The following is a 72,089-nucleotide window of genomic DNA, read 5'->3' as shown; positions in this document are numbered from 1 at the left end:
TTGTCTCAATATGAAAATCAACCATCGTCATCAATGGTCAACCATGTTTGTTTTAGAGTTTATAATATTTATCCAAGAGTTTATATAGCTTGGGTTTACAATATTAATCCCTTTAGTTTATTAGTGCCTTGGGTTTATAATATCAATCCCTTGGGTTTATTAATCTAAGGTTTCATATTCCTAGTGTATAATAATATTGATAGAGTTTATAATACTATTCCTAGGATTTAGTATAAATCTATTAGGTTTATAATATAAATTCATTGGGTTTATTAATCCCTTGGGTTTAATAATATTCCCTTGGGTTCATAATCCTTTGAGAATTTAGTATTACTCCCTTTTCTTTATTATTCCCTTGGGTTTATAATAATAATCCCTTTGGTTTATAATATCAATCATGGTCAACCATGTTTATTTTAATGTTTACAATATTTATATTAGGGTTTATATACCTTGGGTTTATAATATTAGTCCCTTGGGTTTAATATTATTCGCTTGGGTTTATAATCCTTGGGGTTTTAGTATTCATCCATTGGGTTTATAATATCAATCCCCTGGGTTCATTATTCCCTTTGATTTATAATATCGATCATGGTCAATCATAGCCAGCCATGGTCAACCATTGTCAGCCATTGCATTTCGACAAAGATTGTCTCAATATGAAAACCATCCATGGTCACATTGTGTCAAAGATTGTCTCATTGTCCAACATCACATTGTGACAACCATGGTCAACCTTGGTCCAACGTCGCATTCTGACCAAGATTGTCTTAATATGAAAATCAACCATCGTTAACCATTGCCAATCATGGCCGACCATGGTCAACGAGGGTCTAATGTCGCATTGTGAGAAAGATTCTCTTAATATGAAAATCGATCATGGTCAACCATGGTCCAATAGCACATTGTGAGAAACATTGTCTGAATATCATAATCAACCATCGTCATCTGTGGTCAAACATGTTTGTTTTAGGGTTTATAATATTTATCTAAAGGTTTATATAGCTTGGATTTACAATATTAATCCCTTTGATTTATTAGTGCCTTGGGTTTATAATATCAATCGCTTGGGTTTATTAATTTAAGATTTCCTATTCCTAGGGTATAATAATATTGATAACATTTATAATATTATTCTTAGGGTTTGATATGAATCCCTTGGGTTTATAATCCCTTGGGTTTATAATCCATTGGGTTTATAATATAAATTCATTGCATTTATTAATCCCTTACGTTTATAATAATCCCAATATGGGTTTGTGACACTGTTATGAAACCATCTCACAAAAAGATAGAAAAGAGAGATCCACGCCTTAGAATTCAGCCTCTTCGAGAGGGCAACCTCCTTTACATTACATAAATGAACAATTCTTGGATGATACAAATGACAAAACCTCCTTTCTATATATAGGAGTCTAAGGAGTCACAATATAATCCAGCCGACCTAACAATAATAATATAAAGCCACAAAAATAACAATAGAGGGATTCTATGGGGCACAAAAATAACAATATGGGGGTAATAGGGGCACAACAATATAAATAGGGGGTATAACTACAATAGTAATGGGGTAATCACTAGTATTATAGGGACCCAACATGCCCCTCTCCTTCAAAAAAGTGTTGTCCTCAACGCTTGAGTAGTTCTGGATACTTCTGCATAAAATTCTCATCCTCCCATGTGGAATCTTCAGCGGATAAGTTCTTCCACTTGATAAGATACTCTGAAATTGATCGATTTCGTAGCTGTCGAGTTCTTGTTTCTGTGACTGCTTCCGGTTCCAATATAATTTTTCCTTCCTCGTCAAGTTCTGGCAATATTGTTTGAATTGGGAGCTTGTCACCTATAACCTTCTTTAAACATGAAACATGGAAAACTGGGTGCAATCGAGAAGCTGCAGGAAGCTCCAATTTGTATGCCATAGTACCAATCTTTTGCAACACCTTGTACGGACCATAATACTTTGGTGATAATTTATTATCCTTCTTAGCTTGCTTTAGGGACATTTGCTTATATGGTTGTAGCCGTAGGAATACCCAATCACCTACATCAAAACTTCTTTCACTGCGATGTTGATCTGCCTGTTGTTTCATTCTATTTTGTGCCAACACGAGGTTATCCTTTAAGAGTTGGAGGACTTGTTGTTGATGTTCGATGTGATGTTCCACTGCCTGAACCTTAGAATTTTCTCTTAAATATGATGTGATGGATGGTGGTTGATACCCATAAAGTGCCATAAATGGGGTCATTTTTGTTGCTGTATGGAAGGAAGTGTTATACCACCATTCAGCCAGAGGCAACCATTTGACCCATTGTGTCTGTTTATCAGATACAAAGCAACGAAGATATCCTTCCAAACATTTGTTTACTATCTCAGTTTGCCCATCAGATTGAGGATGATAAGATGAGCTATGAGCTAACTGAGTACCAAGACAAGAAAATAATTCTGTCCAAAAATTTCCAGTGAAAATGGGATCTCTGTCACTTACAATAATCTTTGGGTTTCCATGTAGCTTTTGAACTGTTTCCATAAATGCAGTAGAAACTGTACTGGCTTTAAATGGATGTGATAATGCACAAAAGTGTGCATACTTGGTAAGTCTGTCAACTACCACCATGATGACACTCTTTCCCTCAGACTTGGGTAAACCTGTGATAAAATCCATTGAAACCTCCTCCCAACGTTGGCTTGGAATGGATAAAGGTTGTAATAGACCCGGTGTCTTAATTGTTTCAACTTTATTTTGTTGGCAAACCAAACATTCCGCCACAAACTTTTGAATATCTGATTTAAGGCCATCCCAAAAAAATTCCTTCTTAACCCTGTGGTAAGTTTTTAAAAATCCTGAGTGCCCTCCTAAGGGAGAAGTGTGCAATTCCATAAGAATCTTTTGTTTTAGCTGGGAATTCTTACAGAGGTATAAGCGATCTTTGTACCATAACGAATCATTTTGCCAGCTAAATGTATCAGAAGTACTGGAATCTTGTTGTAGCTTTCGAATAAGTGCCCACACTTCTTCGTCATTCTTCCATTCCTCCCTTGCTTCGTTTATCCAATCTGGTTGGATAATAGAAATGGCACACAACAATGCTTCCACATCCTCATCCTTTCTTGAGAGTGCATCTGCCACCACATTTTGCTTCCCTTTTTTGTAGATGATTTCAAAGTCATAACCCAACATCTTTGTGACCCACTTTTGTTGCTCTTCAGAGGATAATCTTTGTTCTAAAAAGTATTTAAGGCTATCATGATCCGTTTTTACCTTGAAGTGTCTTCCCATTAGGTAGGGTCGCCATTTCTTAAGTGCATGGAGTATTGCCAACATTTCCTTCTCATAAATAGCTTTGCTTAAAAACTTTCCCTTGATTGGACGACTTTCAAAAGCAATGGGTCTTTCATCTTGCATTAGAACAGCACCAATTCCATTTCCTGAAGCATCACATTCCACAATAAAGGTTTTTGTGAAGTCCGGTGTAGCTAAGACCGGTGCTTGGCACATTGCCTCTTTAAGATGTTCAAAGGCCTTTGTTGCTTCCGGAGTCCATGAAAATGAATCTTTCTTCAATAATGTTGTTAGAGGTGCTGCTATTCTCCCATAATTCTTAACAAACTTGCGATAATACCCTGTCAACCCAAGAAATCCTCGCAGATGCTTTATGGATGTGGGGATTTTCCATTCCTTAATGGCTTTAATTTTGCTAGGGTCTACCTTAACTCCTTCATGAGATACAATATGACCCAAATATTCCACCTCCTGGACTCCAAAGAAACATTTGGATCTTTTTGCATATAATTGTTTCTCCTCCAATAGTTGTAGCACCCTGTCAACATGTTCAACATGATCCTTCCAAGACTTGCTGTAGATTAGTATATCATCAAAAAATACTAACACAAATTTTCTAAGGAATGGTTTGAAAATTGAATTCATCAAACCTTGAAATGTTGAAGGTGCATTGGTAAGGCCAAAAGGCATGACCAAAAATTCATAATGACCCTCATGAGTTCTAAATGCCGTTTTCGGAATGTCTTCAATCTTCATTCTGATTTGATGATATCCCGAACGAAGATCCAACTTGGTGAAGTAAATTGATCCATGCAATTCATCCAGTAATTCATCAATGACAGGAATGGGGAACTTATCTTTAATAGTGAGCTTGTTGAGCTCCCTATAATCTGGACACATGCGCCATGATCCATCCTTCTTGTGCACCAATACTACTGGAGCTGAGAAAGAACTTTGACTCGGTTGAATTATACCAGCCTCTAGCATTTCTGCAACCATACGTTCAATTTCACTTTTTTGGACATAGGGATATCTGTACGGCCTGATGTTTGGAGGAACACTTCCTGGAATCAGATGAATAGCATGATCATGATCACGCATAGGTGGGAGACCTTTGGGAGTCTCAAATACCTTGGAATGATTGTCCAGGACTTTTTGGAGATCTGGAGAAATAGATGATTCCAATGTGGAAACATCTAGCGAACATAATTGTGCAATTACACCTCTTTGCTCCTTTTTTAGAAGCTTTGTCATGCCATTAGAGCTGATTATCTTTCCTGGTTTCCCTGCAATACCCCTTAATTCAACTTCCTTTCCTTCCACAGAAAATTTCATGAAAAGTTCTTGAAAATTAAAAGCTATTGTACCCAAGGATTGTAGCCATTGGACTCCTAGTACAACATCAGCACCTCCCATTGGAATGGAAAGCATTGGGCTAGTCAATACATATTCTCCCATGGATAGCTTGATATTATGGCACTTTCCAGAAAAATTTATTGTTCCTCCATTTGCAATCATCACTTGACACTCTGGTGCTGGATATAGGAAGCAATTCAATTCTTTTGCTACCCTACAATGAATAAAATTGTGGGTGCTTCCTGAATCAATCAACACTATTACCTTTTTCTTCTTGATTTGTCCTTCTATCTTGATGGTTTGAGGAGTGGTAATTCCCGCCAATGCATTACAAGATATGGTCGGATTTATTTGTTCTTCATCTAGGCTTTGTTCCTGGAATATATCCTCTTCTTTTGACCTTTCTTGCTCCTTTTCTTCTTCCTCTTCACAATCTATGTAGAATAATTTCTTCTCAGCACACTTATGACCTTTTGTGTATTTGCTATCACAATTGTAACAAAGCCCTTTTGCTCTTTTTTCTTCCAATTGTTGTGGTGTCAACCTTGTAGGTTGTGGAAGACTATGGGCAACAACACTTCCGTCTTTATAGTTGTGAATGGTATGCTTCCTAGTTGCCATAATTTTGCTTTCCATTTTTCTTGCTAACCTGAATGCCTTCTCTAATGAATCAGGTTCCCAAAGGCGAACATCATGTTGGATATTATCCTTTAAAGACCCTATGAACACATCAATCCTATGCTCCTCTGGAATATCTTTTACCCTTATGTTCAATTTTTGGAACTCCTCAATGTGCTCCATTATTGAACCCTTTTGTTTGAGACTTATCAATTGGCTAAAAAAAGTGTTGCTTTTTGTATCCTCATAATGTGCTATCAATTCTTCCGTAAAAATTGCCCAAGTGATAAATTGTTTACGAGAACAAAGCCATTGATACCATACAAACTGATTTGGTTCCAAATATAAAGTTGCCATACGTACCTTTTGTGTGTTTTGCACATTATTGAGATCGAAGAATTGCTCCATCTGTAATATCCATGTGGCGGGATCCTTGCCATCAAACTTCCTCATATCGATTTTTGGAATATGGTGAGTCTTCGATCCAACATTAGAGTCTATGGAATCATGATTAACATTTCTTTTGTTCTCATCATGAGTTTCCTTTACTACCTTTTCACCATTAGTGACCCTTTCTTGTAGCAACTTCTTCAATTCTTCCATGTATGTCTTCAAATCTATCTTCAAATTTGCCATCGAATCCTCCATATTAGCTTCCATGCCCTTTATCTTAGATTCCACGCCATTTACCTTAGCTTCTGTTAGCTTTTGTGAGCGTGACATTTGTTGCACTTGTTCTTGTAATTTTGATATATCATGTAGCATTTCTTCCTCTTCTTCATGAGTCATGCTAGAGCTTTCAGGTTCCTTACTAGGTGTTTGCATTTTCTTTCCTCGGGGCATCAGTTACCGATAATAATGCTTTACTATGCCCTTTGAATTCCGTTAAACCAAGCTTACACAAAAATTAAAAAAAAAAACTACACACCTTTTTTCACTTTATAGAAGCCTGATATTGAATCTGATGTATCTCTGTAATTTCTGATCATCCAGTTCTGAAATTTCTACCTGTAGTAGCCTTCTGCGTCCTCTTTCCAATGCCACAAGTCTGAGCCAAATTGGATTCTCCAAGGAAGAGTTATGTGAAATCTCCCACAGTGACTTGCTTTTAGACTAGTTCAGTAGAGCGAAATTGTACGACGTGCCACGAGTCACTGTTTCAACCTTTGAATCTGAAACACACATAAACGAAACTACCATCTGTCCTCTTTTTGTACCTTCTTACGAAATTTCAATCCGATCCTCAGAGAGAAAGTTATGACGATTTTCCCCAGGTCACCTGTTTTGAATGTAATTCAGGAGTCTGCAAAAATACCAAATTCCTCAGATCATATCTCCGTCATTATCGCGCGAAAAGCTCTGAAATTCGGACCCAAGGTTCAGCACGATTTCTTCTCAAATGGGTTTTTTTTGCAACTTCTGAAACATCACAGAAAAAAAGTTATAGCGAAAATGCCACGATGACCTGTTTGGAGCAGCGAAACCCTAGAATCCAAAGCTCTGATACCAAATGTTATGAAACCAGCTCACAAAAAGATAGAAAGGAGAGATCCACGCCTTAGAATTCAGCCTCTTCGAGGGGGCAACCTCCTTTACATTACATAAATGAACAATTCTTGGATGATACAAATGAAAAAACCTCCTTTCTATATATAGGAGTCTAAGGAGTCACAATATAATCCAGCCGACCTAACAATAATAATATAAAGCCACAAAAATAACAATAGAGGGATTCTATGGGGCACAGAAATAACAATATGGGGGTAATAGGGGCACAACAATATAAATAGGGGGTATAACTACAATAGTAATGGGGTAATCACTAGTATTATAGGGACCCAACAGACACCCATAGTCAACTATGGTCAACCATGGTCCAACCTTGCATTGTGACAAATATTGTCTCAATATGAAAATGAACCATGGTCAACCATGACAAACCATTATGAACAACGAATTGTGCCAAAGGTTGGCTCAATATGAAAATAAATCATGGTCAATGATTGTCCAATGTCGCATTGTGAAAAAGATTATGTCAATGTGAAAATCAATCATTGTCAACCATGTTGATTTTAGGGTTTATAATATTTATCTTAGGTTTTATATGCCTTGGGTTTATAATATTTGTCCCTTAATATTATTTCCTTGGGTTTATAATCCCTTGGGTTTTTAGTATTAATCTGTTGGATTTATTATTCCCTTGGGTTTATAATACCTTGGGGTTTTAGAATTAATCCCTTGGGTTTATAATATCAATCCCTTGGGTTTATCAATCATGGTCAACCATGGTCCAACGTCACATTGTGACAAATATTTTCTCAATATGAAAAGCAACCAATGTCACATTGTGACAAGGATTGTCTCTATATGAAAATCAACCATGGTCAACCATGTTCCAATGTCATAATGTGTCAAAGATTGTCTCAATATGAAAATCAACCATGGTCAATAACCTTGGTGAAATTGTGACAAATATTGCCTCTTTGTCCAACGTCACATTGTGACAACCATGGTCCAACGTTGCATTGTGACAAACATTGTCTCAATATGAAAATCAACCATGGTCAACCATGACCAACCATTGTTCAATGCCACATTGTGCCAATGGTTGTCTCAATATGAAAATTAATCATGGTCAACTATAGTCCAACATTGCATTGTGACAAAGATTGTGTCAATATGAAAATCAACAAAGATCAACCATTGTCAACCATGTATATTTAAGGGTTTATAATATCTATCTTAGGGCTTATATATCTTGGGTTTATAATATTTATCCCTTGGGTTTAATATTATTCCCTTGAGTTTATAATCCCTTGGGTTTTTAGTCTCAATCCCTTGGGTTTATAATAGCAATCCCTTGGGTTCATCAATCTAAGGGTTCATATCCATTTGTTTTATCAATCGATTGGTCCATTGTCACGTTCTGACAACCGTGGTCGTCCATGGTCAACCATGATCCAATGTCGGATTGTGACAAAGATTGTCTCAATATGAAAATTAACCACGATCAACCATTCTACAACATTTTATTGTGCCAACGATTGTCTCAATATGAAAATAAATCATGGTTAACCATCATCGAGCTTTACATTGTGACAAATATTGTGTTGATATGAAAATCGATCGTGGTCAACATAATCAACCATGGTCAAACATGATAAACCATGATTATTTTAAGATTTATAATATTAAAACCAATTTATTCTAGGAATTAAAACCAATTTATTCTAGGAATTAAAACCAATTTATGGATTAAGTGTAACATGGTCATACAGAGAAAGTAGTTTATCTCAAACAACAACTTCAAACATAGAAATTCCACAACACTTCCTTGATTGATAGTTAATAAAATGATACGAATGATATGTAAATGCATCCAGAGTACATCTCTCCCTACCATCTCTCCCTACTAAGAGCGTTCGCTGGACTTGCACATCATTAAAGCTTTCTATTTGAAATTGAATCTAGCCGCCTTAATTTGGTACTCGGTTGGAATTAGTTGCTTTATATTTGAAATTGAATCTAGCCGCCTTAATTTGGTATTCAGTTGGAATTAGTTGAATCGACTTTGAAAATATTTTCCCGTTACAGGATCCCACATCCAAAACCTCTTATAATAACCTACAGTAGGCGTTGAATCCTCTTTTAATAATCTGCAATAGGCGTATCAACGGCTTGTTTTGGTTCTGTTTGAATTAATCCTCTACTTTCTGCAGTCGACACTACTGAATTGTATCCTGGTCTACACAAGAACATCAATCAAAAGAGAAGGGAATCAAGTAAATTAGCTTTTTATTCCCCATATAAACTTTGATTTTAAAAGCGTGGAGATCATAATATGTTGTTGGAGGAGATTTTAGTGGCGTTGTGAAGAGAGCTTACCTAGCGATTCCTAGATTTGATTCCAAATCATATCCATGCCCCCTTAGAAAAAGTATCCCTAACCACAGATAGAGAAGAGATCTCGCCATGAGGAGCCTCTTGGTTATGTCCATTATGGAGTTGCCTTGGATGTTGTTGCATTGGGGGAGGGTGCCGAATCCTGTGCGCGAGAGAGGTTCTCAAAATGAAGCAGAGAACCATCATTTCCCTAATCAATAATCTGTTGCAAAAATTCAGCGCACAATATTTCAATTTGAAATCCGGGAAGGCATTTGAATTTTGAAATCTTTGGTGTGGACGCAGTATTGAAAGCATTTAACTACATGTCTTCTCCACTACTTGCATCGGCTTAGTTAGAGTTGTCAAGGTACAGGAAATCACGAGAGCTGTGGAGTTGTCGAAATATTGAAAGTATTAACTGAATGGGAAACCGAGAAGGATGGGTACCCGCTAGCCACGTCAACAAATTTGAGCAAGCTGCAATCGAGATAAGCTCGGCGATCCCCATCTATGTCGACATCGATTTGTAAAGCAAGATATTTCTTTCCGTTGACCCACTTCAAATTTCGCTTGGGAGCTCAACTAATTTATTCCTACAGAATCCCATGTTACAAACAGAATTGAAGCCATGAATTTGGGGTACCTCTTGCCACGTAGTTCAGACAGTAAACTTACATGCCACGTCTAGTCAAGGAGGCAAACACACCTTGCATCCAGATGTCTGCTTGGCTTCCATCTCGTCAACCCCTTTCGCAATGACGGATTGAGTCACAAGAACAAAAAATAAAAAAAGCGTTGGGTTATCATGTAAATTAAGCTATGCAGTTAACACCAGCACAATGCCTGGTAACTTTCTGCCACTTGAAGCAATTAATATGCACTAAACTGAGTGAATAATATGCAGAGATATTAAAGATTACAACACCATCCTCTGAGTATCTATTTGTGATCAATGTGCAAAGGATGACGTGGGGTTCATTTATTAACATATTTTTTAAATGATTATGATCACAGAAGACCTCGAAAATACGTTGATATTTGCAATTTGAGTTCATCCATAACTGTGTTCCGTTTGAATGCTGTTTTCATGCTTAATGATTAGAATTCTCATGTGATTTTAGTATATTTTTGTTTCACAGCGCAAGATATTATATTATATTATTATATGTATTGTTGCAGGTAAATTTAATATTTATCCTTAGTGGCCAATAATTTTTGCTTAATAACCTGAATACGCTAGAACACAATGTTAGTTTGACAACGAATTAGTAATTTTGGGTAAAATGTAATTGGTCAGTTTTATACTGAATTGTAAGTTATGTTACAGAGGTCGATGATATAAAACTGGTGAATGCCCATGAAATGTAAATGAGTGGAGAATCATTGTTGAATAATAAATTCCAATCCCTTGCCCCATGGATGTTTCCTTGACACCTTGTCGAGGTTTTACCACGTAAATCCTGAGTATCTATATGTGTGTGTGAATTCAGTTTCTTGTCTTGGTAAATGTATAACCGATTGTGTTACTTTCTTTTCTTCATTATTTCCCATATTGATACAACAAGTGGTATGGGAGCGAGTTGGAGGCGAATGTTTGTGAAAAAAGGAGCTGCGTAAAACTGTCGAAGAAGGAAGCCACAGCTGGCAACATCTGTTGAGAAAGTAGCGTAGCCTGCCCCTGTCCAGAGTCCCGTGGAGCTGTAGTTGTCGCTGGTTTGCAAACTGTCGAGGGCTGCGGTGGATTTGAAACAGACTACGTGTGTGGGGGCGTGTTTTGGTCTCCAGAAAAGCTGCATGCTATCCAACCTTGTGTGCAGCGTAAAACCCTGCATGTTGTACATGAACTGCCTGCATGCTAGCAGCCTGTCATTCGTGTGAAGAGGAGTGCTGCGTGGGCTGTTATCTGCAAGGAAACCTTCAGAGCCACTACCATCTGCATGAGTGCAAGCCGTGTTATTGTGTGCTGCCAGAGAGCCGCTGCCTAGGAGACCTGCTGCGTGAAAGCCTGTCTGTGATCTGCATGAAGGGGCTGTTGCGTGCTGCCAGAGAGCCGCTGCCCAAGAGACCGCTGCCTAGTCTAGTAGGAGCAGAGTACGAGCTGCTGTCCAGCGGAAGAGGAAAAGCCTCTGTTCTGCGTGTGGCTGCCAGAACTTGTTCGGCAAATCCGGGTTTTTTTTTTTTTTTTTTTTTTTGAAAGAAATTGTGTTTCAGAAATTTTTTGAATAAAGGGGTGAATGTGAGAAATTGAAGGAAAAGAAGACATTTTTTTTTTAAGGAAAGGAGAAAAGAAGTTAAAAAAAAAAAAAAAAAAGGGCTTTTCTATTTAAATTGATTTTTTTTCTTTGGAGAAATAAGGAAATATACACCTTAGTTCAAGGAAAAACTCTCATTGGAAAATAAGGAAATATAAACCTTTGCTGAAAAGACTGAAACCCTAAGAGAAGAACAAAGAATGAAACCCTAGGAGAAGAACAAAATGGCCAAGATGTCGAATGCGAAATTCGAGGTGGAGAAATTCAACGGAAAGAGCAATTTTGCTCTTTGGAAACTGAAGGTTAGGGATTTTCTTGTGCAACAAGGATTGCACAAGGCATTGGATGGGGCAACTAAGAAACCTGCTACCATGACTACTTCAGATTGGGAGGACTTGGATGCCCGAGCTCTCAGTATCATCCGGTTATGCCTAGCGGATGAAGTTCTCTTCAATATTGTTGAAGAGACTACAGCTTTAGGATTGTGGGAAAAACTTGAAAATCTCTATATGACAAAGTCATTAACCAACAAAATTTATCTGAAAAGACAGTTATATTGTCTTCGAATGAAAGAAGGTTCAAACGTTGCCGAACATTTGAATGTTTTTAATACACTAATATGTCAATTAACAGATATGGAAGTTAAAATACAGGAAGAAGATAAAGCCATAACCTTGCTATGTTCTCTGCCTGAATCATGGGATCACTTCGTAACTTCAATCAGCTTGAGCACTGCTGATTCTTTGAAGTTTGAATCAGTCGTGGGAGCTCTCCTGTCTGAAGAAGTACGAAGGAAATCCAGCACTGAAATAGCTGCATCAGAAGCCATGGTCGCTAGAGGACGCTCAAAGGAAAGAGGGGAAAAACTAAGGGGGTATTCTAGATCGAAATCAAAGGGAAAGAAGTGTAAGGCAAAATCTTGGAACTGCGGTAAAATTGGACACTTGAAGAAGGACTGTTGGAAATGAAAGGAATCGGACAACCTGAAGAAGGAAGCGAATCAGGTGAATTCAGGTATGATAGACGAAGTTTTATCTGCTAAAGAATTATGTATGATAGATGAAACTTCACCTGAATGTAATGTCTCTCAGGGTTTAGATAGCTGGCTATTAGACTTTGGTGCTTTGCATCACATGTGCCCACATAGAAATTGGTTTACTTTGTATAAAAATGTAAACGGTAGTTCTGTGTTTATGGGTAACAATGTGTCATGTCAGACTGTTGGGATGGGAGATATCAGGATTAAGATGTATGATAACACAGTTAGAACATTAACTAGTGTTAGACATGTACCTAATTTGAAGAAAATTTTGATTTCTTTGGGAGTGTTGGATTCAGATGGTTATAAGTTTACAGGTCAGGATGGCGTCTTGAAAGTCTTTAAAGGAGCCTTTGTGGTTATGAAGGCAAAAAAGGTCGCAATTCTTTACAGGTTAAAAGGAAGTACTCAGGTCAGTGAAGCAGCGATTGCATCAGAAAAGGAAGAAGCAGGTACTCGTCTATGGCATCAGCGATTGGGTCATATGAGCGAGAAAGGTCTTCAGATACTGATGAAACGTAAATCTCTTCCTGATCTGAAATCCTTGAAGTTAGATTTCTGTAAACATTGTGTGTATGGAAAATAGTGTAAACAGAGATTTAAAGTTGGAAATCATAATAGTAAAGATGTTTTAGACTATATTCATTCTGATCTGTGGGGACCATCCCCTGTTGTGTCATATGGAGGTGCATTGTATTTTTTAACGTTTATTGATGATTACTCTCGTAAAGTTTGGGTCTATATGCTAAAACGGAAAGCTGATGTATTAAATTCCTTTAAACAATTTAAAGCAATGATAGAGAAAAGAAAAGGCAAATCTATTAAATGTCTAAGAACTGACAATGGTGGTGAGCTCACTTCAGTTGAATTTGAACAATACTGTAAGGATGAGGGAATTGTTAGACACAAAACTGTTGTTTATACTCCTCAGCAAAATGGTGTTGCTGAGCGTATGAATCGGACTCTAATGGAAATAGCCAAAAGCATGATCAGCAATGCTAACTTGCAAAAGGCGTTGTGGGCAGAAGCAGTCTCTACTGCTTGTTATTTAGTTAACAGATCACCTTCAGTAGCAATTGATTGTAAAATTCCTGAAGAAGTTTGGACAAGTCAGTCTTGTGACTATTCACATTTGAGGATATTTGGCTGTGATGCTTATTCTCTTATTCCAAAAAACCAACGTTCAAAATTAGATCCAAAGTCGAAATGTTATGTCTTTGTTAGGTATGACTATGCAGTGAAAGGATATAGGTTGTGGGATCCTACATTGCGGAAGATAGTCATTAGTAGAGATGTAACATTTGATGAATCCTCTCTGTTAAAATCAAATGTTGAAAGAATTGAACAGGAACAGGTATTGCCGAATCAACGAGTTCAGTTGGAGGCTAGACCTTTCGGTGACAATCGAAAGGAAGGAGAGACTTCTGGAGAAAAAGGTGTTGAAGACACAAAGGAAGCCGTTGAAGCTTTTGAACCAGTGCAAGTTTCTGAACCAGTTCAGCAACCAGTCGCTCTAAGAAGGTCTATAAGGGAAAGGAAAACTCCTAAAAGGTATGAAGATTCTGCTTCATATTTTGCTTTGATTACTGAAGATGGGGAACCTTCTTATTATCAGGAAGCAGTAGATGATACAGATAGTGAGAAATGGAAAATGGCTATGGAAGAAGAAATGGACTCCTTAGCCAAGAACAATACCTGGGATCTTGTAGAGCTTCTTGAAGGGAGAAGTGTTGTTGGATGCAAATGGGTCTTCAAACTGAAACGGAAAGTTGATGGAAGTATCGAAAGGTATAAGGCGAGACTGGTAGCAAAAGGGTATTCTCAGGTTGAAGGTATAGACTTTCATGAGATTTTTTCTGCAGTTGTAAAACTTGTTTCTATACGTACTGTGTTGGCACTAATTGCGTTGCTTAATCTTGAGTTAGAACAGTTAGATGTTAAAACAACTTTTCTACATGGTGATTTGAACGAAGCGATATATATGGAACAACCATAAGGTTTTGTACGAGGTCGCAACAGAAGATTAGTTTGCAAGCTCAGGAAATCATTGTATGGTCTGAGGCAGTCTCCCAGACAATGGTACAAGAAGTTTGATTCCTTCATGGTGAGCCAGAACTTTATAAGAAGTGAGTATGATCATTGTGTGTACTTCAAAAGTTTCAATGGCATATTCATTATCTTAGCTTTGTATGTTGACGATATGCTTATTGCAAGAAAAAGCATGGAAGAGATCAACAGGTTAAAGGCTCAACTCTCTAGGACGTTTGATATGAAGGATCTTAGAGCAACAAAACATATCTTGGGCATGGAGATACACAGAGACAGGAAAAATGGTAAGCTTTGGTTATCACAGCAGAAGTATGTGGAGAAAGTACTTGAAAAGTTCTCTTTGAATAATGTGAAACCTGTTAATGTTCCACTAGCTTCCCATTTTAAGCTTTCTTCAGTTTTGAGTCCTAGAGCTGATGAAGAAAATCAGTATATGTCTCATGTACCATATGCAAATGCTGTAGGCAACTTAATGTATGTGATGGTATCTACAAGACTTGACATTTCACATGCAGTTGGGGTTGTCAGCAGGTTCATGGCAAATCCAGGTAAAGAACATTGGCAAGCAGTGAAATGGGTGCTTTGATATCTAAGAGGCACAAGTGACCATTGCAACGTCTTTAATGGTAGTGAAGGATCAGTCTGTGGATATGTAGATGCTGACTATGCAGGTGATTTGGACAAAAGAAGATCTACTATAGGTTATGTCTTTACTCTTGCAGGTGGAGCAATTAGTTGGATGTCAAAGCTTCAAGAAACAGTTGCGTTGTCCACTACTGAAGCTGAATATATAGCTGCTTCAGATGCCAGTAAAGAAGCAATCTGGTTAAAGGGTCTGCTCGATGAGATTGGAAGGACGCAGGAGAAAGTGAATGTACTTTGTGACAGTCAAAGCGCTATTCACTTGGCTACAAATCCTGCTTATCATAATAGAACCAAGCACATTGATGTAGGGTATCATTTTCTGAGACATGTGATCGATGGCGAAAAAGTAGCTCTTCAAAAGGTCCATACGCGAGAGAATTTTGCAGACATGTTCATAAAGCCAGTTACAATAGAGAAGTTGCGGTGGTGTTTAGCTTCTCTTGGCTTGCAGAAAAGATGATGAATGGGCATGGGCAAGGGATTAGGAAAATTATTTTCAAGGTGGAGTTTGTTAGTTTGACAATGAATTAGTAATTTTGGGTAAAATGTAATTAGTTAGTTTTATACCGAATTGTCAGTTATGTAACGGAGGTCGATGATATAAAACTGGTGAATGCCCATGAAATGTAAATGAGTGGAGAATCATTGTTGAATAATAAATTCCAATCCCTTGCCCCGTGGATGTTTCCTTGACACCTTGTCGAGGTTTTACCACGTAAATCCTGAGTATCTATTTGAGTGTGTGAATTCAGTTTCTTGTCTTGGTAAATGTATAACCGATTGTGTTAGTTTCTTTTCTTCATTATTTCCCATATTGATACAACACACAAGACAATTTATAAATTCCTAAATTAAGCTTCCTTGGTCAATGGACGGTAACATGAAAGGAGCTCGTTCCACAGAGACTGCTAAAGTTCAATATTGGCGAAGACAAAATGATGTATCCATTGGAAAATGCGGAATGGGATTATCACAGGGTGAAGTTTTGTACAGTGGCTGGAAATATTCGAAGATTATAAGTCGATCAAGTCAGATTAAGGATGAGTTGAAGATCGAGAAGAGGATCACCAAATTAACCTAATTCAGTTAAATCAACTAGATATGTTTATTTATTCTCAGGAAATTAGTTGGGTTTACCTTCTTCAGAAATATATTAAGAAAAACACAATTTGATTCGACTTGTGAAAATAACTTTTGAACAGAAGGGGGTTTTGTTAGTTCTATATTATTGTAAATAAAGAGTATTGAAAATGTGATGGGGTATTAGTACTGGTACTAATAGGGTGGGCACCCGATAGGATGAAGCTGCTGTGTACACTGTAGGAGGAAGATGGTTGAGAAAAGAGATCCATGCTTAACATTACTGTGACTATAGAATTTTTTTAAATTTTTTTTTTTTTTGTTTTTTTATTTGGTAATGTGGTTGGTTGAATACTTATATTATTCCATATTCCACAGTCATTTCTATTTGTCACCTTTGTCATTTCTGTATGATTTGATTCTTGATGTTTTGGGAGAGTGGCATGGACTTGAGCAGTTTTATTTGCATTTCTTTTCATCTTGTTAATTTAATTTTAGTGGTTATCGATCACATCTCCCTTCAGTGATTTGTATCCCAAGGGAGATATTGATCTGGGCACTATAATCCAAGTTCCATTGAATTGAGTCCAAGAACATAGATTGCAAAGGATTAGTTCAATATGCCATCGAGGAACATAAATTGCAAAGGATGAGTTGAATTAACATTTGATGTAGCTATTTCTAACCAGTTAGTTTGAGTTCAATATTTATTTATTCATTTTATTCATAAATAGGTTTTTGAAGTATATTTAATCTTTGGAAATCACTACAATAATTTTCTATTTATCTTATGGAAACTAAAAATTTATTAACATTAATTAGTTAACTTTTTAGTATTACATTGGATAGTAATTCTTGATGTTTCATCATTTGAACAACTCTAGTTTGATTGGTCCTTATTTTTAACCACTGAAGGCTTACATTTTCTTAGTTTTCATCTTTCATTTTATGCCATCAAGAACTATCACCATTTTTAGATTTATAACTTCATTTTTAGCTGAGAATTAGTAATTTGTTTGAATACTTAGCATAATATCTCTTTATTTCTGCATATTCATAGCTAGTTACATTGTTTTCTGGGACTTATTCTTTGTATTATATTTCTATATAATTTGTATTATATTTTATAACATACTAAACTAATTTGTAATTTATATAACTCATAATATAGGTACATTAACATAAACTCTTGTCTTTTTCTTCAAAAGTTGAACAGGCTAAATGCCAATTAAGCCTTAAAACCCATCAAGAGTGACCATCCCAAACAACTTGGGCTATTCAAAGAGCTCCAATGTGGGTCACTTCTTCTATATTGACAAAGGTCATAAAACCCACTTCAACAGTTAAGAATTAAGTTTTGGATTTTGAATTGTGTTATGGAGTAGAAAGATGCAACCATTGGATTTCAGAGATCTGTGGTTTGAGCTTTTTAAATTCTTGACCGGAGAATCCACAGTAATGGAGTTTTTACACCAACGTTTCGAATCCCAAATGGGATCCATCATCAGGGTAAAGAGAAAGATGATAAAAGAAGAGTCAGATGGAGGGAATAAATACTCAAGAGGGATGAATTTTAGAGGCAAAGCACACGTCGGCCAAAAATATTATAATGAAACCTAATTTTAATTTTAATTTTTATTAATTTTTATAAATTAATATTATTTATTTAATACCTTTAAGACAAAATCTTAAACTAAATTCTAAATTAATAATGATATCTAAAGAACTAAAATGAATATTAATATTAATATCAAAACCTATTTTGTAACCTAAAATCTATATTGATGTTAAAAACTAAAAACTAATATATATATTAATATTGATATCATAAAACCTATTAATAATTGTAAAACCTAATGACTATATAACTTAATATTAATGAAACCTGATTACTATATAATTTAATATTTAAATAACCTAAAGTTTATACAACTTAATATATATATACATTAGAATTATATCAAAAACCTAAATCAATATCTAAAAACTAATATATATATTAATATCATAAATCTTTATATATCCTAAAATCTATATAATTTTGTATCTAAAAACTAATATATATTAATATTAATATATAAGACTATTTAACCTAATGACTATATAACCTAATGACTACATATGACTATAAAACTTAATATTAATATATATGAATATATAACTTAATATTAATGTATAAGACAATATAACTTAATATTAATATGTATAACTATATAACTTAATGACAATATAACTTGATATTTTATAAAACATGACCACTATTAATATTTATTTATATAACCTAAACTCTTTATAACTTATTGTATGATTAGTAATAATATCAATAGAAGCTTAATATCTATATCACAATCTAAATAAATTAATAATAGAATAAACTAAATTCTATATTAATTCATTATTAAATACATTAATGCCTAAACCAAACCATGAAGTTTTATTAATAATTAGAGCTTTTTTAATAGAATATAAATAACATAATGACAAGATTAATATTAAAATTATTAAAATCCAAAAATATCTATAATGATATTTATATTTAATATGCAAACCTATATTAATATCTATGTTAATAACTATCTTACCTGTTTGACAACTTACCTGTTTGACAACTTACCTGGGGCCGGGTTGACGATTCTTGATTTCACTGATCAGGGGAAGCCAGCTCCCGCTAATCTCCAAACCGCTGTCTCTGTTCAGATTACAAGGATGCTTCAAGATTTCGATGGCTTCTCTGATTTTCCGTCTCTGATGCTGTTCTTCTCTTGCGATAATTGATGCGTTTTCTAAGCAGATGTGGTGTTTAGTCTTTGAGGAGTGCTCTGCCAAGGCTGAGGTACGAGATCTTCCATTTCTGATGTCAGCGCCATGTTCTTTAAGTCTTGTCTGGAGGGAGCGACCAGTTTCACCTATGTAGCTTTTTCCACATGAACAGTCTATTTTATAGACTCCTTTAAGTTGTTGTTTGTCAATATCATCCTTAACAGATTTTAAACTTTGTCTGATGGTACCAGGAGCTGAGAATTGGGTTAGAACGTTTTTCTTTCTTAGGATCTTTGCCATTTTATCTGAGACCCCATGGATATAAGGTAGAAAAACCTTACCACCATCAGGTTGATCCTCCTCTTTAGGTTTGGGAGAGGACAACCTCCTTTCAGCTTTCTTTATGGCTTTTTTAATCTCCTGATCCTTGTAGCCTATATTTCTGAAAGTTGAAACTAAATGCCTCTTCTCTTCATTTATATGTTCTGAGTCAGAAATACGGAGGGCTCTAATGGCAAGAGTGTTCAGAACGCCAAGCTTTTGGGCTGGGTGATGGTGGGAATCCGCATGAAGGTAGCTTTCCGTGTGAGTTGATTTCCTGAAAACCTTATGGCCCAATGAGCCATCCTCTTTTCTGATGATAAGAATGTCCAAGAAAGGGATGCACATATTTTCTTCAAGCTCCATAGTGAATTTTATATCAGGGGAGATGGAGTTAAGGTGATTGAAAAACTTGTCGAGTTCTGTTTTACCATGGGTCCATTTTATATTGGTGTCATCGACAAAGCGCTTCCACCATGCTGGTTTTAAAGGATAAGATTCCAAGGCCTTCTTCTCAAAATATTCCATGTATAAGTTGGCCACAATTGGCGAAAGGGGTGATCCCATTGCTACACCAGATGTCTGTTCATAAAATGTTCCTTGGAATGTGAATACAGTTGACCTTAAACAGACTTCAGCCAGCTTTGCGGTCTCGGGATCAGTGACACTTCTTATGACCTGAATGGCTTCATCAAGAGGAATCTTTGTGAATAAGGAAACCACGTCAAAGCTCACAAGGATGTCATCATTTTCCATTCTTTCATTTTTAATCAGATTCACAAAGTCGTGCGAGTCTTTAATGAAGGAGTCAGTATTTCCAACCAGGGGCTTCAGAGTCTTAGCGACATATTTAGCAAGCTCATAGGTTGGGGAGCCAATGGTATTAACTATCGGTCTCAGGGGGACCCCCTCCTTATGAATCTTGGGTAATCCATAGATTCTAGGAATGGTTTCACACGAGGGGGTTAATTTCTTCTTCAATTTTTCCTCAAGGTTGGAGTCTGAGATAATCTTTTTCACATCCTTCATAATCTTGGCCATGGGATTACTGTTCAGTTTTTTGTAACTGCCACAATTTAGGTGATCATTCATTTTCTTAACATAGTCTTCTTTATCAAGGATAACCGCTGCTCCTCCTTTATCTGCTTTAAGAACAACTATCTTGTCATTATTCCGCAAGGATCTGAAAGCCTCTTGCTCTTCCTTACTCAAGTTACTTTTGGGGGTCTTGGCTTTTCTCATGATGAGGGAAAACTCTTGTCTTAATGCCTCTTTGTCTTCAAGAGGGAGGTTGCTAATCCCATCTTCAATGCTACAAATCATCTTTTCAATGGGGAGGCTTTTAGGGGCCATTGCAAACCCCATCCCCTTGCTGAGAACATTAACGGCAAACTAGTCAAGAACCTCGGAAGACAGGTTAACTACTTTTCTTTTTGATGTTGATGTTGATCCATAAGAGTTTTTGCCCGCCTCCTTGTCACCCTTGCTCAGCGTAGTGCATCTTGCCTCATCTTTTTGGATAAAACTGCCATGCGCACCTTCTCTGGAGACCTGCACCCTTTCGATACTATTCATGTCAACCTTGTCTTCATTCTTTTCATTTTCGGCCCTGCCCAGGTAATTATCACAATTTATGATGATCATATTCATTTCTTCTGGTTTAGACTCATGCCCTAAAAACACCTCTTCCCTTTTATTGACACATTCATTATATTTATTCGAATTACCATTTAAATTTTTATTCGAATTTACCTATAAATTTTCTGTATTAATAACACAGGTGTTCTTAATACCACTTTCACCTGCGCTGACATCTATCTCCTCTGCGCTATCCATATCTATACCTGAATTGTTAAACCGGCTGTTTTCATTTACCACCACCGTTTCTATGCTAACGGTTTGCTGATCCCAATGCTGGAAATGCGTATTCGTATTAACACTAAATTTATTCGAATTGACACATTCATTATCTTTTCCATTTAAATTTTTATTAGAATTTTCATTTACGTAGCTGTTCTTAATACCCTTCTCACCGGAGCTGACACCTATCTCATATGCGCTGTCAATAATTATACCTGAAACGCTGATCTTATTAAACCGGTTGTTTTCGATGTTTTCCACCATCGTTTCTCTGCTAACGGTTTGCTTTCGATTATTGTCTTTGCTTCCATTATTTGTACACAGATGCTTATTAGGCTGCAAATTAATAGTGCTGCATATATTTAATTCGATATTTGGGGCATCTGTGTTTGAACCCGAGTTGACAGATCGATTTTCAAAGGCATTTCCGATGTCTACAGCGTGGTGCATCCGAGGATTCTTCATAAATTCACAACTATTACTTGAAACAGAATTATCGAATTTACCTCCGCTGTTATTTGAACATCTGCAGACATTGGGGCCATCTGCGCAGTTACCAGGATTTTGAACAAGGGTATTCGAATCTGCGTGTTTAGCCTTTAGAAGCTTGGTTAGCTTATTTTGCTGTCTGGTCTGTGCAGTCTGCCATTCCTTCTCTGCTTTCAGTGCGGTCGTGCCATCTATAATGGCCCACAGGTTTTTATCGATGCTGCTGGCAAGTTTAAGGTGGGAAGAGAGGGCCAAACGACCAAGATGCTCCAGGGAAGCTCTAATTCTTCTGATTTCAGACCGTATTAGAGAGAAACTAAGATGGAGAAACGCTTTACTGTTGTATTTATTATGTAACTTATGTTTAACCTGTGCAAAAGGAGGAATGAGATTGCTGTCCCGACAATTCTTGAGGAAATGTAGATCTGAGGCTCTTCTTTTTATTCTTACTCTCACACTTTCGAGTGCAAGGATTTCACTCCAAGTATCCCCTCCGTACCGGGATAAGATATTGGATTTCAGAGATCTGTGGTTTGAGCTTTTTAAATTTTTGACCGGAGAATCCACAGTAATGGAGTTTTTACACCAACGTTTCGAATCCCAAATGGGATCCATCATCAGCATAAAGAGAAAGATGATAAAAGAAGAGTCAGATGGAGGGAATAAATACTCAAGAGGGATGAATTTTAGAGGCAAAGCACAGGTCGGCCAGAAAGATTATAATGAAACCTAATTTTAATTTTAATTTTTATTAATTTTTATAAATTAATATTATTTATTTAATACCTTTAAGATGCAGCCATGTCTTTTTCTTCCAATATGGCTAAGTACAAAACCTTATTCAGTTCTACATGTAAAGCAAGAGGGAAATTTTTAGGGCCTAATAACTAATTGACTATTTTGTAGAAGAAATATTTGTCCATTTGGTTAAAATATCATCTAATTCTTGCATCTATATATATCTGATAAAATATATAATATTCCTCTAAAATTTACCAATTTCAATAGTAAATTATATATTTTTTATTGAATATCTTCCAAAATTCTATATACCAATAACACTATAATAGGCATAATATTTGGATCCTTAAAAATACCTTGTAAAGCAATAATAATAAAATGTGATAATTAAAGCTCCATCAAACTTAGCATTTTGAAAGACAACATATTTTGCAATATAAAAAAACTATAGTTAAAGAAAAATTACTTGATCTATTGTCATGTGATTAGCATATTTACTAACACTTTAAGGAACAATAAGTTTGAATTATGTAGAGACAAGCTAAGTGTAATACATATTTGTTTTCTTTGAGAAGATTTTAGACTTAATCATATAAATGTATTTTTTTAATGCATTAGTGTTTCATTGAATTTTTATAAAGTATTATTTACCAATATAAGTGGAGTTGATTTTTCTCTGATGTAAATATAAGTAATAATCCCAATTAGATGTAGTTATCATCCAATTTGTAATAGCTATTAACTACATGTAATAATAATCCCACTTAGATGTACTTATCATCCAAATTGTAATAGCTATTTTATTTCTATAAATAAGGGATTCTATTGTGTAAATGCATCATATCGAATAAATATCTATTCAAAATAGTTTGACTATCCTTTTGTCATATGTTTTTGATTTGGCCGTAAGTCATTCACAAAAATGTCCTCAAAACAATATACTGATAATTCCCACCAATTTCAAACACAATTTCGTACTCTAGCAAAATAACATTTTACTCATATAGTCACGACCACCATTGAAGGAAAACATCAACTAGAGGAACATAATGCTTATTCCATATCTGGCGGGAACACAAACTAGATACCACTTAATATAGGGAAGGGTATTTTCTGCTGGAAATAATAATCCCAACCACCGCAATAAACAACCTGACAGTACCCATTCTTGTCAGACGTATTTTTGCAGGTTGCGTCTTTGTTTGAAGATTGAAAGACTGAAGCCAGACGTGAACCATTCTGAAACACAACAAGGAATTTAAAGTGGTCAATGTACTTTGGTAAATAGATATGGGCAAGCATTCGTTCAGAGACTATTGTCCACATTCTAGAAACAACTGTGTGATTCTGATCACACTCAACAACAACATCATATTAATTTCGCTCTGTCATGAACTAAATCTAAAATTTTATTTTGAGTTATATATGAATGTAAAAGTCATTTTGTAATAGGTTAGAGAGTAAGAGGTAAGAAAAAAAGAGTGCAAGTCTCTAGGGAGAAAATGGTGGAGAAAATTTTGGTGGGCGCTTGAAAACAACAGTTATTGTGTTTTATTGTGTTACTCTGCGTGAATGTAAATCACTATAAATCTCAGTTTTTGCTTGGTGAATGAGCGTCAGCCTCATGTGAATGTATTTTCATGTTTTAGAATTCAATACTAAGATTTTATTGTGTTGCTCCAACTTTATGTTGATTATCTTTGGGTCTGAAACAGCTCCGCGATGCGCGAAATCCAAGTATGTGAAATAGCTTCGCGGTGCATGAAGGTAGGTGTGCGGAATCAACTCCATGCAAAGCTAGCTGCATGAAAGTAGCTTCGCAAAATTCAAAGACCTCTTCCCCTCCACGAAAATCAAATTTGCCAAATATTTTTAACATGGTATCGAAGCGGGTTAAATATTGTTAGTGTAAAAACAAGTGTTTTTACTAACAGTGAAAATTGTTTTGAGCGTGGATTGTGTTTAAAAGATTTACCATTTTTGAGTGTGGATTGTGTTTAAAATATTTACCAGCAGGTAGAAAGTTTTTTTACTTTCAGAAATGGCAACATCAAGCACAAGCTTCACTAATCCTCAAATACCTCAGTTTAATGGCAAAAATTATGATTATTGGGCTATTACAATGAAGGCCCTGTTTTCTTCTCAAGATATTTGGGATTTGGTGGAGAATGGTTTTCAAGAACCAGCAGATGCAGCAACATACAATGCCTTATTTCAACAAGAAAAAAATGTGTTAAGGGACAACAGGAAGAAGGATTCAAAAGCCCTGTTTTATATTATCCAAGCGGTTCATGAAAGTATTTTCCCAAGGGTTGTAGCAGCAACAAAGTCTAAGCAAACATGGGACATCCTCCAGATAGCCTAGCAAGGCATGGAAAAAGTCAAGAGAAAAAAGTTGCAAATGCTGAGGAGAGATTTTGAAACACTTTGTATGAAAGAGTCTGAGAATATAGACTCATTTTTTACACATGTAAGTGGGCTAGTTACTCAAATCAGGTCTCATGGTGAGACACTTGAGGAAAGAAGAATAGTTGAGAAAGTTTTGAGAAGTTTGCCAGCAAGGTTTGAGGCCATTTTTGTGGCCATAGAACAGACAAAGGATCTCTCACAGTTCTCAGTGGATGAGCTTAATGCATCACTAATTTCTCATGAACATAGATTGAATAGAGTAGCAAACTCCACATTGGAGAATGCCTTCAACACACAAGTATCATTTGGTCAAGGTCGAGGCAAAGGAAGATCATATGCTAGAGGAAGAGGAAGAAGCCCACATAGAGGTGGAAGAAGAAGCCCTTCAAGCTCAAATGGAAGAGGCAGAAATCAAAATCCAAGTCAAGGCCCAAGCCAAAATCAAGCACAAGGTCAAAAGTATGATAAATCTCAAGTTCAATGTCATTACTGTAAAAGTATGATCATTATGCAAATGAATGTAGAAAGAAGAAATATGACATTAGTAACAAACCAAGTATAAATTTCACAAGAGAAAATCAAAATCATAATAGCATGTTTTTAGCTTGTAATTTAGCATAAGAAAAACTATCTAGATTCAGGGTGTAGTAACCACATGTCAGAAAACATAGAAATGTTTTCTGATCTAGATGAAAGTGTGAAATCTGAAGTGATATTAGGGACTGATAACAAAGTCTCTGTGATGGGAAAAGGAAGAGTTAATATCCTAACAAAGAAGGGGGAGAAGAAATACATCTCAGATGTTTACTTTGTCCCCGATCTGAAACATAATCTCATGAGCATTGGATAACTCATGCAAAAAGGCTACAATGTCTTCTTTAAAAGTGATGTGTGCACAATTTTGGATAGGCCTCCAAGCAAACAGCTGATTGCAAAGGTTCAGATGACAAACAATAGAATGTTTCCCCTAAAAATAATATCAGATTTGTAGAAAGAAGGTGCACAAGCACAACTATCTATGAACTCACAAGAAGATGGAAGAAAAAAGGCAGTTGTCACACAAGTAAACTTTCAAGCAGAGGTAAAAGATGAAAAATGGTTATTGCACTTGATATTTGGACATCTCAACTTTAGAGGTTTTTATTTGCTGCATAGGAAAGACATGGTCAAGGGTTTACCATTCATAGAAAAACCAGACAACATATGTGAAGGATGTGTCTTGGGAAAGCAACATAGGGAGACATTTCCAACACGAAAGTCAGTGAGGGGAAAGGCACCTTTGGAGATTGTCCATTCAGATTTATGTGCACCAATGCAAACACCATCAATTGGTGGTAGTCACTATGCACTGACCTTCATAGATGACTACACAAGGAAGACATGGGTCTTTCTCCTAAAACATAAAAGTGAAGTGTTTGGGTGCTTTCACCAATACAAGGGTCCTGTTGAAAAGCAAAGTGGACACTACATCAAAGTCCTTAGGATTGACAGAGGTGGAGAATACATCTCAAATGACTTCCTTCGATTTTGCAGGGAGCATGGAATTCACAAGCAATTTACAACATGATATACACCGCAGCAAAATGGTGTGGCAGAAAGGAAGAATAAGACCATCAAGGAGATGTCAAGGAGTATGTTGAAGGCAAAGCATTTTCCAAATGACTATTGTGCTAAAGTTGTCGCTTGTGCAGCACATATCTTGAATAGATGTCCAACCAAAAGCATCCAAAACATTGTTCCTGAATAGGCATGGAGTGGAAAAAAGCATAGTGTCACTCACATGAGAGTTTTTGGATGTGTGGCTTATGCACATGTCCCGGATGAGTTGAGAAAGAAGTTGGACAACAAGGGGGAGAAATGCATATCTGTTGCATACAGTGATGAATCCAAGGCATACAAAATCTACAATCCATTAACCAAGAAAGTCATAATCAGCAGATATGTGCAATTCATAGAAGAGGAAGCATGGGATGGAAGCTTAGAAAATACAGTCAATGTCAAAGCATGCATACCACATGAGGACAAAGAGGAATTAACAGTAGCAAGTAATTCCTCAACAGTGACTCCCTCTACTCCTATTCAAGTGCAGCAAAGCAGGCAGCAAGCAATGCCATCAACAAATAATAGGGCAATTTCGTGCAGCCAAGCAAGTGCTTCTCCAAGCACACTGCGAAGTGTGACACCAAGTGACATGTCAAGCCCATCTTTAGCAAGCACAAGAAGACCAAAGTTTAGAAATTTAAATGAAATTTATGAGCAAGATGAAGTTGATAGCAGCGCAACTTTGAATTCCTTATTTGCATTATTTTGTCATGTAGATGACCCAATCCACTTTGAAGATGTAGTGAAAGAAGAAAAATGGGTTGCGGAAATGGAGGAAGAAATAGAAGCAATAGAAAGGAATGAAACATGGGAATTAGTGAGCCTTCTGAAAGGAAAACATGTCATTGGAGTGAAGTGGGTCTATAAGACCAAAAGCAACATTGAGGGAAAGATTGAAAGGCACAAAGAAAGGCTAGTTGTCAAAGGATACAAGCAACAACATGGAATAGATTACGTGGAGACGTTCGCGCTAGTCGCGCAGATGGAGACAGTGCGCGCAGTTGTGGCAATTGTCGCACAGCACAAATGGAGAGTGTATCAAATGGATGTAAAATCAACGTTCTTGAACAAAGTGCTAAAAGAGGAAGTGTATGTCACGCAACCGCCTGGTTATGAGATTGAAGGCCAAGAAGACAAAGTGTACCGGTTGGGGAAGGCTCTTTATGGATTGAAGTAAGCACCGCGTGCATGGTACAACATGATAGATGCTTACTTGTTGGATAATGGTTTCGACAAATGTGATGGTGAGCCTACTCTCTACATCAAAGAGAGAGAAGGTAAGGTTCTCATTGTCGTCTTATATGTAGATGATTTGATTTTTACAGGCAGTGATGATTTCCTCATCGTTGATTTCAAACAAGTCATGAAGAGTGAATTTGAAATGACTAACTTGGGATTGTTACGATATTTTTCGGGCATAGAAGTGAAGCAAACAGAAAATGGCATTTTTATCTCTCAAACAATGTATGTTGCAGAAATTTGGGAGAGGTTTAAAATGAAGAACAACAAGTCTGCACCAACTCCAATTGTCATAGGGTTGAAGTTGAGCAAAGAAGATTGCAACAACAATGTCAATCCGACATTATACAAAAGCATGATAGGCAGCTTGATGTATTTGACCGCCACTAGGCCAGATATAATGTATGCAGTAAGTTTGGTGTCAAGGTTCATGGAGATACCCAAGGAGACACATTGGCAAGCAACAAAAGGTATTCTAAGGTATGTCAATGGGACAAAACAATATGGCATTTTGTACACACAAATAAGTGATTTTAGGATGGTTACACTGATAGTGATTGGGTAGGAAGTGTCGATGACAGAAATAGCACGTCAAGATATGTTTTTCATTTGGGTTCCGGAGCCATTTCATGGGCCTCCAAGAAGCAGCCAATAGTGTCATTGTCAATAGCAGAAGCTGAATATGTCGCAACAATAGCAGCAATGTGTCAGGCAATTTGGATGAGAAGGATGTTGAGGGATCTTCGTCATGACCAAGAGGGCGTGACAACTATTTTCTGCAACAACACCTCAGTAATTGCATTGTCAAAGAATTTTTTCTTCCACAAGAGGACCAATCATATTGATGCTAAATATCATTTTATTAAAGAGTTCATTAACAATGATGAAATTGTGTTGCAGCACTGCAGGTCACGGGAACAATTTGTTGACATCTTCACAAAGCCATGAGCATGTGAAAGTTTTGTTTATCTTAGAAACTGTTTGGGAATTGTCAATGGTGGCAATTGTGATTAAGGGGGAGTGTTGGAAATAATAATGCCAACCACCGCAATAAACAACCTAACAGCAACCATACCTGTCAAACATATTTTTGTAGGTTGCATCTCTGTTTGAAGATTGAAGGGCTGAAGCGAGACGTGAACCATTCTGAAACGCAACAAGGAATTTAAAGCAATCAATGTACTTTGGTAAATAGATATGGGCAAGCATTCATTCAGAGACTATTGCCCACACTCTAGAAATAGCTATGCGATTCTAATCACACTCAACAACAACATCATATTAATTTCGCTCTGTCATGAATTAAATGTAAAATTGTATGTTGAGTTATATATGAATGTAAAAGTCATTTTGTAATAGGTTAGAGAGTAAGAGGTAAGAAGAAAAAGAGTGCAAGTCTCTGGGGAGAAAATGGTGGAGCAAATTTTGGTGGGCATGTGAAAACAACAGTTATTGTGTTTTATTGTGTTACTCCGCGTGAATGTAAATCAGTATAAATCTTAGTTTTTACTTGGTGAATGAGACGCAGCCTCATGTGAATGTATTTTCATGTTTTAGAATTCAATAATAATATTTTATTGTGTTTCTCCAACTTTATGTTGTTTATCTTTGAGTCTGAAACAGCTCCGCGGTGTGCGAAATCCAAGTATGTGAAATAGCTTTGCGGTGTACGAAATCAGCTCTGCGGTGCGCGAAGCTAGCTGTGCGAAAGTAGCTTCATTAAAGTCAAATACCTCTTCCCCTCCGCTAAAATTAAATTTCCAAAATATTTTTAACATTTTCCTTCTGCATAATTAAGAACAAAGGTAGAAAAGAATGCAAATATAGCAAAACATTACAAAATAGAAGAGAGCCTAAACAAAATCCAAATTTTTAAGTCATTGAGACAACCATTTTGGATAATTACAATCTTAACAATGATATTACATATCATTGAGTTGCTTCTAGGAATCCTCTATCCGCATGTTATTGTTCCACAATGTATAATTCTCACAATTAGTTGATCTTCTCTCGGATGAGATTTTTAACGAATGACCCATCTACACCCAATTTTGTTCCAAAGCGTATTTAGTTTCACAGCTTAAAGAATAGTCTCCCTGGTTAATTGAAGTTGTAGGAGTTTCCAAAACATATTTAGTTTCACATGTTAAAGAATAGTATTCCGAGTTAATTGAAGTAGGAGAGTTAGTTAGTCTAATATATATATATATATATATATATATATATATATATATATATATATATATATATATATATATAGAAGATTTATGTAAATTTTAGATATCTTTAAAAGTGATTAATTTGAGCTAGTTTTAGAAAATTATTATTTTATATAAAATTTATTTAATGATGAGAAAGACATGCAATACCTTAAAAATGTATGAAATATTTTTCCTTTTCTAATCTCTTTCCGTCTCTCTTTTCATGATACCAAATCATGTTTAAATATTTTTATAGACTGGAAAATAGATCATTATTTTCTACTCTATATAAAATCTATTTAATAATGAGAGTAAATCATGAAAAATGAGAGCATAAATCCACATTTCGCAGACTAAAGATAAGCAAGAGGCTCCATAATGGAAATTTCATTGTAGTATATGTTTTGTGTCTTTTTCTCACTGTTGGAAGGAGTCTTAAAATAATATCTTGAACATTCTATGGTCTCTGCATTTTATCTTTATGATCTTCTCTAACAACAATTTTACATGGGCTATTTCAGACAATGAGTCTTTCATTATCAGTTTGGACTGATATTTGATTACTCTAATGTTATTAATCTCAAATATCAAGGGACCTTAAGTTTGGATAACTAATTATGGCATCTAATTACTGATTTTCTCATTCTTTTCAAAGTTCCAACACATGTGTATTCAAATGTTCCACATTGAAATTAATAGGTCGATTGTTGAGTTACTACTTCAAGAAAGAATCCATTTGAAGTAAATTTAGCCAACTTGCAGAGCTACAATTATGAAATTTTCATACAAAGAAAGCCAAATGTTTGCAGCGTACTTGCACATGAAGCAAATGAAATCTTTGTGTAGACAACTAGAATCTCCATTGTCACCATGCCACTAGTGATACAGAGAGATGCTTCGTCAATTCCCTTAAGACACCATCCTCTGATAAGGGAAAGGATGTGCATACCTAAGAGACCCTCACTGAAGAACCAACATGGCAATCCAAAGTAGATGAAATCTACATCCTATCATATGCGTCATTAGTATAATATAATATGATTAGGGCCCCACACATAGAGAAATATAAAATAATAGGTAAAAACCAAAAGGAAAACCTTATATCCTTATTAGATACTTAATTAATAAGTTATCTTTATTTTGTAAGACATTTATTAAATTATTTAAATTTATATGTTTTTTTCTCAATTATTTAACCCCTGACCTTATTATTTCAACAAGAAAGTGTTTTGGTATCTAAGTTTTATACTAATTTGAATTACTATAAATTTTTTTACAAATTTTAAACCCATCAATTAAAGCAATTATAGTTCAGATTTTTGTTTTTTAAACAATATGAGAAACAAGATTTAAATACTTCACTATTTTAAATACCATTCAAGGTGAAAAAATTGTAATTACAAGACCAGAGCTTTGCATTCACCACATAGAACCTTGCATTAAAATAATGTATTAACAATTTTTTTTTATTTTTTCTTGAATTTATGCCTTCTTACTCAAGTCAAACTCACAAAAATAATCTGAATACTATAGAATGACTTGGCATCTTACAATTAAAAGTCCATAAATATTTAACGCTCATTTAATAGTTGAACTATTTGTTGTGGAGGTAAATCTCTCTGCGGACAGAGACGATCCCTACTAGCCGAGACCGGGTCTAGCAACAATCACACAATGTTATCACGCAAGTTCCTAATTGCAAATACAAAGTAGATGGTGAGAACCTACTTGGATTCCAACGCTAGTGTTCATAGAAGAGATGTTGCCCTCATTCCTTTGCTTTGGCCGGTCACGATCCCCACGATCTCCGTGATTGGACACCTGCACATGCAAAGAACAACACGAAAACAAGCATAAAATCTAGTAGATGCAATTATATATCAGTCAGAAAATATAAAACTCAACATCAAACATAAGACAATGAGAGTGGAACCATAATGATAGTCATCTATTATTAATAAATAACAAAGAATAATACAACCATTGTTCTAACGTCAAATCCTCCTTTGGCTGGGTAGTCAACTACACAAGTCTTGCAAAGCTTGTTGGGATGAGGAACAAGCCTCTCTCTCTTTGGGTGACAAGAATCTCCTCACTTAGATTTGGCCTTATGGGTGCAAAGAAGGCTCTTGCAGCTTCAAACTCTCTATCACTATGCTAGAACTGGAGCTATTGTAACTATCACTAGCTTGCTCAAGGCATAGAGGCAAGCTTTTATAGATAGAGAAGAAAGAGATAGGATCAACCACATTATTCATGGGATTGGCTTTATCACTTGGAAACTTCCATGAAAGGTGGCAAACCACTTTCCTTTCTATGGAGATTCGAAGCCAAACCATCCTTGCTCAACATAGATTCAGTTGGTGAATGGGTTGAAGAGAACCTTCGGGAGTTTGGTGGTTGAAAACTTTACTCAATTCGGTTGGCGCGAGTGCGACTCTGAGACAGAGCGCCAATAGCGCGCCCTTTTTAGAGGATTTCCCTCATTGGCGCAGGCAGTGAACTGCGGACCCGCGCTAATGCAAAAAGAGCTGTTTTCATGGAGATTTTGCAGGAGATGTCTTCAGGGCAAATGAAGCTCATACTTAGAGGAATATGATGCAAGTGGTTTCAGGTCATGTCACTTCTCACAGGTCCCGGAATGAGTCCTCCAGTGTGCGGGTGAGGGGTAAAAGGGACGGTGACAAATGGTGACAAATTGCTGTGTAACAGATGCCCCCTAAAGCATGAGGCCCGAGAGAGAGAGGGGTGAAATGCTTTACAAGAACATGCGTGACCGAAAACACGGCCGCCGGAGAACCTGCGTAAAGAAGTACAACTGATATCTCAAGTACATGATGTATGTGGGGTGGGCGTAGCCATCCATAATATAGTACATAACGATCTAGATCCAAGGTATGGACGCAGCCATCCAGTGGGGATCGATCAATAGACTCAGGCATGGTCGCAGCCATCCAGTGAATGAGTCATGTAATGATCATAATAAGCCACAAATCGCAGCCTGGATCCCAATAAACAAAATCCAGGGTCTTGCGCTCCATCTCGACCCGAACATAGTACAAGTTCAAGCATGTGAATACATGAGTTGAAGTCGAACATGAATGAACATCATCTGATTACCAGCCAATAGTGAAAACTGTTGACAGACACGAGAGGTACCACCAATAATGACAATGGTCGTCAAGGTACTATAGGCACAATCTACGGCGTGCGAATCAGCGAGCTGGCGTCGAACACCCGTAGAATCATTCGATCGGAGGCCAATGATGAAAACCTCTCGTCGAACACGAAGAACCTGCCATTGAGGCATGCAGGCTCCAAGGCACCGAAAGGGAGTCTCTAGATCAGCTTCCTGGATAATGAGCTGAAGTCGACAGGAAGTGACCTTGATCAAAGGTGGGCCATAGTGTTTCCCACATCATTGACACGAGACAGGGGAAGAATGTTGTAGTGAATCAGAATTATGTGAGGTATCAGAGGGAGGTTGTAATTCTGCAGAGGTCAACTTCTCTTGAACATATCGGTGGCACGACAGTGGACTTGGCAGTATTCGACATCAAATGAGTAGAGGTCATGGTGACAAGGCAGTGAGCAGATGAGAGGTCAAACAGGATAACCCAAACCCACGGAGGCAAGTGTAAAAACAAGATGAGATGTCCCCACCCAGACACGAATGCAGACAAGTGCCATGTTCAAGAGCGACATATTGCCGACACGACAATAATTATGGGTCCATTTTCCCCACCATTTCTGGCGAGTACCCCAGTTATTTTTAACAAGCTTGACGGGGATAGAATATGCTTGTAAGGCGTCATTACGACAGAATTCGATGTCATTAAGTTTTAGTGAGTCTAACAAAGGAAGAACTCGGCGTCTTTTCCTGTTTAGAGAGTCTGAAAAGACAGCAGAAAAGTGGACTCCAGGGGGGTCCTTTTTCATAAAGTTGTGTCTCTCGAGCCCAAAAAAGTATAAAACAATGCTCAAAAGAACCACCCGACCATTACGATCGAGGAGTACTTTTCATGAGTAGTGATTCTGATCTGAAAAATTAAAAAAGCGATCGAAACCATGTCGCTTCGTAACCGTTAACGAACCTGAAACGACAAGGGTCCGACAATCTTTTCGTTTTTACACAGTCGGAAAAGGGTTTAAAGACGACCGCCTCTCATTTACATTTAACGAGTCGAGAGGACCAACTCGGCATTCTTTTCACGTTTAGACGGTCAGAAAAGAGCTAAAAGCAGACCTCCATTTTTATTCTCTTTAACGAGTCAAAAAGGGAAAAATACTCGGTAATCTTTTCATATTTTACGAGTCAGAAAAGAGCTTAAAGGTGACTCATCCTAGAGGAATGAGTGGTATAAAGGGTAGCAACTGGTTCCGGCAATGGTGGAACTGCTCAAAACATGTAATGGTCAAGAGGCTGGCTAACAAAACCACTCATCGTTGTTGTCCCTCAGGAAAGGAAGAACAACCAAGTGAAAGCATATGATCGGCCAAAGAGATGGTGGCGATGGAATGAAACAACCAAGGCTCATCTAGAAGAAATTAGCAGATAAACGGCAATCACGAGATGCAAATCAGGTATGGGTTCATTTTTACACAAGCTTGAACCATGGAGAACTCTGCTTCGATTCGGTTTCATGTTTACACAAGCTTGAAACGAAAAACTGTGCTTGTTATGAGTTCGCATGCCCCCAGCATAATGACACAAAATGAGGTACATGCCCCCCAAGCTTCATTGCATTCAACAAAGTGGATGGAATGAAGGTTCACTCTCGAGATCTATGAAAGACTCGACTTGGATTTTACGAGATCTTAATCAAAGACTCGATTTGGAAAGGGAGTTGTTTCATTTTTTAATGAGGTTGACACAGTAAAAGAACTATCCTCATAACCCTTGTTTCATTTTTTAATGAGCTTGACACAAGATCAGGAACTATGCTCCGACCAAGCCTAGTTTCATTTTTTAAGGAGCTTGACATAGGAAAGGAACTATGCTCCACCCGAACTTCATCATAATGAATAGAAAGTCGAGGCTTCCAAGATTGCCACTCCCGGTGGAAGGGAAACATCTTGGAAGTCAGGGCCCAATGCCCCCAAGACACTATGCACGATGGCGGCATCACTGGATCCAGGCATGGGATAGGTGGCCACGTAGTTGATCTGTGGTGGGGTAGATGCAACTGGTGGATGAAAACTAGGAGGGGACGACAACGGCGCAGGAGGCATCGGGGGACTAACGAATGACACTTGATCGATAGTCACAATTCTTCCATCGTGCGGAAAGCAAACCACACGGAAAAGCGAAGAAACGAGGGCCCCCATGGCGTAAACATAGTCGCGACCAAGGAGAAGACTAAAGTCTAAAACACCTTGGGTAACCAAGACGTCTATATAGACGGTTTTGCCTCCCAAAGTAATAGGGAACTTCGGGAGAACTCCTAGAGATGGACAGGCTCCTCCGTCGAAGGCCAACAGATTCTGAGTGACTGGCCCAAGCTGCGGGGAAATTAAAGCTTGCCAAGTAGTGTACCGCATAAGACTGACAGACGCCCCTTCATCCAAAACAGTGCCAGGTACTACCTTAGCACAGGCATGTACTGTGATCTGTAAAGGCATATGGGATGGAAGGCGACCGACGATCAGGCGATTCCAATCAAAGGAAGGGACCAGACTACTTGGTGGGGGAATCGTATGATTGCCCCCATGTGCTAAAGGAACCGAAGGAGAACCTTCGGGAGCAGCTGGATTAGGAGAGTCATTTCGGGACTCAGGAGAATCTGAAGAGACGAGAAGAACATGGGCGTGATTCTCTTCCGAAACAGAGTGAGCGAGCGGCGGACTCGAGTCGACACTCTTTCCGACCAATGGTTGGTCTGCAACAGGCTGGGGACAGCCGGGTTCAGGAAGAGGAAGCTGGAAAAGAGAAGAATATGAATCAATCTCTTTGTCAGCAGGGGAACGATCTGCGGCTATAGAGAGACGTGGATAACCAACGGGAAGTTGGGGTGAAGGAGTTGTAAGACTTTCCAAGACAACGGAGGCTTCATCCATGAGTGGACAAAGGTGAAGGGGATGATTGCCTTCAAAAAGTCTATAGGGGATTCGAATCTTCCCTTTTCCCTTACCATTCCCGACTGATAAGGTAGCATCGCCGTGAGCTTCAGAGGACAATGAGGGGCGGGCCGGATCGCGAGACCATACTTCTAGTACCCTGGGAATGCCAGGACAATCGCGAAGAAGATGGTCCTCCTTGCATAATCGACAAGGAAACTTGACCTTCCGCGGAGGAGCGGAAGGGGGCCCGACTTCAGGTGTACTCGAGGGGGTAGCTGCACTTGTAACCTCTCCCTTAGGAGCCTTCTTCTTCTTCGTCTTCTTCTTCTTCTTCTTAGCCACCTGGTTACTCGAATCTAGACTTTCACTAGGTGAAGTAGAAGATGAGGACGTAGAAGTGGGCGTAGAAGGGGAGAGATCCACCTTAGAATCAACATGATATTGTTCAGGTGGATGAATGGATTGACTAGACGGTGAGACGGCAGGGACCAAAGAGGTTGAGAACAACCAAACCGGCAACCCAACAATTAACCCTGGGAGGGACAACATCGCCATATAAGGAGCACCAACATTTCCAAAAGGAGCGAAATGACCAGGGTTCCCGTCAGAGGGGATCCCTAGGTTGGTGAACCCCGGAAAAGTTGCCATTGAGAATGAAAAGAAGCCTACTCAAGCTAACGTAAACAAGATCTAACTGGGTAAATGTGAACGTGGCCGAATAAATTTTAAGACAAAGGAACTGAACTTGACCTTTTCATGTTTTAAGAGTCGAGAAAAGGACAAAAAGATGACTCTAGTCTCCTTCAAATGTTTAGTGAGCCCGAAGTGACAAATGCTCAGATGAGCCTTTTCTTGTAAGGAGTCCGAAAAGGATCAAAAGTGACTACTCTGGAGAAACTAGGCAAGGGTTTACCAAACAAATCCGTAAAACTGCATATACACCTTGGCAATCATATGAAAACCAAGGACTTCCGTACGACAGTCAATCTTCCCGAATGCTGTGTTCGGTGCGTTACGGCTTGTAAGGTGGCAGACACAGCTTCCTATGGATAAAGGATGATAACCTAGTGGGGTCTCCCCATATACTCGACGGTACGTGGGAGCTCAAGTCCGTGCTAGACCACTTGTTGCGTCACGGAAGGAGGAATCACCCAACCTTAAGTGAAACAAAAGTGACTAGGTTTAACGACGCCGGAGCACGTCTCTAGCCTAGACCTCTAAACAGTGAGCGTTATGTTCCAATGCGTTTTTAAGTTCATTCAGTTCATTTTACGGTTGATCTTTGATTAGGTTTCGATTTCCAGGTCCTACCGTATGTAATTTCTCACAATTTCCTAAATGCAAACTATATGCCAAAATATATCATTTCGTTCGATGAATGCTAACTACGAGAGGGTTGAGAGCTTTCACACAAACAAAAATGACCATAAAACAATCAACAATAACTCTAATGCAGCTAATGGCAATTAACAAAACTTTTCTCTAAAGTTACTAATCGCTAATCACAACGAAAAGCTTTATTTTCCATTAACTAATGCAAAGCAAAAGAGATTGTTTGTTTCTTTTTTTTCAATGGCAATGTGCACTAAACAAATTTTGAGAGATAGTAACACCGAGCAAAAGATCAATTTCACTCAATGAGAACATAATCGAATCCCCAAAACACCAAAACAGTCCTTCAAACCAGGAAGAAAGCACAAAGACCTCTATGAGCTATGTAATCTAAGCCCAAACGAAGCCAAGTGAAACCCAAGCGAAAAGAAACAAATCACTTGGAAAAAGCTTTAACAACTACCGAGCAAATGCAAAAGTAATCACAAAGTATAAAACAATGCTCAAAAGAACCGCCCGACCATTACGATCGAGGAGTACTTTTCATGAGTAGTGATTCCGATCTGAAAAAGTAAAAAAGAAACGTGCACTAAACAAAATTTGAGAGATAGTAACACCGAGCAAAAGATCAATTTCACTCAATGAGAACATAATCGAATCCCCAAAACACCAAAACAGTCCTTCAAACCAAGAAGAAAGAACAAAGACCTCTATGAGCTATGTAATCTAAGCCCAAACGAAGCCAAGTGAAACCCAAGCGAAAAGAAACAAATCACTTGGAAAAAGCTTTAACAACTATCGAGCAAACGCAAAAGTAATCACAAAGTAGACTGGACGATCAAAGAACCCAAGACTCCTACAGAAGGCTCGATGCACCAAGCCACTAGATGCCCTAGGGCTAAAAAGTGTAATCGATAGAAAAGGGCAAACACCCAAAGGATGAAGGTCTAAAACCAGTCAAACCAGGATCAAACACACTCCAGTAATTGAAAAAGACACAGCAAGACACAAAATCCAAGCTCAGAGGGCTTAAGGACAAGCAAACTGAAAAGTTGACAGGCCTTGCGCGACTGTCAGGCTACAACTCACACTTTTATAGAATTGGCGCGGGTTGTCTTTGAGCAACTTGCGCCAATTAGCGCGACTGTAAGGCTAAAAAGCGCACTAATCAAGTTGGCTAAGTCAAAAACAAAAGCAAGCGACTCAGGGCTTGAAGACAGTATCTAGGCAAACCAAGAAGCAAGAAACAACAAGAAATCCAACCCAGAAAGCTATCTAAGCAATCAAAGCAAGAAAAACCAAAGAGACAAGACAAACTCCAAGTTGTTTAGCCTGTAAACCAAACCGGAGATTGACTGAAGTGGCGTTGATCTACTTCGCTAATGCAAAGCAATAGCGTTTCGAAGGCTACCTGGCCGTACTTCAGGCTCCGTCTAAAGTTTACAAATCAAACAACGAGATCTCCCCAGCGTAGTCGCCAAATTGTTGTGGAGGTAAATCCTCTCTGCAGACAGAGACGATCCCTACTAGCCCAGACTGGGTCTAGCAACAATCACACAATGCTATCATGCAAGTTCCTAATTGCAAATACAAAGTAGATGGTGAGAACCTACTTGGATTCCAATGCTAGTGTTCGTAGAAGAGATGTCACTCTCGTTCCTTTGCTTTGGCCGGTCACGATCCCCACGATCTCCGTGATTGGACACCTGCACATGCAAAGGACAACACGAAAACAAGCATAAAATCTAGTAGATGCAATTATATATCAGTCAGAAAAGATATAACTCAACATCAAACATAAGACAATGAGAGTGGAACCATAATGGTAGTCATCTATTATTAATAAATAACAAAGAAGAATACAACCATTGTTCTGACGTCAAATCCTCCTTTGGCTGGGTAGTCAGCTACACAAGTCTTGCAAAGCTTGTTGGGATGAGGAACAAGCCTCTCTCTCTTTGGGTGACAAGAATCTCCTCACTTATATTTGGCCTTATGGGTGCAAAGAAGGCTCTTGCAGCTTCAAACTCTCTATCACTATGCTAGAACTGGAGCTATTGTAACTATCACTAGCTTGCTCAAGGCATAGAGGCAAGCTTTTATAGATAGAGAAGAAAGAGATAGGATCATCCACATTATTCATGGGATTGGCTTTATCACTTGGAAACTTCCATGAAAGGTGGCAAACCACTTTCCTTTCTATGGAGATTCGAAGCCAAACCATCCTTGCTCAACATAGATTCAGTTGGTTAATGGGTTGAAGAGAACCTTCGGGAGTTTGGTGGTTGAAAACTTTACTCAATTCGGTTGGCGCAAGTGCGACTCTGAGACAGAGCGCCAATAGCGCGCCCTTTTTAGAGGATATCCCTCATTGCCGTGGGCAGTGAAGTGCGTACCCGTGCTAATGCAAAAAGAGCTGTTTTCATGGAGATTTTGCAGGAGATGTCTTCAGGGCAAATGAAGCTCATACTTAGAGGAATATGATGCAAGTGGTTTCAGGTCATGTCACTTCTCACAGGTCCCGGAATGAGTCCTCCAGTGTGCGGGTGAGGGGTAAAAGGGACGGTGACAAATGGTGACAAATTGTTGTGTAACACTATTTTTCCATTTATCTTATTTATTGAAAAACTTTGTCAAATATATTCTTATAACAACATATTGTGAAGCTAAACAAATAACTTAAAAGGTAATATGATCCTCCTCCTCTTCCAAGAAAAAAAAAATTAATTTCAAAAGACAATTTCAAAATAATACTTTTGACTACTTATTTTTTTGTCCATAACTATATAGGAAAACTATCCAAAGGTCCTACAATTTTCAAGAAAGTGAGAACTTTTACATTTGGGAATCCTCAACTTCAAGTATGTACTGCTATTATTAGCAGTTAAGTTAGTTTTGGTAATAAATGAATAAAATTTTTATTGGGCATTTTATTTGTCAGAATTTTTTATTTTGAAGTTGTGGAATCAATGAGGCTATAACATCCAACATATTAAAAGAATTAACAGATGCTTTGAACGAACAATTTCAAAAAAATGTTGCCAACTAATTTATATCCAAAAACTTGTAAACATTAAAAATATTATTAGAATTGCTTTTATACCTACATCTAGTAGATGTTTTAATTATTATTATTAGAATTTTATTTTCACCAACCAAATAAAAAAATCCTTACAAACAACATAAACAACATAGAAATATGTTGTAAACCTCTACATTTATCATCGAATCTAATCTTGTAGTGTCCAACTGACTTTGAGAGTGATTTAGTAAATTTTAGTGTCCAGCTGATTTTGAGAGTGATTTGGTAAATTTTCAATGAATTATGAATAATTTATTCATTTGTACTTGACTCGAAAATTTATCAATGCTCTTTTTGTATTCAAGACTAGTTCTTGTTTTTAACATTATAATAGTCAACCATTGGAAAACCAACATGGACTAATTTTTCTAGGAATTAAAGCCAATTTTATAGATTAAGTGTAATATGGTCCTATAGAAAAAGCAGTTTACCTTTTCCAACATGGACTGTTTTTTCTGGGAATTAAAGCCAAAACAGTTTATCTGAAACAACAACTTCAAATTCAAAAATTTGATAGCACTTCCTTGATTGATAGTTAATAAAAAATGATACGAATGATATGTAAATGCATCAAGAGTACATCTCTCCTCACCAAGAGCGTTTGCTGGACTTGCACATCATTAAAGCTTTATATTTTAAATTGAATCGAGCTTATAAATTGAATCAAGCAGCTTAATTTGGTACTCGATTGGGATTAGTTGAATCGACTTGAGAATATTTTCTCTATTCAGTTACACCAAAGAAATCCCCTGAGATATAGTAACCTGTCACAGGATACTATATCCAAAACCTCTTTTAATAACCTGCAGCAGGCTTATCAACATCTTGTTTTGGTTCTGCTCAAATTAATCCTCAACTCTCTGCCTTCAACGCTACTGAATTGTATCTTAGCCTACATAGGAACATCAATTAAAAGGGAATGGAATCATCTAAATTAGTTTTTTATTCCCCATATAAACTTTGATTTTAAAAGTGTGGAGATCATAATATGGTGTTGAAAGTGATTTTAGTGGGGTTGTGAAAGGACCTTAAGTAACCTGTCACATCAATTAAAAGGAAACAGAATCAAGTAAATTATCTTTTTATTCCCAATATAAACTTTGATTTCAAAAGTGTAGAGATCATAATATGGTGTTGAAGGAGATTTTAGTGGGGTTGTGAAAGGACCTTACCTAGCCTAACAACCTAGATTTTATCCCAAATCATATCCATACCTCCAACTCGAGAAAAAGTACCCGCAGCCACAGATGGAGAAGAGATCTGGCCATGGGGAGCCTCTTACTTATGTCCATTATGGAGTTGCCTTGGATGTTGTTGTAGTGTAGGAGGGTGCCGAAGCCAGTGCTCAAAAAGCTCAAAATTAAGTAGAGAACTATCTCTTCCCTAATCAATAATATGTTGCAACAATTCTGCTCACAATATTTCAATTTGAAATCCCAAGCAGTAAGGCATTTGAATTTTGAAATCCTTTCATGGGGAGGTAGCATTGGGAGCATTTATGATCATGTCTTCTCCACCTCTTCCATCGGAGTTAGAGTTCTCGAGGTACAGGAAATCAGGAGATCTGTGGAGTTGTCAGAATATTGGAAGTATTAAAGGAAATGGAAACCTGGACAGATGGGAAACTGCTACCAACGTCAACAAGTTTGAGGAACATGCAATCGAGATAAGCTCGACGTTCCCCATCTGGGTCGAAATCAATTGGTAAAGCGGGCCATTTCTTTCCGTTGACCGACTTCAAATTTCGCTCGGGAGCTCAACTAATCTTTTTTTTTTTTTTTTTTTCAGTAAGTAAAAAAAAGCTATATTGTATTCATACAAGATTGAATATACATCATGGGGCAAATAGTGTATGCGAGATATACATCATAGGCAGATATTATATGGAAGATATACATCATGGGGCTGTTATCAAATACATCATGGGCAGATAGTATATGGGAGACCATATGTCAAAAAGAAACTGATGTTGAGACTACATTCCCTGTGGAAGACAATGAGATCTTTTGCCCCCAATGAGAAAGAAAAAGACCAAAAACCTCCCAAAACATAACTTATATATGAAGATGTCTGCATAATCCTCAGATACATAGATGTTAGTAGAAGGATGGAAAAACCAAAATATTTATAGGATTATCTTCGAAACTGATGTAGAGTGTCATATAAACAGGACTAAAAAGGTGCATTCAAATCTTACCAGAATTTGGAGAAAACAACTATTAGCTTATACTAGGGAGACTAAACTCCACAATTTCATGCTGAATTTCTCCCACAGAGATTTGTACCTGCCATGATTGTTCTGTAGTGGAGAGACCTGCTTTAGATAGAGAATCAGCTTCTATGTTGTATGCTCTTTGAATATGTTGAATGGAGTAATCCTGGTGAGCATGCCAAATGTGTGATATTCTATGCAACCACCCCGAAAGATTAATGTTCTGAATGTGATGAACTGATTTCACATGATCAATTATCAGTTTAGAATCACCAAAAATATGCAGTCCAGGAATGCCAAGGAAGTCACAAAAGTAAAGGAGGCCAGCTAATGCCATAACTTCCTCCTTGTTGTTTGATCCTTTGCCGCCATTCCAAAAGATTTTAATAGACTAGTCCACACATGGAATGATGAATATTCCACAGGCACAAAAACCGTTTGCTGCAGCTCCATCAAAATATGAATGGGGAAGAACATCCAGGTCTAAACTGCGATGAAGTTGTTTCTTTGAAGAATGTAGGTTCTGTGGATCCTTACGAGAAGGAAGAAGAGCTAAAACAAAGTCTATAATAAGAGCATTATTCACTTTTCTATTATGAAATAAGGCTTGATTCCTGTATTTCCAAATGCACCAAATTGTAACCAGGGGAATAGACCTTCCATCTTGTCTCAGATTACTCCACCACAGAGATGCCTCTCGAATAGAAGAGAAAGTTATCCTATTCAAACCAAAATGATCAGCCACTGTTTCCCAGATCTCAATAGCAATTGGACAGGTCAAGAAAAGATGATAGTTTGTTTCCTCATTAGCTTTACATAATTGACAAATAGCTAGCCCTTGCCAATTTCTTTTTTGTAAATTGTCCCAAGTTAAATTCTTATTATAAAAGACCAACCAAGAAAATATAATCACTTTTGTAGGGCAACGATCTTTCTAGAAAACAGAAGGGAAAATATTATCAGACTGAACCAGAGATTCCATCTGTAGCATAAGGTATGCATCTTTGACGTATACAACTGATCTTCCCTTTGGACCGTTCCATATAAGACAATCATCCTCCATAGTTTTGAAGAAACCCCTGTGATGCATATATGATGCTATCATGTTCCATTGTGTAGCCAGCGAACCATAGAGTCCCATCAATTCTGTCGATTTCCATATGGGAATTGAACCCACCCACTTTTCAATTGTCTGATCCCAATAAAAAATACCCTTATTCTGCAGATTATGAACCAGCTGCAGAGGAAATTCAAAGCCCAGAATCTCACCCACCAATCGATCTACTCCAATTAAGATCTTTCTGCTTGAATGTAGATTCCATGCTAAATTCTTCAGAAAAAAGCCTTCAATCTTATGAAGACTGCGCCAGATGGCCGAGCCTTTGGGGGGACCAAATGAACCCAATCTGTACCAAACAAGAATATCTCTGCTATGCATATACTTAGCTTTGATAATGTTACCACAAGTGCAGGATCCGAAAGTAGCTTTCCATAGGATTTGCAAAGAAGAGCATAATTGAAAAGGTTGATATTCATAATGCCCCATCCGCCAAGGACTTTTGGCCGAGCAAGGTTATTGATCTTAGACAAATGAAATTTCCTATGTTGTTTATTAGCACCCCAAATGAAATTGGCCATACTCCGATTCATTCTCTGGATGATTTTAGCTGGGATGTAATAGAGATGAACCCAATAAACTAATATCTTGACTAGAACTGATTGTGATAAAATGTATCTGCCTGCCAGTTAGAGGCTTTTGTATTCCAAACTCTCAATATGTTTGATAAATTTTTCATACATCCACGTCCAATCTGAAAGAGAGTATCTAACAGGCTTGAGATGAAAGCCCAAATATTTCATGCGTGCGAGTAGGGGAGATACCTGAATATGAAAAAGATTAGAGAGATATATAGCCATTTCAGAGTTTATATCTTCCATGTAAAAGGATGACTTATACTCATTGATACAGAGACCTGCTGCTTTCTGGAATTTCATCATAATAGTGTGCAGACAGTCCCAAGTATCTCTACATAACATAACCACTAATAAGATATCATCTACAAATAAATTATGTGAAAAAGACAAGTTCCTGCAGATAGCTATCGACTTATAGGCCTTGTCATTGATTGCCCCACGAATATGAAGACTGAGTGAATCCATAACTAATATAAAAAGAAGTGGGGACAAAGAACATCCTTGTCGGAGACCTCTGGCTGCTTGAAAATATGATGTAGGGATACCATTTACCAGAACCGCAAAATTGACATCAGAAACACATGCCATGATCCAATTCAAACAGTTGATATTGATGCCAATTTTGGTGAGAAGGCATCGGAGGAAGCCCCAATCTATACAATCGTATGACTTCCTGAAATCAAATTTTAAAAATGCAGCCTCCATTTTCCGCATGTGCGTAGAGTGTAGACCCTCCTGAGCGATGGCAATATCTTCCATAATATTTTTGTCCTTCAAAAATCCATGCTGGTCTGGGTAGATATGTACAGAGAGAGTACCTTTCATCCTGACTGCAATAATTTTTGAAATTATCTTATATATGGTATTATAGAGTGAGATGGGTCTGTAATTCCTGAAAGTGAGCGAAGCCTTATTTTTAGGAATTAAAGCTATATAAGTGGATGTGATCGATTTGGGAATAGAGCCCAATGTCCTAGATTCTTCCACCATCTCTAAAAGATCTCTTTTCATTATATCAAGGAAGTGAATGAAAAAATCAATGGTCCAACCGTCAAGACCCGAGCTTTTATCTTTTTGAAAAGATTTCATAATGTATAAGAGTTCTTCCTCCATGACGGGGGCAAACAGATGATCATTCTGCTCCATATTAAAAATAGAGGGATATGGATCAACAACCCATAATATATCTGGAAATTCACTACCCTCATTACTACTATAAGCCCTTTGAAAATAATTAACAGCTTCTTTCGCTATGTCTTCCGGAGAAGAAACTAAGTCACCCATCTCATCTTGCATCTCCCAAATGGAATTAATATCTCTTCTTTTGTTTGCATGTCTATGAAAAAATTTAGTATTTCTATCTCCTTTTGCAAGCCATATGGCACGGCTTTTGAGTCGCCACGTGGCCTCTTTAATAGCCAACAAATGTTGTTTTTTTTCTCCAGGTCTCTAATCTTAGCTCGCAATTCAGCAGAGAGATTTTGAGAAATAAGCTGTACAGAAAGAACACCCAATTCGTCATTTATCTTCTTGAGTTCTTTCCTATTAGATATAACCCTATTCCATTGCCATTGCTTGACACAAGATCTTAGGCCTTTCAAACGGTCGATAAAAGATTCTGTCTTCCTGAAAGAATTAGCAGGAGAATGGGATTTCCAAAATTCTTTTACTGTCAAATTAAATTGTTCATTCTCCAGCCAGACCCTATTAAATTTAAATGGATATCCCTGTCTATAACCTGCCATATTCCATTTGATTGTTATAGGACGATGATCTGATATAAAACTGGGGATATATGAAACATGTGGAAATACCAGACGTCCGATCAATCTTTCATGAATGATAAAATGATCTAATCTCTTTGCTAGAAATGCTTCATTTATTCTCCCATTGTCCCACATCGGTCCATTTTTGTGTGGAAGAACATCCACAAAATTATGAGTCAGCATGGCATCTCTAAGTCGGCAACCCACATGATCCTTCTTTCTATTGTTCCCCCAAACCTCCTCTGAACTCAAAGTACAATTGAAGTCTCCCCCAATGATCAGAGAATCGATATCAAAAAATTCAGAAGACAATAATTGGTCCCAAAATGGTAACCTATCTTTGTACAGAGCATATATATTGAGGATATGAAAATACCCTTTGAATCCTATGATTTTTGCCAAGCGAAGAATGCCTGCAAAGCAACTAAATGCCAAAGCTTTGATCCATCGTGGATCCCATAAAACAGTTAGCCCACTAGAGAGACCATATGAATCAGTTGCAACGATGTGCCAGGTGGGAAACATCCTTCAAAAATATAAAATGGAATCCTGACCACCGTGCATAGTTTCTTGAATAAGGATGATCTTGGAATTAGTTGATGTGAATAGATCTTTTAGTGCTAAATATTTCGGACCTGTGCCAAGGCCTCTAATCTTCATAGAAATAATACTCATCATTTTTTACATTCATCAGGCATACATGCTCTAAGCGGCCTGTTACCAACGAGGTCAACAATGGGAACATCAACCAAAGAAAATTCCAGTTCTACTCTTTCTACCCCTGAAATGCTGACTCCCCTTGTTCTAAGTCCTTCTAACAGTGATATTTGCCGCAAAATTAGGACTAATGCGAGGAGAGGAGGGATGTTGAGGTTTAGAGATAGTCAAGGCCCGGAGATTGAGAGAATCGCGCTTCAACAGGATATCCAGATTCTCATCTAATGAATTATGCGAAGAGGAAACAGGGGAATTATGTGGGGAATAGGATAATGCCGGCGCCTTGCCTTTGTCAACAGCCCCCGATAAAGGGACAACAGATGTAGATGGAAAGGAAATAACAGAGGTTTGCAAAAATCTCACATCCGAGTTATGATCAGGAGACTGAGGAGAGGATGAAATATAAGTGATATTAGGAGTTTGGGTCGGTAGATTGGATGGCTGAGGTAAAGAGGGGGGGGGGGGATTTCACCATCAGGTATAGGTTCGGGAGGGGGGGGGATCATCCAAGAAATGAGCTCTCCTAACCGATGGGGAGACGAGTAAGGAATTATGAGGAGAGGAATGTTTGTTCTCCACACGTGAGGTGAATTCATGTCTAATGTTTTCCATAGATTTTGACTTTTTAAAGGGACTACAAGATGATTTTTGCAAAGATATATCATGAGAAGTAGAAGGATAATTCTGGTTCACATGGGGGATGTACACAGTCTCGAAAACTCCATCAGGTACTACATTATTACGATCTGATTTAGATCCAGATGGTGGTCTGATATGCTCCTTACCTTTTTTCCTGTCAACCTGACGACGTGGACATGAGACCTTTAGATGCCCAGTTTTGTGGCAAATAGCACATCTAAAAGGAATCCCCCAGTAGTCGAGGCGTTGGTGAATAGCTAGACAATCCCAGAATAATTCTATATGGTCTGGAAAGCCCCCCCTATAATTAATATCAATTAATATCCATGCCACGCATTTATCTTTAGCTCCAAGACATCTTGGATCTACATAGATAAATTTACCTATGGCATTCCCAATCCTTGCAAGAGTTTCTCTGGTCCATAATTCTATGGGAAGGCCTGGAAGCTTTACCCAAATATAGTTGTTTTGAGGCGTGGATCTTAATGGATTAAAGCCTATGTACCATTTATGTAATGCAAGAAAACTCTTATCTCTTACCCACGGAATGGAGAAAATCCTCTCAAGATCACGCTCTGATAAAAAATGGAAGCTGTACCAGTTGTTCATTAATCTAACAATAGTTGGGATATAACCCAGTAAAGCATTCCATTTATTCCCAATCCAGATTCGGAACTGAGCATCCTCCATGGTTGGAAAGTGCCAACGGCCAACCAAGGCCTGTTTCTGAAGACTTGCTATCCTGTCTAATAAAAATGAACTATCCAAATGTACAGCAGCAGGAGGGGCGGATGTTTTGGCAGGACGCTGTTTTGAAGAGTGCAGATTAGCATAGTTGGACGGAAAACTTAAATCTTCATTCTGATAGTCAGTAACAGGTAAGGATGAGTGGGGAAAAAGATGGTCAGACAGCTCAGATTTCCAGGGAACTTTTGATGAAGACCTACCACCATTTTTCTCAGCGTCCATAGCTGCCCGTACCATGGCCGAAGCAAAAGATGCATCGGAAAGTGCATCCATGTTTAAAGAATGAAGCAGCAAAAAGCGGGAAGAAGCAGGACCATCCAAAAAAAAATCCTACGGAAGCAGAGAATCCAATCCCGATGGATATAAAATAATTCTAAGAGGATATATCGGAAATGGCGACAATGGTAAGAGGACATAGAAAGTCATAATCTTGAAAAAATTCTTGTCCAATATAAAGAAAAAAATCCAAAGGAAGGATTCGGCCTGACATCCATCATTAATGGAAGAGACTCATCCCCAGATAGAGGGCCAACAGAAAAACCAAATGACGGTAATCCTTTATGAAGGTGTTACGCCACCTGTACTTTGTTAGGTGAGAATTCTGTAGAGAATTCAAATTTGGATGTTCCTACACCAAGCGGAAAATTTCTATGAATTGCGATAGAGTCAATGAACCATTTCAGAGAAACTATGAGGAGTCTGAGAGAATGATACAGCAACACAAACAATGTCGACAACTACACCACCAAGGTCCTATCTTGACACTGAATTCCGAACATGGTTTAGACTGAACTACATAACTCATGAAGTTCAAGACTGGAGCCTAATACCACTCACATAAAAAAGACCACAGAAAATAGCTAGCTATATTGTCAATCGACATAGAGGATTAGTTAATTTAGAAATTTAATCATTCTCATCCCATCCAAAAAGCTTTATACACATTATCTCAGAGATAATATCAACTCTAAAACAGAAAATAAGAAGATTGAATGGTATTACTAACCTGCTATACTGAGCCGCATAGAGAAAGTGCACGGCCATTGCCCCTGCATATGCATCATTTCTGAAACCTCATTGCAGCATCCCAAGTACGAACGGGCTAAAAGCAATTATAAACTAGGAGAGAAAGACCCAGTGTCTCCTCAAAAACTTTAGTGCAAGTAAAACTGAGTAGACCCCTCGCGCAAATGGTACAAGGAGTAAAGAGGAGAGCAAAAAGAAAAAACAAGGAGAGGGTAACGCATATTATTGATGTCAGCCGACAGGGTGGTTCAGCTTTCATGCAGCTGAGCGGTCTTATAATCCAGCCTCTAAGAAAAAAACAGGTGGAAAACATGCAGTAAGCCACCGGAACCTATAATAAGACAATGACGCTGAGGCTGCTGAAGTGTTAAAACTCCATTCCGCATGTATAGCTTCTGAAGAGAAAATATTGACACCTCTATCTTCACCCATTAGCTGAAAAAACAGAGCCGAGCCAACTAAAATATACCAGTATACCCAAACTATCTTAATTGGTATCATAGTTACCCAATTCGGCCGAATCCATCGAAAAAATTGAATGTTCGCCCCCAGGAGCTCAACTAATCTATTACTACGGAATCCCGTGTTCCAAACAGAATTGAAACCACCAGTTTGGGGTACCGCTTGCCGCGTAGCTCAGACAATAAAGTTACATGCCACGTCGAGTCAAGGAGACAAACACACCTCGCATCCAGATGTCTGCTTGGCTTCCATGTCATCAACCACTTTCGCCATGACGGATTGAGTCAAAAGAACAAAAAATAAAAAAAGCACTGGGTTATCATGTAAATTAAGCTATGCAGTTAACACCAGCACAATGCCAGGTAACTTTCTGCCACTTGAACCAATGAATATGCACTAAACTGGGTGAATAATAAATAAATCTCAAAATTTTTAGTTCGCCTTACATCTTGCAGAGATCTTAAAGATTACAACAACATCCTTTGAGTATCTATTTGTGACCAATGTGCAAAGGACGACGCGAGGTTCATTAATTAACATATATTTTTTAAACGTTTCTGATCACAGAAAACCTGGAAAATACGTTGATATTTGATTTTGAGTTCATCCATAACTGTGTTGCGTTTGAATGCTGTTTTCATGGTTGATGATTAGAATTGGCATGTGATTTTAATATATTTTTGTTTGACAGCGCAAGATATTATAATATATTATTATATGTATTGTTGCAGGTAAAATTAATATTTATCCTTCGTGGCCAAGAATTTTTGCTTAAAAACCTGAATCCGCTAGAACAGAAGACAATTTATAAATTCCTCGTAATATGAAAGGAGCTCGTTCCGCAGAGACCGCTAAAGCTCAATATTGGTGAAGACAAAATGATGGTATCCATTGGAAAATGTGCAATGGGATTATCACATGGTGGAATTTTGTACAGTGGCTGGCAGTATTCCAAGATTAGAAGTCGATCAAGTCAGATTAAGGATGAGTTGAAGATCGAGAAGAAGATGACCAAATTAACCTAATTCAGTTAAATCAACTAGATATGTTTATTTATTCTGAGGAAATTGGCTGGGGTTACCTTTTTCAGAAATATATTAAGGAAAACGCAATGGGAATCACCTTTTTCAGAAATATATTAAGGAAAACGCAATTTGATTCCCATTTTTATTGTAAGAATCAATGTGAAAATAACTTTTGAACAGAAGGGGGTTTTGTTAGCTCTATATTATTCAGAAACCACACTAAGAACCTTTCCAACTCCATCTGTATCTTCTTGTTCACCTATCATCTATGAACATATAAATTTATATGTGCATCTGGACGACCGTACAAACTCACTTGAAAAAGTTAGAGAACATACTTAATTACCTGACGATAGACATGTGATAGTAAACATGAGGTTATATACCGTACAAAATACACATCGACGCTACAAACTAATTTGAAAAAGTTGGATAAAGAACATACTTAATTACCTGACGATAGACATGTGATAGTACACTACAAACTAATTTGAAAAAGTTGGATAAACTAATTTAAAAAAGCTGGATAACCTATTTAATTTGATATCTTAAAAGGCTAGGAAGGTTAGTATTGCAACAAAGATTATGAAATTTAGATCTAATGTGGTTGTACTCGAGGCATTCTAACAGGAAATGATTTTCATCATTGATGTTCATATTCTCACAGACATGGCACATCCTTTCCATCCATAGTGTAAGAGGAAATGATTTTCATCATTGATCATATTCTCAAAGACATGGCACATCATTTCCATCCATAGTGTTTTAGGAACCGCCCAACCACCTGTTTCACTATAAAGCTCATGCAAATTCTAAATTCTATCTAACTTCAGTTTCTATGTAAGTCTCATTGATTATGTTTAAGCGTTTAATGGAGAAGGTATAAAGGGAGGCATCCTTTCATGAGTGTGATAATGGCAAGGGTAGACAAAGGAGGTATCTTTTAATGGAGAGGATGGAGAAAGGAAGGCATATTAATAGTCTTTTATTTATAATTGTGGCCATGGAAGTAAGATTCAATGTGAAAATAACTTTTGAACAGAAGGGGGTTTTGTTAGTTCTAGGGTTTTGTTAGTTCTATATTATTGTAAATAGAGAGGATTGCAAATGTGATGGTGTATTGGTACTGGTACTAATAAGGCGGAACCTGATAGGATGAAGCTGCGTACAATGTAGGAGGAAGATGGTTGAGAAAGGAGATCCATGCTTAACATTACTGTGACTGGATTTCTTTTAATTAAATTTTTTTATATATATATGGTAGTGGTTGGCTGAATACTTATATTATTCCATATTCCATAGTCATTTCTATTTGTCATCTTTCTCAATTCTCTGTGATTTGATTCTTGATTCTTGAGGTTTTGGGAGAGGCATGGACTTGTGAATGAACAGTTAGATTATTTGTATTTTTTTTCATCTTGTTAATTTAATTTTAGTGGTTTAAAATCGATTACATCTCCCTTCAGTGATTTGTATATTTGTATGTCGAGGGAGATATTATCTAAGCAATATAATCCAAGTTCCAGTGAATTGTGTTCAGAAACATAGATTGCAAAGTATGAGTTGAATTAACATATCATGTAGTTTTTTTTAATAAGTTATTTTCATTTCAATATTTATTTATAGATTTTATTTTTAAATAATTAATTGAAGTATTATTTAATGTTTAGGAATTACTATAATAATCTTTTTATTTATTTTTTTCCAAAAACTATAAATTTATTAATATTAATTAGTTAATTTTTTAGTTTTATATTTGATCGTAATTCTTGATGTTTGATTATTTCAACAACTCTAATTTGATTTGTCCTTGTTTAAAAAGTTGAAGACTTACATTTCCATAGTTTTCATTTTTCATTTTATGCCATCAAAACTATCACCATTACTAGATCTATAACTTCATTCTTATCTGAGAATTAGTAATATGTTTGTATTTGAATACTTAACATAATATATCTTTATTTTTGCATATTTATAGCTAGTTACATTTTTATGCGGCTTGTTTTTTGTATTATATTTCTGTACAAATTGTATCATATGTTATAACAAACTATACTAATTTGTAATTTATATAATATAGGTACATTAATATAAACATTTGTCTTTTTCTTCAAAAGTGGAAGAGGCTAAAGGCCAACTAAGCCTTAAAGCCCAACAAGAGTGACCATCCAAAAAAACTCTATTCAAAGAGCTTTAGTGCGAGTCACTTCTTCTTTGTTGACAAAGGTAGTAAGACACTCAACAAGTCAATCATTGGTTAAGAATTCAATTTTGGATTTTGAATTGTGTTATGGGGTAGCAAGATGCAACCATGTCTTTATTCGAATATGGTTCAGTACAAAACCTTATGCAGTGTTACATGTAAAGCTACACCGAAAATTTTAGGGACTAATAACTAATTGGCTATTTTTTAGAAGAAATATTTGCCCATTGGGTTAAAATATCATCTAATTCTTGCATATATATGATAAAATGGATAACATTCCTCAATAGTAAATTAAATGTTTTTTATTGAATATTCTCCAACATTCTACATACCTATAATACTATAAATAAGAATAATATTTGGATCCTTAAAAATACCTTGTAAAGAAATAATCATAAAATGTGGTAATTAAAACTCTATCAAACTTAGGTCAAAGCATTTTGAAAGACAACATATTTTGTAATATAGAAAAACTACATTCAAAGAAAAATTACTTGATCTATTAAAATACAAATGACAATATAACAAACATATTTACTAACACTTTAAAAAACAGTAAATTTGAATTATGTAGAGACAAGCTAAGTGTAATACATAATTATTTTCTTTGAGAAAGTTTCTAGAGTTAATCATATATTTTTTAATGGGTTAATATTTCATTAAATTTTTATAAAATATTAATTTCCAATATAAATACAAGTTGATTTTTCTCCAATATAAATATAAGATAATCCCTCTTAGATGTAATTATCATCCAAATTGTAATAGCTAATAACTACATCCAAATTGTAATAGCTATTAACTACATCCAAACTGTAATAGCTATTTTATAGCTATAAATAAGGGATTCTATTGTGTGAATGTATCAAATCCAATAAATATCTATTAAAAATATTTTGACTATCCTTTTGTCATATGGTATTTTGATTTGGCCGTAAGTCATTCACAAAAAATATCCTCTAAACAATATACTGATCATTCCCACCAATTTCAAACACAATTTTGTACTCTGGCGAAATAACTTTTTACTCATATAGTCACGACCACCATTGAAGGAAAACATCAACTATAGGGACACAGTCCTCATTCCATATCTCGCGGGAACACAAACTAGGTATAGATACCGCTTAATATAGGTAAGGGTATTTTCCTTCTGCATAATTAACAACAAAGGCATAAAAGAAAGCACATATAGCAAAACATTACAAAATAGAAGAGAAAGACTAAACAAAATCCAAATTTTTAAGTCATTGAGACCAACATTTTGGATTACATATCATGAATTTGCTTCTAAGAATCCTCTATCCGCATGTCATCGTTCCACAATGTATAATTCTCACAATGATTTCATCCTTCTCTGGGATGAGATATTCAACGAATGGCCCATCTACACCCAATTTTGTTCCAAAGCATATTTACTTTCCCATGTTAAAGAACAGTCTCCCCAGTTAATTGAAGTAGTACAAGAGTTAGTTGTCAGTCTAACTTTTATATATATATATATTAGACATTGTTAGTCTAAATATTTTTAGAAGATTCATATAAATTTTAGATATTTTTGAAATTGGTTAATTTGAGTTAGTTTTAAAAATTCTTACTTTATGTGAAATTTATTTAATGATAAAAGAAACCTACAATATTTTAAAAATATATAAAATGTTTTTCTTTATCTGATCTCTTCGCGGTTAATTTATGTAAAATTTATTTAATGATAAAAAAGACCTACAATATTTTAAAAATGTATAAAATGTTTTTCTTTATCTCATCTCTTCGCGGTTAATTTGAATTAGTTAAAAAAAAGAATTATGTAAAATTTATTTAATAAAAAGTCTAATGATAAAAAGACATGCAATATCTTAAAAATGTATAAAATGTTTATCTTTATCTCATCTCTTCCCTCTCTTTTCATGGCATCAAAGAATGTTTAAATCTCTTCCGAAACTGAAAATAAATCATTATTTTCTACTCGAGTAAATCATGAAAATTGAGAGCACAGATCCAAATTCCACATAGTGAAGAGCATAACAATCCCAAGATCCAAGGGTATTTCAATGAGTGTGAACAAAGCGTATCTTAAAAAGGAGAGTTAGGGCTTGGAGGTTTTATAAATGTGGGATATTACGAGACCATCAAAGCTGGGTTGGGAGAACCAATCATCGAGGGTTTCAAGGAAGTGTTTCTAAGGATTATTGCTTATAGCAATGGAAAAATCCATTATATTTGGGGGCTTATTCACAAGGGCATTGGCTTCAACGTTCTATGGTTTGGAAGTTTGGCCATGTGACCGTGCAAGTCCACCATTTGGAAGACCAGAGGTTTGGAAGTATTATGTTTACTCGAAGTTCCATGATTCCAAAATAGTTTAGTATAATTCCTACATGTATTTCGTTTTTCCCTTTCGGAATTTCATAAAAATATTTTTTTGATTATGTGTGGGAAAAGTATATTCTAATGGGATATTGCATTTAAAAGAAAGGTTTATTTAAGAAAAGGAATTTCATATAACTTTATATGGTTATTGATATAAATATACGATTCTCTTGATTGGTATGGCGGTGATTGGTATTTGGTGAAAAGGTTGTTTTAAGGTGCTTTATTTGTTGGTGAATAGAGCTTCAACACATGTTTTTATTTAAGATATTTTTCTTTTAAAAATAAGTAATTAAGTATTTATTATTAAAATGGAGGCTGTTATAGTATGAAGTAGGAGATTCAACTAGTTATAATCTTTGTTCTTGGTCAATAATTCTTATTTACCATTAAATGATTTTTTCTATTATTTTTATTTTTTATAATCTATTTTTGTTGTTAAGAATTATGAATTTTTGGTAATGAAAATGAAAACAAGACAATAAATAGATGATTAATGGAACATTGTTTCAAATGGGTTTGAGGAATCTTTAAGTGAAAGAGTTTATAAGACTAGGACACAAGAACAAAAGGATCATGTGAATGGGAAGTATGATATAACAACATTATTTGTCATTCAAGAAGGTTTAGATTACAATATTTTTCTCAATATTGCAGTAGCAACCATGTACAAAAAAGTGTGGAATATTGTGGAATTGACATGAAATGAAAGAAGCAACAATATTGATGTTGAATATTATAGAAATGACATAAAATGAAAGGACTAGAAACATTTATCAACAACAAGTCTAGTCACAACACATTGTAGTTTTTAATGAAGTTCTAGTAGCAACAAGAAAAGAAAGAGAAGAAACCAGCGAAGATGTGGAAGAGTTTTCCTAAGTAGAAGAATGTATACAGCACATACATACTACAATTGTCCTAAATAATATAGCTAAAGAAATTGCATAAGAGAAAAGTGACTTTGTACAAGTTTCATTGTATGAAAATGATAAAAACAATGAAGGTGAGTGTATAGATACATAAGTGAAGAATGAAATCAAAATTTTCTTTAGGAACAACATGTGAGGGTAACATAGTAGTGAGAGTTGAATTTGATTATGAAGTTGAATTAACTTTTTTTGAAGGATGCATGCAAAGTCTAATTATGATAAAGACAAAAGTATTTATGGAAAACCTATCATAACTACTTTAGAGGAAAAAACAAAAAAAAAATTAAAGGAAGCCATTAGATTTGTTGAAGCTATTGAAACAACACTAGGGGAGATGAAAGGACATGAAGATATTATTTTTAAGGTTACACATGTTAATATAAAAGTTCAATTAGTAGTAGCTGATGTACAAGAAGAGTAGAAAAAGAACTAGATGAAGATCACAATGAAGATAAGGAAATATTAAAGAAAAATGAAAGATATGTAAAGTAAAGAATTTGGAACAAAAAGGAGAAAAATGTTGTACATGTAGAGCTCAGAACAACTTGCACGAGCACGAGCATGTAGAAGTAAAACAATTTTGTTGAGTTGATCTGTGTAATAAGTATAGCTAACATATAGATCAATAAGCAATAGTAATCATAATTAAGGGAGAGTTATTCATACTCATGAATGTAATAGTTGAGATTAAGGGGGAGTGTTAAAGAACAACCTCTCTAGAAGTAGTATAAGAGTTAGTTGAGTCCTAAACAAGTATAACTAACATATAGATCAATAAGCAATAGTAATCATAATTAAGGGATAGTTATTTGTACTCATGAATGTAATACTTGAGATTAAGGGGGAGTGTTAAAGAACAACCTCTCTAGAAGTAGTATAAGAGTTAGTTGAGTCCTAGTTATTTTTAAAATTATATTTTTAAACACTGTAAATTCGTATGTTATTAGAAGATTTATACAAATCATAAATATCTTTAGAAGTGGTTGATTTTAGGTAATACAGGAACTATGAAGATAAATAAATATTAAAGAAAAATAAAAAATATATAAAGTATTTTATACAAATCATAAATATCTTTAGAAGTGGTTGATTTTAGGTAATACAGGAACTATAAAGATAAATAAATATTAAAGAAAAATAAAAAATATATAAAGTATTTAAAACAACCAGAAGAAAAATGTTAGACATGTATAGCTCACAACAACCTGCACTATCATGCAAAAGTAAAACAAGATTTTGAATTGATCTAAATGTTATAAGCCTAGTTAAAACTTGGACAACCAAACAATAGTGATAATAATTAAAGAGAATTTCTAGTACTCACGAATGTAGCTTATGTAGTAAAAGAGTTAATTGTGAGTGTCAGCTAATTTTAGGCACTCTCCAAAAATTCCTGTTGAAAAGGACTTGCAATGACCCAAGTATGAAGCATTTTCATTATTCTCCTTGCCTCTCTTCTATCTCTTTTCATTATCCTCATGAAGAACGTTTCACTTGTTGATCATTCGCAACCCTCAACAAACTGCAATGGAAATTCCGGCAACCATTTTTTAGTCGGAAAGGCGCATTGGAAACTGACTTTTATACTTCAACTCGATTTTGTTTGACGACTATATCAAGAGGTGAGCCGATGAGTAGTACCAAAGTTCGGCTTCGTTACTATGTCGTATAAGATACAAGATTGGAATCATATTAATTCAGTATATTAGACAAGGTGAGACTTTCATATCCATGTTTTCTATTATGGAATTAGATGGTGGGATTGATCATACACCACATATCCGCCTTCGATTGCTGTGAGTATCAAGAACTTTTCAATTTGTCAGCGGCAACATGAAGATGAATGCACGAAGTGCTTTCAAAGGGTTTAAACCCTAATAAAATAAACGTGAAGTGATCAATAAATGTTAAAAGATGAACAGGTCATAATGTTACTCGTTATAATAAATATGTACTGAAGCCGAACGACCTTTGACATCAATAAGAATTAGTTACAGTATGGCCTATGATTCCTCTGCGTGCTCGGAAGAAAAAACAGTTTTGTACCAGAGTTTGTAGTCGGTCAAAAATGGTATAATTTGCGTTCCTCAACACATACACATTCATTAAACATTTTATAAATGTCCTAAAGTAGCTATCGAATAATATGCAGTATGGCAATCGACAGATTATATGAGACGATCTAGAACAAAATACAAGCAGGACAGAAATATTAACAGGAACGATAAAAAAATGACAGTGGTAGGCTGACCTGAAGCAAGGTGAAATGAGCTCAATGGGCTAATCCAAAGTTCAACGACTCCCAGAGTCCTCCCAAACACTTCTGGGAATTACCCTAGAGAGTTGTTCACCGAAGTGCCCGGGAGAACTCCAGGGGCGTTAAACAATTTATGACGATATCTGACTCTGTGTTGTCTTCACAGCTTACTCTGTTTATCCCTCTACTATGTATAAACTGGTTTTATAATAGTAAATGCAGACTAAGGCATCTAATTGAAGTTGAAAGAAAGTTCTGTAGGTGAGGGTCATGACCGGCATATTCTACTTTGTTTCGTGAGAATTTATCCGCATAAAATTCATTAACCTGAAATAATATCAGGACCTCATGATCCTCTTTCTACTGTTTTCTCTGTGATCAATTCACAGATATATACGCACCTTCCAATGACCGGTCTTATCATGAGATGTTACAGTACAGGACAATAGGCAAGATGCCTTTCTTACTCGTCCGAGAAGATGCTCTCCTTTAGTACCCCGAAGATGCACCGATTTAGGTGCAGTGCATTTGGTTAAAAAAGTATACAAAATTTTCTGTTTCGTTTCTGTTGTATGTGCATTTCTCTAACTAAATTTTAATTGAAGTGTTAAAACGGAAGTTACCTTGAAAAATTAAGATAACAGTCAGCATTTCCAACCTAATAAATTATTGGATCAAGATGACCCCAGAGCACCTAACACCCCAAGGATGGCTCGACGACAAATTAATTCGCTGATAGGGATATATATTTCAACCTAAGATCATTGCTGGAATTTCATTTTTACCCTTATAGGTGTCCCTCCTACTGGTGTCGGAATTTACAAGGTAAGTTCTTGAGATAGAACACCAAAGGACACCGCTCACAAACAGATCACAGATCAATATACCAGTATTGTTGACGTGCTTAAAACCCTCAAAGAGGGAAACAATCCACGGCCTAACCAAACGCGGCCACTTTAGGCAATTTATTAATAAAAGAATGAAAATTTACATAAGCTTCTCTTATGAACGGTTAACCTACAAATGACTCTCCATGCTCTTTAACTAGAGATCATGGACCAATCGGGTGTTAAGCCACGGATCAAGTGTCGGTAATACTGAGGAGAGAATGAACCGTCGAATCACTTCATGTTTAGAACATATCGTGACGTCGGATTGTAAGTTACAAAAGTACATAGTAAAGAAACACACTTTACCTAACCCTACACTAAACCAAGTTATACTTAACTATTTCCTATGTGTCGGAATATTCTAACATCCCCCCTTAAGAACAACTTGGGATAGGATTGAAGGATGTACAAATATGACACAATAAGAGAAGGAAGGAGGCACTAGAGCTATCTCCCCTTAGTGACAACTTCCTCAACTCCAACCATAAATCGAAGCTTAGTAAACTTCGCATCTGTGAGAGCCTTTGTAAAGATGTCTGCAACTTGATCATCTATTGAACAATATTGCACTTGAAGAACATGGTAATGAATGAGCTTTCTAATGAAGTGCATGTGCAGTTCAATGTGTTTGTTGCGTTGATGTTGGATTGGATCTTCACATAGTTGAATGACATTTTGATTATCACACCAAAGTGTAGTCGGATGTTGCTGCTGAAATCCAAACTCTGACAGGATCTGACGAAGCCACAGGGCCTCCTTACTAGCTTCTACGACACCATGATATTCTACTTCTGCTGAAGAAAGAGAAATGACACTTTGTTTCTTGCAAGCCCATGTAATAGGTCTTGAACCAAGAGTGAACACATAACCTGCAGTAGACTTTTGAGCATCAGGGTCACCAGCCCAATTGGAATCAGTGAAACCAACCAATAGAGGAGATGCTTCTGCACTGTAATGAATCTGCAACTAAACTGTACCTTGAACATAATGAAGTATTCTTTTAGCTGCTTTCCAATGACTTTCATGTGGTTTTTGCATAAACAGAGAACTAAGGACAACATCAAAGGAAATGTCTGGACGGGTATGGGTCAGATACAAAATTTTTCCTATAAGTTGATGGTATAAGGTAGCATCAACTTTAGGGGAAGTACAAGTGACTAAAAGTTTGGCTCTAGACTGAAAGGGAGAAGGGGCTGGCTTAGAGTCTTCCATGTCAAAATGGCGTAGAAGATCACATGCATACTTGGACTGGGAAAGGGAAATACCTTCCTTGGATCGCAAGACTTGAAGACCAAGAAAATAATGCAAGTGTCCTAAGTCTGTCATTTCAAACTTCTTTTTAAGGCTGGATTTCACATGGTTTATAAGGTTTGGATCACTACCAGTAAGGATAAGATCATCAACATAAAGAAGAAGAATGATAGGAGCCTTGCCCACTTTCTTGGTGTAGACAGTATTGTCAGAATGACACCTAGAAAAGTCAGTTTCTAAAAGAAAGCTATCCATTTTGGCATACCAAGCTCGAGGGGCTTGCTTGGGACCATAAAGGGATTTCTTAAGCCAACATACAAGGCTGGAGTCTGTTTGTATAAAGCTAGTAGGTTTTTCCATATAGATTTCTTCATGCAAATCTCCATGCAAGAAGGCGGATTTAACATCCATCTAATGGACTTCCCATTTGAAAGAGGAAACAAGGGAAAAAACAAGGCAAATAGAGTTCATTTTGGCAATAGGGGGAAGATTTCAATATAGTCAATGCCTTCAACTTGTGAAAAACCCTTAGCAACAAGATGAGCTTTATGTTTATCAACTTTTTATTTTGGCAACAGGGGAGAAGGTTTCAGTATAGTCAATGCCTTCAACTTGTGAAAAACCCTTAGCAACAAGACGAGCTTTATGTTTATCAACTTTTCCATGTGGGCCATACTTGGTTTTGTAAACCCATTTGAATCTAACAAGTTTTCGTCCCTTTGGAAGAGGAACAAGATCCCAGGTATCATTTTTAATGAACAATATTCTTTATTCATAGCTACGTCCCAATCTGGATGGCCTGAAGCTTCTACAAAGGTGTCGAGATCATAATTCGCTGAAGCTTGAGCCAGTAAAGAAGAGTCTCTATCAAAATAAGAACGTGTGCAACGCTGATCTCTAGGATCATGACAAGAGCACCTGTTGGATGCCGAGTAGCATGAACACATTTTGGAAGCTGAGGAGTTGAAGGAGGATCCTGAGAAGGTGGGGGAGGATTGTCATCCTCGCCGTCAATGTGAAGAAGAAATTTTTCAGAAGTAGAAGGGATAGAGAGAGGTGGCACATCTGCCGCATTACGCTGGTAGGTTGATATATTTTCAGCAAAATTTACATCTCTTCTAATGATAACATTTTTGGACTTAAGTGGAATAAGTCTATATCCTTTGACATCTTCAAAATATCCAACAAAAACAAATTTTTCACTCTTAGGTTCTAAAGATTTATGTTTCTCATCTGGAATATGGGCCCACGCTTCACTTCCAAAAACACAAAAGTGACTTACATCTGTTTTAATTGAGCTCCATGCTTCTTTTGGAGTGATGTTCTTTAAAACCTTAGTAGGAGTGCGATTCACTATGTAATTTGCACAGTTAATTGCTTCTGCCCAAAAACTAAGACTAGTTCCTTTAGATTGAAGCATACAATTAGCCATTTCCTTTAAGGTGTGATTCTTCCTTTCAGCGACACCATTTTGTTGTGGAGTATATGGAACAGTATGTTGCATTTGAATTCCATTCTCAGTGCAAAGGTTGATGAATTTTTTGTTAACATATTCTCCACCATTATCAGATATTATCTTAAGAATTTGATGTCCAGATTGTTTTTCAACAAAGGCCTTAAAGCCAAGATCATGTTATATACTTCACTCTTGAGGTTTAAGAAGTATACCCAAGTGTGTCTGGAGAAATCATCAATGAAAGTTAAGAAATAATTGTAGCCAGAGAATGAAACAACTAGAAGTGGACCACATAAATCACTATGTAGAAGTTGTAAAGGGGGTGAGGCGTGCTAAGAGGCACATTTTTCAAAATTTTCCTGATGACGTTTTCTGAGTACAGATCCAAAACAAACACCATCGCTGCAAGATACCATTGAAAGACCTGTCACCATATTTTCTTTACATAGATTCTGAAGGGAGTGATAGTTTAAGTGACCAAATTGCTCATGCCAAAGTTTGCTCACTTCATCGTTATGAGCAACAAATACCGAGGGAAGATTTGATGACCCAAAGTTGTTAAACTTATACAACCTTGTAGAATCATAAGCAATGCTAGTAGCTAAAATCTGTCTAGGATCTCTTAGGTCCTTAGTTACAACATCGTGAGGTGAAAATTCAACCATTTTACCTTCACGTGAATGAGTTATCTGATATACAGGTAGGAGGTTGCACGATAAGGTTGGAACATATAATACATCATTAAATTGGCCATTGTCTATATGAACAGTTCCAGTCCCTACAACACTAAGAGATCTATCATCACCAACATATATATTTTTGGTGTTACAATCATTTAAAGAAGAAAACATGGCTTTGTTTTTGGCCATGTGATAAGAAGCTCTATAATCAATGAGCCACTCATGAGAATGAGAAGAAGAAGATACATTTAGTGCATAGCCAGACCGAGATGCTTGACAACCACATACAGAAAGTGCTATTCCTGAAGATGAAGTTGAAGTTGAAGAGTGCTCCAAATGGGCATTATGCTTCTTCATTTCTGCTTCCAAGGCTTCCATCTTCTTAAAGCATTTGGATTCTAAGTGGCCATCTTGATTACAAAAGTGGCAATGTCTATCAGTCTTCTTCCCTTTGTTTTTATTTGCCTTATCATTTTGTTGAAATGATTTTTCATTTGAGACTGAAATTTCTTAAGGCTCTTGTTTGGTTTAGGACCATTGTTTTTAGGATATAGCTTCTTAGGATTCTTTGAATTTGGTTGCTGCTGAGTGGCTAACACTTTCTTAGAAGAGTTTCCAAGATTAAGAAGACCAGGATGTAAGAGTTTTTTTTGTTCTCTTATTAAAGAATCACAAAAGGCATCAAAGGAAGGGGACTTGTAGTCTTGTCCTTGAAAAATGAAGACTTCTCTTGTAGAATGGAAGGTGGAAACAAACATAGAGTAGGTTCGTCCCAATTTAGTAAGAATGGAATAGATAAGGTTACCATCTTCTTTCTTAACCTTAACACCTTCCAAGAGAAGTCTAAGGGTCTCGAACTTTGACAAAAAATCTTCAATGGAAGAAAAATTATTGGGGTCCAATGTAAGCAACTCATTTTCGAGTTGATGGGCTCTAAGTTCATTTTTAATTCCAAAAACTTTAGCGATCTATTTCATAGCTTCATTAGGAATATCAAGTTCTGCGATATGGAATCTAAGGTCTAGAGAAATAGACATCCCTATCAACCCACGTGCTTGATATTGCCTATTTTCCCATTCAGCTGCCTTCATCTTTTGGTTTGGTTTCTTGACCTAAGGTTATTCTGTAAAGACCTTTACTTCTAAGTAAATCCATAATGTAGGACCACCATTGGAGGTAGTTGGTGCTGTCAAGAATAACTTGGCATGGACTTTCCATTTTAATAGAAACTGAAGCTATAGATGCTAAAACTAAGTGTTCTAATGGAAAGATCTCGAAAAATTAGGCTGATTAAAAAAAGAACGGCTCTGAAAACGGCTTCCAGATGAAGAAGTTATGGCTTTTTGAAGAAAAGTTGTTGAAGATGCCGATGAAGTGTGGGAATGTGTGGAAATGAATGATAATGTTATATTTAAAAAAAATCCGCCTCCTTTCCAAACTTAATATAATTAGCTCAACAAAAAGAAGTACTTGAACTCAATACCTCTACTATCATAAAGTAGCTTTGGACCAAATGAGCTAGATTAAAAGGTTAGTAATTTTTGGAAAAGAGGAAGGGTTTTTTTTGTTTTTTTAAGTCATTGGAGCTTTGGGGAGCGTGCTTACTTGAGAAAGCTCTTTTTTTGCCTACAGAAAAAAAAACACAACACCCAACATGGTCATACAAAAAAAACAAACCTTACCGCTTGAAGTTAGCTTTACCCAGAAACTAAATATTTTCCTCAATGTTTCTAATTTTCCGAGATCAGACTAAGGCACGGTAGAAAAGAGCATACACATGACAAAAATCCTTCCTTTTTGTTTCTGATTTGCCCAGATCGCACAGAGTCGCAGGGGAAATAGCATACACAGAAATGAAAGGTATAGATCTGGTAATTAAAAAACAAAGAGCTAAATGAAATGAAATAAACAGAGAGAAAATAACTAAAAACTGCAAATAAACACTATATACCTCCAGATCTTAAAAATGACGTAGTTAGGGCTACCAGAAACCTTTTCACATCAAATGAAAGGGATTTCTCACTGGAATAGATGCTCCTAACACAATAGAGTAGTCCTCTCGGCCTCAAAGCAGTCAGTAACAATAGATCTAGGAAACGACAGTCGGATGCAGTTCTAGCAGCTTCAGATTTGGATCATCAATGGATGTGGCCCTCAAATAGCTATGATACCATGTAGGAATTTACAGGGTAAGTTCCTCAAACAAAACACCAAAGGAAACCGCTCACAAATAGATCACGGATCAATACACCAGTATTGTTGATGTAGTTAAAACCCTCAAAGAGGGAAACAGTCAACAGCCTGAGCCAACGTGGCCACTTCAGGCAATTTATTAATAAAAGAATGAAAATTTACATAAGCTTCTCTCATGAATGGTTAACCTACAAATGACCCTCCATGCTCTTTAAATAGAGATCATGGACCAATCGGGTGTTAAGCCACAAATCAAGTGTCGGTAATACCGAGGAGAGAATGAACCGTCAGTAGTTTCATTAACTTTTCCATCAATTTCGCCCTTTCATGCTATTAATAATAACTCCAAAAAATAGGTGTCGGTAGTTTCATTAACTTGTCCATCAATTTCACCCTTTCATGCTCTTAATAATAACTCTGCCACTCCATCTAAGATTGTAACGTGGAGGAATAAAGCAACTTGAGCATTTAAAATTGTGATTAAATATTTATTGTACCTGTTATTCATCACCATTCTATCTATTATAAGCAAAGGAGTGCTTGGTGGATGCATGCATTTCTTAGTGCTTGGGTTGTTGGAATTGTTAAAGGATTACTCGAAGGATTTCTCGAAGGATTACTGGAACGATTTGAAGGGGCTTCTCTCGGATTCTATGTGCTAAGAAAGGTGCACAATCTATTACCTAGATTTGGAAGATTACTACTATATATATTAATATTGTTTTCAATGGCCACTGTTACCTAGATTTGCCATAATTTAAAATACTAATAACACTCTAATGTGCAATGCCTTTGTTCATTTTTTGAGAAGTCGTGTTGAAGTTAAATGTAAATTGTAAATGAAAGGAACAATTACATGATGCTAATCTTTATTATATAATCCATGAAATATGTATTGGGATTAGTGGGATTAGTGACGGCAAAATCAAAATAAAAATAACATTGGAATAAGTGGTTTTGTGTGTTGAATTATGTGAGTTACATTAGAAACTTGTGAGTTTAGATTACTATCGTGCCATAGTAATTCCAATGGATTTGGTGCAAGATTATTCCTACATTCCTTGCAAAAAAAGAAGGCATTCGTGCAATCTCGACCCATATCCACGAGACTCACCTTGAATCGTCATTCCTAAACTCCCAAATAATAGTCTCCTGCTCTATATCCACATCCCCCTTAATTTGTTCAACCTCAACATGCATCCATCCTGTTGCGATTAATAGTAGACGTGAACCATAGGTGATTATCCATGGCAGAAGGTTGTAATTCCGCACTATTTCACGAAATGGTGCAAAGAGCATGGGAATGGGCTTCAATGCTACACCTAAACCATTTTCCTTTATTGGGATGGTGAAACACGGGATGCCATCCACTTCGTCTGCTCTCCTTTGACATTGACCGTAAAATGATCCATTGCAGTGAACAAGCGGAGGGTTTAGGTCCATTATTAAATCATTGGGAAAATATCTAGTGATATTCCATTCCCGATGCGAAGGTTCGTAAATTTGTAGTGGCCACTTGTCCCTAACAGCAAAAACTTTGTATTCATGGTCAGATTTCTCATTACCACTCTCCTTAATAACAATGCATTCACCATAGAGTCATGTTCCTAGTGGGGGAATATCGACAAATGGCCGTGTATAAGGATTGCAGAGCTTTATAGTGAACTCATTGTTGACCCATTGGATACCCTTACCAAGATGAGCCGTGCCACAGACTGTACACGCCCGATATGGGGAGCCTTGTCATTCTTCCTTTCGGGATTCTCTTCTTCTTTCACGGATTCTCACATGTAGCATTTGCATTTGTAGAAACAACTCACTAAAATAATGTATTATATTAAGATAAATATGGCAAATTGATTGGAAAGGAAGGTTTGGAGATATCACCATCATAGTAAAAGTAGTGAACAATGTCATTTGCATATATGTATTTTGCAAGTTATTTTTTATTCGTTAAATTTAAATTAATTTAAATTAATTTATATAAAATTTAGTTTCATTAAATTATTGATTTAAATTTTATTAAAAATAGTTGAAGTTAAAATCCAACCTATTATTAACAATGACATTTTATTGTTTCTTCAAATAAAATTAAATTTCACCAAAACCTAAATTCAATTAACTTATAAAAATAAACTAACATTATAACAAACATATATAAAACTATTTAACTGCCATTTGTTTTAGAGATATTGTCTTTCTTCCTTCAATAATACTCTCACGGGTATCATTTACATTTGCATATCGTGTATTCAAAATCGATTGACCATCCTTTAGCACTCGAATTAACTTTGTAAGATAATGTAGTGTATTAAGATAAAGATGGCAAATTGATTGAGAAAGTAAAGTTTGGAGATGTCCCATCATAGCAAAAGTAGTGAATATTGTCATTCGCACAAATATGTTTTTGTATTTTACATATTATTTTTTATTCATCAAATATAAATTAATTAATTTATATAAGATGTAGTTTCATTAAATTATTGATTTAAATTTTATTAAAAAAGGTTGAAATTAAAATCTAACATATTTTAATAGCAACATTTTATTGTTTTTCAAATAGCATTAAACCTCACCAAAACCTAAATTGTCTAACTTATTAAAAAGAAAGAAACTAACATTATAAAAATATATAAAATTATTTACGTGCCATCTGTGATAGAGACACTGTCTTTCTTTCTTCAGGGATACTCCCACGGGTAACCTTTACATTTCAGTAAGATAATGTAATGTATTAAGATAAAGATGGCAAATTGATTAATTAGAAAAGTTGGGAGATCTAACCATCATACCAAAATAACAAAATAGTGAACAATGTCATTTGCATATATGCATTTTACATATTATTATTTTTATTTTATAAATTTAAATTAATTCAATTTAATTTTTTGATCTGTTGAGATAGATAGCCCTTTTAAAATTTCTCAAAGTATCTATTTATATTAGTCAATTATTAATTCATTTAAATTCTCTTTTTGATTTGATTTGTTGAGATAGATAGCCCTTTTCAAATTACTCAAAGTATTTAGATTTATATGGAATAGGAATTCAAGGTTAAATTTAAACATTTGATTTGATATTACTAGAGAAAATATAGAGAAAGATATAGACGTTTCCTCTTTGAAGAAGGCCTTGTTAGGTGTGGAGTTTATAGTTGTATCCACTTATTTTACTAAAATCCTTCCACAAATCACACTAAAATGTATGAGAATCTAGAATGTGCATGTAGTCACATTTTTTTCTTCAAAAAATCAAATGTTAGATGAATGATGGTTGAAGATTCATCAAGTTATTTGGGATAAATATTAATTCATTGTCACAATAATATTCAATTTTCCAACTTTCATATCTACTATCCATCTCAATGGATTTAGGATGATTTTTTTTCAAAAAAATACTTTACAGGGCTTTTAAACATTTAACTCTTTAAATGGAGTTAGGTTTTAGTCCTTTGTTTTAAGTTTATAGTATTATTGTTTTACAAATTAAAAAAAAACTCAAAATAATTTTAGGTTTATAATATATATCATTAAATGAAAATCCTTAGGATGAAATAGAATCGGAGATTGTAGGTTTTTTTTAATATATTTGAAGTATACATTTTTTTAATTGAAAGATATGTCTATTTGTATTAGAAAGTTATCAATATATTTAAATTCTCTTCTTGCATTGACAACATTATCAAAAGTATATCCATTTCCATTAGCAAGTTATCAATATATTTAAATTCTCTTTTTTTTGATTTGTTCAGATGGATATCCCTTTTAAAATTGCTCAATGTGTCCATTTCCATTAGCAAGCCATCAATATATTTCAATTCTCTTTCTAATTCTATTAGAAAATTGTATTGACATCATCATCAAAGGTATATCCATTTCTATTATATATTTTACTTATTGCTTATATATTTTACCTATAGTCTTTTTTATTCATTAAATTTATATAACATTTAGTCTCATTAAATTAATTAGATTTTATTAAAAAGTTGAAATTAATATGTAACATTTTCTTAACAACAACAATTTATTTTTTCTTCCCATTACATTAAAAGTAACCAAAACCTAAATTCAATCTAACTTATAAAAATAAAATAAAAATGTAAACCTATTTAGCTAACACATATAAAACTATTCACCCACCATTTGTTTGCCATTTGTTTTACAGATACTATCATTCTTCCTTCCCAGATTCTCTTTTTCCTTCACGGATTCTCACACACACCATTTGCATTTGTAGAAATAACTCAGTAAGATAATGTATTGTATTAAGATAAATATGGCAAATTGATTGGAAAGGAAGGTTTGGAGATATGACCATCATAGCAAAAGTAGTGAACAATGTCATTTACATAATCATAATCATAATCATGTAGATATTAATATACTCCATTACAATTATTAAGTTTTGATATTAATGCAGTACATTACGATCATAATTGTAATCTTATTAAGTTCTATTAAGTGATATTAAGTTCCGTCTGTCTTAAAAGGGGAAGGTTCTAGGCAATTGTGTTTTCTAGGCAATTTTTTGTTGGCATTTGTGAATTAGGTGTTGTCCTTGATGGAAACCTACCTAATGAGTTGTTCTTATCTGATATTAGAAATATATTTGTAGAAACATTATAGCATCAATACTAAACATAGACCTTAATGTAAACATAATTATAGGTTTAATAACATTAATAATATTGGATTATAGAGATTAGGTTTAAAAAATTGTGGAATTGTGTTTGGTGTTGTAATAATGTTATGATCACTAATTTGATTTTATACAATGTGTATATGTGAAGTTTTTTTCTATATGTAAATGGTAAATTATGTATTTATGTTACTTTTAATTTTATTCAGCATTAAATTGTTTTGTTGATATCAAATGTGTGTTTTTTTTGCTTTTTATTCCTTTTTTTCTTTTCTATTAGGTGATTTCATTGTTTAACCATGGATCTGTTAAACACACACATGGCAGCAACATAATATGAAAGATAAAACATGAGAGTACATTTTTTATTAACAAAACATATATATATTTATAGTACATGGTTTGACCGTTGGGTTCCACATCCCAAGGTCTCTTGGACTTCCTTAGTCTATTCCGCTTCCACACTAACCCATAGAGGATTAGGTGTCCAACATTCCCCCCCTTAACCTGAACGGTTATGTATGAGTCCAAGAAGAGAGCTGTAATACAAAATGTGCAAAAAATGCATAGCAACACTAGGCTGAATGTGCTCTCTAAAATGTTGGTATAAAGGGCGATGGTTTAAGGATGACCACCAACACTGGAACACTTAGTGAAATTCCCGAAACTCTTCCTAGTTTGGCATGAAGCTCAAGTCTTCTGTTAGAGGAAGTGATCCTGATGTTTTGAAGAGGGAAACCTTCAACCATGAAAGGGAGGTCTCACCCCGCATAAAAGGGAGAAATTCAACCTAAAAAGGGAAGTCTTAACCTGTGAATATTTAAAGATGACCAACAACTCTGGAATGCTTAATGCAATTCCTGAAACTCTTCCAAAACTGGCAAGACGATGAAGTCTTCTACTAGAGGAAGTGTCCCCAATTCTATTTCTTGAACTCTTTCGAAACTGGAAAGAAGATGAAGTCTTTTGCTAGAGGAAGTGTCCCCAATTCTATTTCTGGAACTCTTCTGAAACTGGCAAGAAGCTGAAGTCTTCTGCTAGAGGAACTATTCGAAATTACCAACTGAAGGCATGCTTAGGGGCATCTTTGTCTTTGGCTACAATTTTGAAAATGGCATGACAGGTTGTGGCTCAGACTCGCTTGATGTGGCTTTGAAGCTTGTAGATGACCATCATTTCCCCCCCTGTCAGATACAAGGTGAGATGATGGAGAAAACTCAATTGCAAGACTGTTCAATACTCTTGAACAAGTTCTGACATGTGACTGAAATATCTTCTTGGCTATTGATGCCCATTTCCAAGAAGCGATCCATCCAAGATGAATCTTTGTTCTTGTAGGAGGTTTGTTTCTGAAGCATCTGTTTGAAGAATGACTGGTTTTATGATAGTGCTTACATGGATGAAGATCAAAACAATGATCTTTTAGATGGCTAACTCGGTCATAGTGTTGGAATTTCATAATCTGTTGTGGCTGTTGTGGAAGAGAACCAGAATCTGAAACAGCTAAAGGTGAATTATCATGAGGAGCAGGTGAAGATGAACTATCCTGAAGAAATCCAACACTTTGAAATTGGATTGGTTTGGAGTAGTCTGGAATATGAAAGGACACATCCTTGTCATATCCAAGACTAGTTCTGTGCTTGTTGTGGACAAGCTCTTCCCAAGGTCTGATGATGGGCTTGGGACGTGCAGATTGAATTTCTGCATCTGCATGTACAACTGCTGCTTTATTGGGAACTGGATCTGAATGAAATTCAACAATATTGACTTGTTGTTTATGGGAGTTTGTTTCATTGTTTTGAACAGAAACAGGTTCAGAATGATGACTCCATTGTTGTAATTCTGCTTACCGTAGCTGAGATTCAAGCTCTAAAAATTCAATCTTGTCATGTACATCTTGTAAACAACTATGAATATTGGTGAGAAAATCGTTGTTGATTTTGATTGTATTATCCATAGTAGAGAGTATTAGATTGTCCAGTGACTCTAATATTGCGCCAATTGGAGCCATCCTTAAAAAATAGTAAAATAATGAAGATCTCAACACACTCCAAACTCTAATAAAATGTTAAGACAAAGAAGCTCTCAATAGTCTCCAATCTCCAAATTAGTTCAAATATCGAAAATCCCACATGCTATTCTGTCCATAAAATGAATTGATAATTTTGCATTAATATAGAACATGGATGTTCTTACCACCATCCAAAAATCTCATTATATAACCATTATATACCACCATCCAAAACATTTGAATGAACTTTAATAGACTACCACCAACTTTAAAAAGGATTTACCATATGTCTATTATAACCCATATACAACCAATTCTAATCCATTTTCTGTATGGTTTCAAGGTATATTTGACACCATCACACAACTTCAATCAAAATAAATACATACCAATTTCAACGAACAACGATCAACATAGGGTTTGGCGCCATATGGTATCCATTCATGTGCAGGAATCATCAATGAACAATGTTCGAACACCAACATGCACAGTTTGACCAATGTTCACTAGGAATCGAATATCAAAATCCACTTTCAATACCCACTTTCAATTCAGGTTTCAATGGCAAAAGTTAGTCCTTGAACAAATCCAACACTTTGTCTTTCAACAACA

General features: G+C 36.2%; 1 long non-coding RNA gene across 1 annotated transcript; it reads right to left on the bottom strand.

Moving 5' to 3' along the window:
• Positions 1-23,371: 23,371 nt before the first annotated feature.
• Positions 23,372-49,315, bottom strand: LOC149162648 (uncharacterized). Its single transcript, XR_016261573.1, has 2 exons — positions 49,087-49,315; positions 23,372-23,618 (listed from the first exon to the last, which is right to left on the bottom strand). It is a non-coding gene; the product is annotated as an uncharacterized LOC149162648 (long non-coding RNA).
• Positions 49,316-72,089: the final 22,774 nt, after the last annotated feature.

This window comes from Pinus tabuliformis, chromosome 5_2 (assembly GCF_031772625.1).
Source record: "Pinus tabuliformis cultivar Carrire ecotype Pingquan chromosome 5_2, CPIR1, whole genome shotgun sequence".
NCBI lineage: Eukaryota > Viridiplantae > Streptophyta > Pinopsida > Pinales > Pinaceae > Pinus > Pinus tabuliformis.
This window is presented reverse-complemented; position numbering and strand designations above follow the sequence as displayed.